Consider the following 65,608-nt stretch of genomic DNA (forward strand, 5'->3'; position numbering starts at 1 on the left):
CGAGTTGGCTGGCTTTGTGCTCACGTTGTGGTTGGCAGGGTAAATCGTAAATTGCCTCAGCCAGAAGCTTGCTGCCTAAAATGCCTGTACACAGGAAAAGAATTCAAGGAAAAATAGATGTCCTTAGGAGTATTATTTATAAAAATAAAAAATGGAGCTAAACTAAATGCTCACTAGAGGAATTATAAATTACATATTTTAGAAGAAAAAATTAAAACAAAAGGGAAAAATTAAATAGAAAAAGAAGATGTTCTTAGGAGTATTTTTAATAACAATAAAAAACAGAACTAATCTAAATGCTCACTAGGGGAATTATAAGCTATGATATAGTTAGTTTAAACTTGGTTGAGCAGCAGGAACATCTTCATTGAAACATTATACATAAGCTAAATATGCAAGTTGGTGGAAGATATTTTTGAATACCAACTGCTCTGAGGGAAGCAGGAGGAAGGGGAGGACCCAAGGCCTTCCTGCTGGTGCCCCCACCCACCCTCCACTCTGCACGGGGCCCCAGACCACCTCTGAGGCATCCACAGGGCACCTCGGAGCATGGGGCAAAACTCCCGCAAAACTACTACTGCATACCTGTTGCCACTGAAATTCAGCGTGCAGCCACGCAAGCAGAATGCTTCTGAGACGTGCCACAAAGTTAGGATAAGTGATAGAGGGGAACTCAGGCACACCATGTACACACAGGTACATGCCAGTGTATAAAATGTGCTCTGCGTGCCACAAAGTTATGATAAATGATAGAGGGGAACTCAGGCGCACCATGTACACACAGGTACATGCCAGTGTATAAAATGTGCTCTGCGTGCCACAAAGTTATGATAAATGATAGAGGGGAACTCAGGCGCACCATGTACACACAGGTACATGCCAGTGTATAAAATGTGCTCTGCGTGCCACAAAGTTATGATAAATGATAGAGGGGAACTCAGGCGCACCATGTACACACAGGTACATGCCAGTGTATAAAATGTGCTCTGCGACCCCATGGACTGTAGCTGCCCCAGGCTCATCTGTCCATGGGATTCTCCAGGCAAGAATACTGGAGTAGGTTACCATTCCCTTCTCTGGGTCTAATCTTACAAGGTTGTTTTAGACTTAATAGAAATGTATTTTATCAATGTCACTGAGGAGCCCTAACGCTTTAGGCAATTAATGTGGTTTTCCTCAGTATTCTCACCTGTAAAATGGCAATCATGGGGTTACCATGAGCCTCAAATGGGTTGATTTGTGTACAGAGCATAAAGCAATGGCTCGATAGATATTAACTATCATTAGTGATATCATCAGTCCCTTACACGCAAGTGGTGTAAGGGACTGATGGCTCAGCTGGTAAAGACTGCGACTGCCATGTGGGAGACCTGGGTTTGATTTCTGGGTTGGGAAGATCCCCTGGAGCAGGGCATGGCAACCACTCCAGTATTCTTACCTGGAAAGTCAAGCACAGCACAACTCAAGTTGGGTACCATGGTGTCATGAAGAGTCGGACACGACTGGGCGACTGAACAACAAGAACAGCATTCCAGTGTAAAACTTCTGAGGTGAAGTGATAGCAAAAGAGAAGCATTCAGATTTAGCCAGCTGCCCATCTCCCTTCTCTTTTGCTAAATGCTGTAAATCTGCCACGCTCGCTGCGGAAGGCCACCCCTGATCTAAGACCCTCCACCGCTGCAGAGGCTTCTAGATCTCCAAGCACCCCTCTTTTTAATACTCAATTAAAATTGTATATCCTTCTCAAACCTCTAATGCAATTAACAAAATCAGCACAGCAGGAAACTTCATTCTTCTTGGGTGTATACTGAATTGGGGAATTTTTGCTGCTTTAGATTATTTTCATTTAATCTGATGTTCTACACACATACAGACCAGAGAAGGTACTTGAAACAAGGCTTCAATATTTAAGTACATTGACTACATATTTAGTGGGAAGAGAAAGATCTATATTTAAATGACAGATGTCATATAAATACAATCAGTAGGATGTTCTATGTCTTATTGTTTTCCTAACTTCTGTTATTCATCTGTTTGCTAACATTCTCTCTCCATCGTCTCATCCAAGCCTCTAATTTCTGAAGCTGATTACTTTGCGTTAAGCTTACATCAGAAGCAGTGGCATCTTAAATATAGTATCAGTATTTATTCTTGTACCAACTTGAATTGGTTAATCAGCAAACCATAACTGGTTTACTTGATGTCTAAATATGTTGATTAAAGTCATGATTTTTCTAAAGCTGACTCACTTTTACTATGGTATTTAAAGAAATGCTTCCGGGCTTACATTTTTAAGAAGGCAGTCCCCCCCCCCCCCCCCCGGCCCCTTTTTGTTCCTTTAGAACGTTTTTTTTTCAGCCTCCACTTATAAAGTACCAAACATCAGCAGTGACATCTAGTGCCTGAGTCTAAAAGGAATCTGGAACTCCTAGATTGCTCTTGTTGCATCTCCTTGGCTGACAGACTGGGATCATTCAAGCAATAAGTTTCTTGAGTCTCCCTGTGATGACTCCTTTAAGTGCCTCTTCTTTTCTAAGTTGCATAACCAACTCATTGGGTCGAATCCCTTTTTCTTCCTTTTCTGTGAATTAGCAAAATGAGACCGGAAGAAGCTGAGACACTGGCTGGTGCTCACAAGCCATTAAACTCCCCCCTCCTTTCTGATTAGAGGCAATGCCCTTAGGCAGCCACAGTCTTTAACCTCAGATCTAAAAATGTGCAGAAGCTCAGAGTAGCCCCGGGTGATACAGTGTGGGAAGATAGGGCCAGAAACCCTGAGGGCTTTTCAAAAGCCTTCATCTTTTTGGTAAAAGATTTTTTTTTTTTTTAAATCACTTTTCTCTTATATGAGAAAGTAGTGACCTGCTATCTCTAGAATTTTAGGACTAGAAAAATCCTACTTATGCTCCCTTTTTATAACATTTTTTGTGAATTTTGTTGTTGTTGTTTTTTAATTCCCCTAATTGTAAGAATTGATGCTTTTGAACTGTGGTGTTGGAGAAGATTCTTGAGAGTCCCTTGGATTGCAAGGGGATCCAACCAATCCATCCTAAAGGAAATCAATCCTGAATATTCTTTAGAAGCACTGATTCTGAAGCTGAAACTCCAATACTTTGGCCACCTGATGCGAAGAACTGACTCATTGGAAAAGACCCTGATGCTGGGAAAGATTGAGGGCGGGGGAAGAAGGGGACAACAGAGGATGAGATGGCTGGATGGCATTACCGACTCAACGGACCTGAGTTTGAGTAAACTCAGGGAGTTAGTGATGGACAGGGAGGCCTGGCGTGCTGCAGTCCATGGGGTCTCAAAGAGTTGGACACGACTGAGCAACTGAACTGAACTGAACTGAATTTTAAGAATAGCCTGGGAGGAGAAGAGGAGTGTGTGCTGTGGATCTGCAGGAGATACAGGAGATCTGCAGGAGAAAAGCTAGGCTGAGCAAGGTGGTAGACTGCCTTGAACAATCTCTGCGCCTTGAAGGCAGGGGTGACAGGGATGACGCTTTGATACAGAAGAGAATGAGGACTGAAGAAACAATAGCAGCTGGTCTCCTAATGCCACCAAGAATCTCAACAAGACTGTGAAGTTAAAGCAAAAGCCGGTGAGTCGTATCCGACTCTTTGTGACCCCATAGACTATACAGTCCATGGAATTCCCCAGGCCAGAATACTGGAGTGGGTAGCCTTTCCCTTCTTCAGGGAATCTTCCCAACCCAGGGATCAAACCCAAATCTCCCTCATTATAGGCGAATTCTTTACCAGCTGAAACACAACGGAAGCCCAGGAATACTGGAGAGGTTAGCCTATCCCTTCTCCAGCGGATCTTCCCGACCCAGGAATCCAACCAGGGTCTCCTGTGTTGCAGGAGGATTCTTTACTGACTGAACTATTTGAGGTGGTGCCAAACAGAAGAACAATACGGTAAAAATGACAGAAATGCCTTCATAAGTGGGTGCCTGATAAGAACGCTTTTAATGAGTAAATTTCTGATATCTGCTGATGCATCCTGAACACTGCTTACAGATCCCTGACCCAGTCCATCCCTTTAGCAGAGAAAGAGAAGAGCACTCACAGATGAGACTTTATGCCATTCGTTAAAAAAAGAAGAAGAAAAAAACCAGGAATAAAGGATGGCATATTTACAGAAGTGAAAAGCTGCAGCTCAGCATTAAAGCAGGCCTGACTCCTGGAAAATATCACCCTGAGGCCACTTCCCTCGTTTTGCACTAGTAAAGGTAGACTGCCGAGGGCAGGGACATCCAGTGTTTACTGTTAACTAGTGCTTCCTCAGCTTTCTCTCCTTGGCAGGGCAGAGGCAGCGCAGTGGAATCTGTACTGTGCTCAGAGGACTACGAGACACCCAGAGCAGGGGGCAGGGCTGCACCCGGAGGGCACGGTAGCCTGGAGATGTACCTGAGGGAGAAGGGAGAAGAGGAGGTAAGAACAAAGGAGAAGGAATAAAGGACACCAAGTACGAGCTGACTTAAACATGAGCACAAAGGAGACACTCGGTCTCATACTAAAAACTAAAGGAGGGGGCGCCTTTGGCAGGGACTGTAATCTTGCACCAGGAGGTGGAAGGAAAGCATGGGGTTCCCCTTAAAGGCCCAGGATGGGCGGTCTCCCTGCAGCCTCGCCACTCCCAGGGGAGCCCATCCGCTTTTCTTCTCCAACAGCACCATCTGGGGGCTAAAAAAGGAACAGGTCGCGGCTATCCTGTGCCTGCCTCCTTTTTCACCCTTTAGGGAGACTCTGCTCACACAAATATTTCCTCTAAAAAACTCTTTTTAAAAAAATTACTGACAGAATTCTCTTTTTCTTTCACCGAATGTTCCCCCTTTTAGATATGGACTGTTTACGGCAAGAACATGTTTCTCCTGCTCCGCGTCCTCTCCCGGGTGTCCTTTCTCTCCTTTCTCTCACTGTGTCTCTCATACGAGCAGCGCCGTTCCGGAAGCTTGTCTCAGTGTGTCTCTCACACTAGAGCCACATCGTTCTGGAAGGTTGTTTCTTTCCAGAAGGTTGTCTCTCACACTGGCACTGTTGTCTGGAAGCTTGTCTGTCAGTGTGTCTCTCACACAAGCAGCGCTGTTCTGGAAGCTTGATTCTCGGCGTGTCTCTCACACTGGCACTGTTGTCTGGAAGCTTGATTCTCGGCGTGTCTCTCACACGGGCAGCGTTGTTCTGGAAGCTTGTCTCTCAGTGTCTCTCACACGGGCACTGTTGTCTGGAAGGTTGTTTCTCAAAGTGTCTCTCATTCGAGCAGCATTGTTCTGGAAGGGTGTCTCTCAGCGTGTCTCTCACATGAGCAGCGTTGTTCCGGAAGCTTGTCTCTCAGCGTGTCTCTCACATGAGCAGCGTTGTTCCGGAAGCTTGTCTCTCAGTGTGTCTCTCACATGAGCAGCGTTGTTCCGGAAGGTTCTTTCTCAGTGTGTCTCTCACACGGGCAGCGTTGTTCTGGAATCCCGTCTCTCAGCGTGTCTCTCACATGAGCAGCGTTGTTCCGGAAGCTTGTCTCTCAGTGTGTCTCTCACATGAGCAGCGTTGTTCCGGAAGGTTCTTTCTCAGTGTGTCTCTCACACGGGCAGCGTTGTTCTGGAATCCCGTCTCTCAGCGTGTCTCTCACATGAGCAGCATTGTTCTGGAAGGTTCTTTCTCAGTGTGTCTCTCACACGGGCAGTGTTGTTCTGGAAGGTTGTCTCAGTTATCTCTCACACTGGAGCCAGATTGTTCTGGAAGGTCTGGTGTCCAGGGCAAAGTGACCACCTGAGTTGGAAATACGTCATCCATTCAGCCATGATGGAGGATCTTGGAGGGAATCAACGACCTGATAGTAAGATTTATACACTTATACACTGCATGAAAACTTGCAAAAACCATTCGAAGTACTAAAGCACTATTGCAGATAGTCTGTGCACATATATGTATATGCATTACTGTACTCACACCTTAAAGATTGCTAAATCTTGAAAAAGGTTTTTTAAGGAATACTGCACACTGTATATGAATCCAAAGCTGACATATAATTGTAAGTCTACACTCAGACTTCTACAGAAGCACAAAACTGCTCCAGAAAATTAAAGATTATATTGTGAATCATGGTGTTATTTCACTTGTTTTTATTGAGATATAATTAACATACAACACTGTGTAATTTTAAGATGCATAATGTGTTGATTTGATATATATTGCATTAGCTAACACCTTTCTCATGCCACATAATTATCACTTCTTTTATATGGTGAGAGCATTTAAGGTCTAGTCTGTCAGCAACTTGGAAATGTATAACACAGTAGCATTGTCTATAATCATGGTGCTGTGCATCAGATCTTCAGAATTTTCTTTCTCGAGTTGCAAGTTGGTACCCTTCGACTATGTTTATTTTAAATTTGGGTGAAAAAAATATCCATTTGTTCGTCAAATAAATATTTATTATGTCTATCATGTACCAAAGACTATTTCAGTGCTCAAAACACTAGTCAACAAAGTAAACCCCTGTTCCTAAGAAGATTAACCTTCTTGTAGAAGATGACATTAGAAATGGACAATATTATGTTATATTAACTGCTATGAGAAAATAGGCAGGCTACCTCAGTGTGGTCAGGGAAAGCCTCTCTGAGGGGGTGACCTGCGGATTAATGAAGGAATGATCCATGAGAAGATCCAAAGGAGGGCCTTAAAGGTGAAGAGACTGTGAGATGGAAGGACTTGAAAGGCCCGCTGGAGGAAGCACAGAGGCGTGCGGGCAGCGGGGACAGTAGGTAGCAGGTAGGGGACAGCGGGACAGAGAGGCAGCCAGCACACGGTGCCACAGGCCCCCAGCCCTGTGAGGACTTGGGCGTTTGTTCTGAGTGACAGGAAGTCCCTGAAGTGCGGCGCTCCATGGAACGAAGCACTTTGACCTACTGGTTTCTGTTTGAAGGTTTCCTCTGGCTGCTTTGTGGAGAAGGCAGTAGGCGGCGACAATGGAGCAGGGAACCCAGTTAGGAGCTGCTATTTAATAAGAGTCCACAGGGCTTGCTGAGAGACTGGCGTGGTTTGAAAGAGAGGGTTGAGGGATGGCTGTGAGTTTGGAGCAGCTGGTGGTGCCGCTCCCTGGGATGGAGCTCCTGGGAGAGCGCAAGGTGCCGGGAAGAGCAGGGGTCTGTCTGGATGTGTTGTGGGTGTCTGTCAGAAACCGCATGCAGCTGTCCTACAGGCAGCTGATGCATGGATTAGAAGTTCAGAGGAAAGGTTGGGGCTGGAATATACATATGTGTATCATTAGTATATTTAAATGTTGTTTAAAGTCATGGAACGAGAAAACAACTCACCCACAGAGGGAGTGAAGAAGAGAGAAGACCAGATGAGAAAGATACAGCTGGAAAAGACAGAGGAAACCAGGAGGTGTGTCTCAAAAAAGTAAAGAGATGCCTACACGTGTGTGTGTCTGTGCGTGTGTGTAGGGGTCTGTGTAGGGCTTCCCTGGTGGTTCGGGCAGTAAAGAATCTGCCTGCAATTCAGGACACCTGGTTCAATCCCTACGTAGGGAAGATCCCCTGGAGGAGGGCATGGCAACCCACTCCAGTATTCTTGTCTGCAGAATCCCATGGACAGAGGAGCCTGGAGGTCTACAGTCCATGGGGTCACAAAGAGTCGGACATGACTGAGCAACCACTTTGACTTTCAGGTGTGTGTGTGTGTGTGTGTGTAGGTACGTATGTGTGTATATCGATGTATATATGTGTGCCTGTGGATGTATATATATGTATGCATATATGTATATCCATGTCTAGTAGTAAATAATTAAATTCATAATTTCAGGGATGTGTGTGTGTATATATATGTATGTGTGTATTTAGGGGTGTGTGTGTGTGTATATAGATGTGTATGTGTGTGCCTGTGTATGTATATACATGTATGTGTGTATGTATATCCGAGTCTAGTTTTTAATTAGTTTATTTAGTTATTAATTAGTAAATAATTAATTTCATAATTAGGCACATAATGTTTCTCTGATTCTGTCTCAAGACTACAGGAAATTAAAGGAAAGTTGGGGAGAAGGAGCACAGACAATTTGGGGCTTTGATTTATGACTCCATTGCAGAGCATTCACATCTAAGCCCACATATCAGAAATTATTACAGAACAATAGAAGGTGATTAAGTTTTACCAAATCATTTGTAACATACACTCTGACCTGGTGATTAATTGACACATCTACACATAATCTATTATGGGGACTAATTCAAGAATGAACTGTTATTGTACATTAGCAGTTTGGAGATGCATATGAAATAATTCTTTTATTAAAAATATTTTTAAAAGAATATGCTTCATAACCTTGTCAATCTTCCTAATTTTTTAAAAGGAATCATCTTCATTAAATGTGACAGAGACTTTTTTGCTTGGATAGCCATGCAGTGTATCTTCATAATAAAGACAGTAGGTAGAGCGCTCTGCTTCCTCCTTTCCTTAATATTGGTTGCAAAGCCAGATTTGGATTTTCTTTTTCTATTATATAAAAGAATAATCAGGGCTCAAATCTCAAAGTGATTAGTGAGTATATTTGGCCAAAAAATGTGCTTCTGGGTAGTTTCAAAACACCACAGAACCTTCCATTGTTTGAGGAAGGAGCACTTCAAGCTTGTGTTTGTCCAGGCTCCCATTTCTAAAGGAAAAACACAGGAAGTATATTGACCACACAGCAAATAAAAGGAGCTTGCGGAATGATTGTTTCCCTGCTCTACTTCAGGACTGAGTGGCGGCTAGAGAATCCCACACCCCATAGCAGAGTTCCTATGACAAGAGAAAAAGGCATGGGGAGGTAAACGGTATTCGAGAGACCCCTTGGGATCAGGGCTGCAGGAGACTTCTGAATCCCAAAGATGTTTATTGTATAACAGACCTGAAAATTGTCTTTAAAAGCCTTTATACATGCAAAATCTTCTGTCAGAGAATTGTGAATAGTCTGATTTGTATTTACCACAGTCAATGCCTCCCATCTCTATCCCTGATTTCATCCTTTGGTTTCTCATCTTGACTGACTTAGTAAACAGTGCATCTGTCTGTAGCACATATTAAGCTTGCCCAACTTAAATGTCCGTCAATAGATGAATGCAAAAAGAAGATGTGGTACATATATACACAATGGAATACTACTCAGCCATTAAAAATAATGAAACAATGCCACATGTGGCAACATGGATGGATCTAGAGATTAGCGTGCTAAGTGACATAAGTCAGAAAGACAGACACCATATGACATCACTTATATGTGAGGTCTAAAATATGACACAAATTGATCTATCTACAAAACAGAAACAGACTCCCAGACACAGAGAACAGAACCGCCTTTGCCAAGGGGGGGAGGGAGGGAGGGATTGAGAATTTGGGACTAGGAGAGAAAGCAATGGTATACAGAATGAATAACAGCAAAGTCCTGTGATAAACCATCATGGAAAAGAATATGAAAAAGAATATATACATATCATTTTAATGTACAGTAGAAATTAACACAACATTGCAAACACAACATTAACTACACTTAAATAAAATAATTTGCCATCAAAGCTATGGTTTTTCCAGTGGTCATGTATGGATGTGAGAGCTGGACTATCAAGAAAGCTGAGCACCGAAGAATAGATGCTTTTGAACTGTGGTGTTGGAGAAGACTCTTGAGAGTCCCTTGGACTGCAAGGAGATCCACCCAGTCCATCCTAAGGGAGATCAGTCCTGAATATTCATTGGAAGGACTGATGCTGAAGCTGAAACTCCAATCCTTTGGCCTCCTGATGCAAAGAACCAATTCATTGGAAAAGACCCTGATGCTGGGAAAGATTGAAGGCAGGAGGAGAAGGGGATGACAGAGGATGAGATGGTTGGATGGCATCACCTACTCAATGGACATGAGTTTGGGTAAACTCTGGGAGTTGACGATGGACAGGGAGGCCTGGTATGCTGCAGTCCATGGGGTTGCAAAGAGTCAGACATGACTGAGCAACTGAACTGAACTGAACTGAACTGAAATAAAATAAAATAAAAGGTTGTTTCCCTAGGAGAAAATCACCATAAAAATAAAACAGAATAAAATGAAGAAAAGGGATATATTGAATTCTCTTTAGTATGCTGTCTCATTTTTTGTTTTCTTTTTTATCTATTCAGTAAATAGATTTAAACAACACCATTATTCGTCTTGAAAGATTTACTGAGACTTTCCAAGGGGAAAAAAAGCCTTGAGAATAAGAAAAATAAGTTTAAAAGTTTATGTATCCGCTAAATAGCTCTATGAGTTTAGTTTTATAATCTATATATTATGAATAAGAGCAGACATTTGAAAACTCTCCTTAAAGGGAAGAGTGGCCTTCAGATTTTAAACTCTAACTTGAGTGAATGTGACTTGTTCAAAAAAAAGAGTGTGTCAGCTAGGGCAAAGGTTGATTCGTCACAAAAGAACAGAAAAAAGGAAAACTGCAGAGGTGCATATTAATAAAGTTTATCCAAGCATGACCCAATGCTGAGAAAATATTAGCCAACAGATCAAAGTCCTTCTGCCAAAATTTCCGTATTTTAGAGGCAGTGCTGTGGAGATACAACCAACAAAATTCTATCATTATGGTCTCATTTTTAAAAGCACCCTTTCAGGAACTTGGATGTTTCATACTCTTCCAGGTCTAGTCATATAAAACACTTACGGCTTCTATTTATCCTCTTTGTTCTGAGTTCCATACTCACCAAGCAAACTTTTGATTCAGTTTTCTGTGTATGGTACCCTTCCTAGCAGAACTCAGTAAATGTCCCTTGAATGAATGACCCAGCTAAGGACCATACTCAAGGTCCAGCTTGAATATCCCAAGCTAAGGTAAGACTCGTATCACTCTTCCTAAATTAATAACTTGAGTTTTGTTTTATATAACAGCCTGCAAACTCACTTATTGTGGGTGTGCACTTGAAAAAGGTATTCATTGTTGTGATGAATTGGGTTTCAGACCTCGTAGAGTTGAGGCCCTTTGTCTAGACCTGGAAAGTTCAGTCAAGGCAGATCAGCTCGTGAGACTTCTTCGGAAAGTATTGTGTCCGCCAACACCTGGTCACACATCCCCCTCTTGTATTGCCATGACCCAGCAAGAAAGCAGAATTGTAACTAACCTGCCAAGACAGCTACTCTTTTCCAAGAGGAGAAGCAAGAACTGGAAGATAGAAGCCCTGGAGAGATAATACCCTAAGGGTGGAAGAGAAGGAGATACGGAAAGGGGGATTGTTAAATGTAAAAGACGGGGTTAGGAAAGGATGTGGCAAGGAAACTTGAATGAACATCCAATCAGAAAAAGAGAAAGGGCTGCAAAGAATTTTTCCCAAACTAAGTACTTAGAATAGAAAGAAGAGAAGTTTGCTAGGAGCAAAAAGTCAGTGGGAAATTTCTCTTAGCAGAACCCAGGGAACTACTAGGCCAGGAACTGGAGGAACTACAGTAAGTAGTGTGGCCTTGGATTCAAGGAGTTAACCTAAATTTAGAAAAAAATGTGTTGCTCCTTCAAAACCTAAACAAGAATTGATGCAAATTTCTTGACCTTGAACTTGATGTTAGGAAGAATAAATCTAGAAGTACCCGAAATTAAGTAATTAATCCTATGTCAAATAGGGTGAGACTATGTGACTACCATTTACCTTTTCTATGTTAGTAATACATATATATATATATGTATATATATGTACATGGGCTTCCCATATGGTACTAATGGTAAAGAACCTGCCTACCAATGCAGGAGACTTAAGAGACGTGGGTTTGATCCCTGGGTCAAGAAGATCCCCTAGAGAAGGAAATAGCAACCCACTCTAGTATTCTTTCCTGGAGAATCCCATGGACAAGAGGAGTGTGGTGGGCTACAGTCCATTGGACATAACTGAAGCAACTTAGCACCCACGCATGCATATGTATGACTACTAATACCATTTATGGCCACAACCCTAATGCTAAGAAAGCAGCAGTTTTAAACACCATGGCTTTTGCACTAGCATTGCAAGTGTCCAGTAGTGAAAAAGGCAAATAGCTTCCTGGGACAATTAGACACTAGTTTTCTTTTTCTTTGGGTTTTTTTTTTTTCCATTGTTGTTCATTTGTTTGTTTGCTGTTTATCTTTATTGAATTTGTCACAATATTGTTTCCATTTTTTATTTTAAATGCTTTGGTTTTTGGCTGTGAAGCATGTGGGATCTTAGTTCCCTGGCCAGGGATCAACCCCCTGCCTTGGAAGATGAAGTCTTAACCACTGGTCTGCCAGGAAAGTCCCTGTTTTGTTTGGTTTATTTGGTTGTGCTAGGATCTTCCATATTTTCAGTGGTACCTGGGATCTTCGGTTGTGGCATGTGGGATTTAGTTCCCCGACCAAGGATTGAACCCAGGATCCTTGCATGGAGAGCATGGAGTCCCAGTCACTGGACCACCAGGGAAATCCAGAAAATAGTTTTGACTTCATTGACCCCTTGAAACTGTCTCAGAACCCTCAGGGGTGTTCAGACGAGACTGAGGGCCACTGATCTGTACCATGTTCTGTAGAAGGAAATTCTCTAATTGTCCAGATGAGGGCTGTAGAAGGTTTTGCTTGGAGGAGAGGTATGAGAACCTTGGCTTTTGCAAGAAGGGAAATAACTTGTCTGGAGATGGTCCTGGGGTCCCTGGCGGCTCAGATGGTAAAGAATCCGCCTGCAGTGTGGGAGACCTGGGTACAGAGTCGGACCCGACTGAGCGACAGGCACAGCATATCCTGGGGAGAGGGTGTCCCGTTTGGTTACAACGCAGCAATGCAACCTAGAGCCCCTGCACATTTACCTCGGCTTAATTCCACGACTGGTGAAGTAACATCTCCTTTACAGAACAGATTGCTTGGATTTTTAGCTTCCCTGGTGGTTCAGGCAGGAAAGACTCTGCCTGCAATGGGGGAGACCCGGGTTCGATCCCTGGGTCGGGAAGATCCCCAGGAGGAGAAGCATGGCAACCCACTCCAGTATTCTTGCCTGGAGGATTCCACGGACAGAGGAGCCTGGCGGGCTACAGTCCATGAGGTCACAAAGGGTTGGACACGACTGAGCGACTAACAGAGTTACAGATCAGTAACTTATGGGCACTCCCCTGTGTATTGAGGAAGGACAAATTTCAGGATGTGCTAAGCTTACACAGAATCAGAGCAGTTATCCATTCATGTGTTGACTGGTTAATTCTTTCAACAAATGCTTCTTGAGCCATCCATAAATACACAGCCCTGTGACTCGTAGGCATCATCACTCCACACTGGTTGATGGACAAACCCGAAGGAGACTGAAAGAGGTCTAACCGAGACACCTTGCCTCTGGGAACCTGAGAGCTCACTGGGAGACAGACCACCGTGGTCAGAACCTGGTGTCTACACACAGAAGACCCGCTGATCCAGTCGGCAAGAGTCTCTGTCCTGCATAGGCCAGGTTACCCGGTTCCACTGTGGGTACCACATTTGCCGATCTCTGTTCTTCCTTCTCACTGGGGGAAAGGACCCATTTATCACTTCATCAAAGCATTAGTAGAAAAAATAATTTTTTTTTAATCTTGTGTCCTTTTTTTTTTTTAATGGGCTGGGGTTTTTTAATGTGTTTTAAATTTTATTTATCTGTTTGTGACTGCGCTGGGGTTCCATTGCTGAGTGCGGCCTCTCTCCAGCTGCGCGGGTGGGCTTCCCCTTGCGGAGGCTTCTTCTTGTCGCGCAGAGGCTCCGGGTTTCAGAAACTGCCGCGCAAGGGCTCTCAAGTGCCAGCTCAGGAGTGGCGGCGCGTGAGTTTAGCCATCCCTCAGCGTGTGGGATCTTCCCGGGGCAGGGATTGAACCCATGTCCCCTGTGTTGGCAAGCGGATTCCTAACCGCTGGACCACCAAGGAAACCCTCCTGTGCCCTTCTCCTCCCGCCTTCAATCTTTCCCAGCATCAGGGTCTTTTCCAAAGAGTTAGTTCTTCGCATCAGGTGGTCGAAATCATAAAACCGAAGACAGACTGAGGACCAGTGCCCAACCGAGAGAAGCATGACAACCGCAAGGAGATCCAACCAGTCCATTCTAAGGGAAATCAGCCCTGAATATTCATTGGAAGGACTGATGATGAAGCTGAAACTCCAGTACTTTGGACACCTGATGCGAAGAGCTGACTCATTCGAAAAGACCCTGACGCTGGGAAAGATTGAAGCGGGAGAAGGGGACCACAGAGGATGAGATGGCTGGATGGCATCACCGATTCCATGGACATGAGTTTGAGTAATCTCCAGGAGTTGGTGATGGACAGGGGAGGCCTGGCGTGCTGCAGTCCATAGGGTCACAAAGAGTCGGACACAAATGAGTGACTGAACTGAACGGAAATGATTGAGCTACTTTCAAATGTCATAGGCAGTGATAAAAAAGCAAGGTTAACCTCATGGAACTGACTCATTGGAAAAGACCCTGATGGTAGGAAAGATTAAAGGCAGGAGGAGAAGGGGACAACAGAGGATGAGATGGTTGGATGGTTGGATGGCGTTACCAACTCAATGAACATGAGTTTGAGCAAGCTCCAGGAGTTAGCGGTGGACAGGGAGGCCTGGTATGATAACAGTCCATGAGGTTGCAAAGAGCTGGACACAACTGAGCAACTGAACTGAACTGATCTGAATCTCATGGCTATTTTAGACATACTATGGTTGTGTATGGTTTCCCAGGTGGCACAGTGGTAAAGATTCTGCCTGCCAATACAGGAGACATAAGATACACAGGTTTCATCCCTGGGTTGGGAAGATCCCTTGGAGGAGGGCATGGCAACCCACTCCAGTATTCTTGCCTGGAGAATCCCATGGACAGAGGAACCTGGCAGGCTACAGTCCATAGGATTGCAAAGAGCTGGACATGGCTGACTGACTGAGCGCGCACACACACACACACACACACATACAGTTCTGTAGGATCATGTCCTAACTTGTGAAAATATACACTACGGGTTCTGAGATGATGCAGTAACCTGTTGGCAACTTTACTCTCAAATTCAGAGGGAAAAAAAAAAGGTGTTTACAATTTTTCTGTGGATTTGAAATTGTCTTCTAAATACAGAGTGTAAAAGTGTAATTTCATTCTGTATCTTGCATCAACAAGTTCAAAGTTTGTCTCATTATCTTTATTGTGATTGAATCCAATTTAAGTTAAAATACAAAATGCTTAACAAATATAAATCCAATCTAGGTGGGAAACAAAAGATTAGTATTTACAACTCTTTAATCTTTTCAAAAGATAACAATTTTGGATAACAGGTAGACCTTTTGCCTCTGAGAGATAAATAAATTAGCAGACAATCTTCAGGGAAATCAGTGCTGTGTGGACTTTTTTAGTCTACTAAAGTCCAATTTGTAGCATAGAACTGATGGAATAATGTGGCAGAAAATGTGAATTACAAAGTGGTAATGCTCATACCCAGTAATTAGAATCCCTGTCTTGCATGCTAGTTACTTTTTCTGAGAAAACAGACTTCTTTAACTCACTAGGGTACTTCACAACATGTCTTTCCAAACTAAATAAATTCATTCAATACTGGTCTTTCTAAAGCCATTAGAACTTCTGGTTACACAGAGAGATTTAACAAGTATTCCTTTAAGAAAAAAATAATTTTCAAGAGATAAATTGCACTTTACTTGTTACATGAACTTAACAGTACATTTGATTGCAGGCAGCAACATAATTACCAAAGATACAAAATAAAGTTTTTCAAATATTCAATTAATTACATATTTATTATATGTCAATCTCCTACAAGGCCTGAAGCTAGATAACGTAAAGTGGAAAAGAAAATCAAAGGCACTTTCATCTTAGGAGCTCGTCTTAAAGCAAACATATGTCATTATTACACAATTTACTGGATACTTCCAGTTATGAAAATCTACAACCAGAGGAAGACAGGTGTCTGAAACAAATCATCACAATTAAGGAAACTCAATTAACTTCTTTCAGAAGATGACAGAAGTGTAGTATGTATTCGTCTTAAATTTGATTATTAAGTTAATGCTTAGTGTCACTCCCTTTGTCCCAGAAAGAGCAGAAGGACCTCTCCCTTTCTTCTTCACCAAAACCAAGCAAAAATACATGAGATAACAGATTAAAGTGAGAATCAAGAGCCAGCTTACAAAACTGCTTAAGAGATGGAGGGACATGTGTGTCAGGAGAGATAGGCGTTGCTATGGAAATGGTTGATGGGACTGTGGACTGAGTAAGTATTTGAGACTCAAGTAATTTTCCCCATTAGTTGACAAAACAGTGATCTTCACAGGCTGCTCTCTGCCCTGCTGCCAAAACACAGGGCAAAATCAGGCAATCTTTTCCTCGAGCCCATGGGCAGCTCTGCCTGCATGGCACCTCATTAGTTTCAAACCATGCCATGAACATCATTTATGCCATAAACTGACAATCACTGTGTCTGATCAATTATTAGCCAGTTTATTGTTAGCATCACCAAGGGAATGAGATAGATGCTGTAAGTCATTAAAGTTTAAATAGCTATTTATATCCTGGGGAAGTCCTCACAAACACTGGGTGGGCTCTTCTTGAGCTGTGGAATAGATGCTTTAATTCACTATATCCCATCTCTCCATAGCTCTCATTCTGTTTGTTTTGTTAGAAGTACTCTGAAATGAAAACCAGCAACATAATCCAAATGCAAATTCACTTTAAAAGGAAATAGTATCTACTTTTATGAATTGGAAAGACATCAAGATATTCAGCAGAATCACTTGTTTAGAAAAAGGTACCACAATCCTATCATTCTGGGAATGAATTTAAGTATATCGCCAACACCCTGAGAGATGTGACTGATCAGTCTGTATGGCAAGGGATGATTCCTAGCACATTCTGAGGCTTACGATGCCCGCCATGTGGTCACGCAGGTTGAAACAGATGCATTCAATGGGCTTTAACACACATCAAACAAGGTTTGTTGCCTGTATACCCAAGAGTGCAAACCTGAGACAGGTGACAAGTCAGTCTGATTCAAAAGATCTGATTTTCTTTGGGCTCAAGCTGATGGCAAAACGGCTATGTCACCCCATAAAAGGCACCCTATAAATTACAATTCTAGGAAAGAATGGTGAGTCGGGAATTTTGTGTTTGTTTTGTTTCCACAGACACGTCTGGGTGGTCTCTTGGTGACGACTTTTAACGGAAAGAGGCCCTCACTTCTCGGCCCCTCAGAGGCTGTGGCGGACGGCGATTGCTCAACAGAAACGCCGCGGCTTCACCCTCCCTGCTGCAGAGCAGGGTGCGGAACGTGGCCAGCTGTGGACGGAAAGAGAGGAGTCATCAGCAGAGAGAGTCACGCCGTGAGAATGAACCGCCTCCCTAGAAAGTTAAGGAGCGTATACGCTCTCTTCTACTAGGAATTGAATGTATTTCAATGAAAATTTTCTAAGGTACGGCTCATATATCATAAAGCAACTCTTCTGCTAGATTCTTACCACTATACAAATACCTATGGGTTCAAAAACAAGTACAGAAGCATTCTTCATTTAGAGATCAAATAAGAAAAAACATTCAGAATGTGGTTTAGAGAGAACATATGTAGAAATCAGAAAATGTGACCTCCAGTGGCAGAATGAGCGTGGGAAGGGCTTCCCAGGCCGGGTCCCACTCCTGGTTCTGCCACTAGTGAGCTGGGTAACCTCAGGAAATTCACTTATTGTCTTTAGTCTTCTCTTTCCTCACCTATAAAGTGAAGCATCGGGTTAGATTACCTCAACAGGAGCCATCAGCTCTTTGAATTACACTGAACACTTAGGAACACTCCAATATAACATGGCCCACACTTTCATGGGAACCACTTGGTGTTCATCCTATAGAATGTTCATCTTTTATGTACTTTTTTCCTTAAACAGTGATTTACCCCTCACCATAACTGTGCCTTATAAGCAACTAACTAGGGAAAAGCCTAGAGTCCTTCACTGCTGACAATGTCAATACAATTTAAGTGATATAGGCATATTTTTCATTCACAAAAGTTTACCTTTCCTTATCACGCACACAACAAAATGCTTACTTACCTTATAAACTTCATATAGTACATAAAGTGTCAAGAAGAAAATAGAAATTACTAGTAATCATGTCACGAAATTTAACCACTGTTCACATTATGGAGTATATCCTTCCAGAAGTTTCTCTATGTATAAACACTATGCACTGGTGCACGCATTTGACAATTTTAGTGCAAAATAAGCTCAATATATTTACTCATCTGAAACCTTATTTTTTCACTTAATATATATTCTTTGCATGTCAATACGTATTAGTTTATGCCACTTTTTTTAATTGTTGAAAAGTTTAAAAATAAGCATGTTTATGAGTTATTCAACAGTTCCTTGGTGGTTTAACATTACTGTCTAAGACTAAGAACAGGTTTATAGTAGTAAAATGAAAGTTGGGTAAAGTATCTGGATAATTCTGCTGTCTCAAAAACATTCACTAAAAACATATTGCCACATGAGTAAGTTTTTGGTGTTTGTTTGCGTGTGCACAAATTATTAAACTGTTGAAAAGACACTTTATTCTTTAAGCTTTGATAGTCATCTGATCAAAGAGTCACAGAAATTCAGACCAGGACATGTCACTTAGGTTTCCATCATTACCATTTATCTAAAGCCTAAAATAGTTCTCTTCCAGTACTAGCTGGGATGGGGGACAGAGGTGATAGCGGTCCTTCATAATAAATAGGCAACAGTTTATAACCACGCTCTATGGAGAAAAGTTCAAGTATCATATACAAGCAGTCATGTGTTTCCACAAGTGATATTTTGAGGTGACTTTTCAAAGAGGAGAGATATGAGGAGGATAAGATAAATATTTACAACTTGATATCACTCATGTTTCATTAGACCACATCACTATGGCAAAAGCAAGATGAGACATAAATAATTCTCTGGTAAAGTCAAGCTGGAATCAAGATTGCCAGGAGAAATATCAATAACCTCAGATATGCAGATGACACCACCCTTATGGCAGAAAGTGAAGAAGAACTAAAGAGCCTCTTGATGCAAGTGAAAGAGGAGAGTGAAAAAGTTGACTTAAAGCTCAACATTCAGAAAACTAAGATCATTGCATCCGGTCCCATCACTCTATGGCAAACAGATGGGGAAACAGTGGAAACAGTGGCTGACTTTTATTTTTTTGGGCTCAAACATCACTGCAGATGGTGATTGCAGCCATGAAATTAAAAGACACTTACTCCTTGGAAGCAAAGTTATGACCAACCTAAATAGCATATTAAAAAGCAGAGATGTTACTTTGTCAACAAAGGTCTGTCTAGTCAAGGCTATGGTTTTTCCAGTGGTCATGTATGGATGTGAGAGTTGGACTATAAAGAAAGCTGAGTGCAGAAGAATTGATGCTTATGAGCTGTGGTGTTGGAGAAGACTCTTGAGAGCCCCTTGGACTGCAAGGAGATCCACCCAGTCCACCCTAAAGGAGAACAGTCCTGAATGTTTATTGGAAGGACTGATGCTGAAGTTGAAACTCCAATACTTTGGCCACCTGATACAAAGAACAGATTCATTGGAAAAGACCCTGATGCTGGGAGGGATTGTGGGCAGGAGGAGAAGGGGATGACAGAGGATGAGATGGTTGGATGGCCTCACTGACTCAATGGACATGAGTTGGGTAAACTCCGGGAGTTGGTGATGGACAGGGAGGCCATGCTGTGCTGCCCCAGGCCATGGGGTCACAAAGAGTCAGACACAACTGAGCGACTGAACTGAACTGAACTGAAAGTCAAGTTGTTGTTGTTGTTGAGTTGCTAAGTTGTATCCAAATCTTTGCAACCCCATGGATGGTAGCCCACCAGGCTCCTCTGTCCATAGGATTTCCCAGGCAAGAATACTGGAGTGGGTTGCCATTTCCTTCTCCAGGGGATCTTGCCGACCCCAGGATCAAACCCTCCTCTCCTGTATTGCAGGAGGATTCTTTACTGCTGAGCCACCAGGGAACCCCAATATACACCCTTAGTCCCCTTCAATGCCTCTGCAAACTGATAGTGGCTCCCTACCTCTGCAGCAGTTTAGCCTCATCAGTTTAGAACTGGAACAACGCTAGATCTTTCTCTGACCAGTTTGCTCATTTTGTGAAAGTCTCTGAGCCCGTCCTCACGTCTCGTCAAGCTCCTTCCCCTTCCGGCTCCGGCTCGCCCTCCCAGCCCCTTAGCCCAGCTCAGCAGACCCTGCATCTGCCAGGCCCTGCTTACATTGTTTTCTCTTGGCTGTGGGGTCCTCCACCGCCGCACTGGCTGCAAAATGCAGCCCCTTGACTGGCTGCTACCGGCCTCCTGCCCGCCCCAGGCCTCTGGCTTCATTCCAGCAGAAAACCGGTCCCTCTGTTCCTCAGGCTGACACAGCCTCTTCACAGCTCCTGCAAGAACCTCCGCAGCTCAGCTGGAAGGCTGAGGAAGGTATGACCTGTCTGTTTTCTTGGGCTCTAATACTGAAAGTTTACATTTCTTCTGTAGTAACCCCAGTAAGCAGAAATAGCTTTTCTAATGTTTTGGAAACAGTTTTTTGATTAGTCACTCTCGGGTTCGAATGTTTTTAATAGCTCTCTGTTGCCCGCCAAAGTTGACTAACAATAAAAATAAGCTCTCATAAAATATGATGGGCCAGGTACTGTGCTAACTGTTTCACATTACATACTGCATTTAATCCCTGAAGAACGCTATCCATAATATACTATTATCCCTATTCTAAAGGTGAGGAACTCGAGGGCTCGTTAAGAAATGTCAACAAATGAGCCTTCTGGTAAATAAGACATGCACTAACCACAGCAATACTCTGCATCTCTAAGTGTTGTTTTGTTTTTTCACCATTTTCTTCTGTTCTTTTCTTATTTATTTTTTATTATGGAAACTTTCAGACATACACAAAGGTAGATAGGGCAACATAATAAACCATCACCCAGCTTCAGCAGTCATCAACACATGGCCAGTTCTGTTTCCTCCACACTCTCACCCATTCTCTCCCTCCATTTCTGAATCCTGCCCAAACTGTATTATTTTTTAAGCAAATTCCAACAATCAGGTATAAATATTTCAAAATGTATCTCTAAAATATACGACACTGTGAACTTTATTCAGGCCCCAAAACAAACTTGTTGGAACAGCTGCTAAGCCTCTTGGCCACCTGATTCCAAATCATCTTTCCAAATCATCTCCTATTATTCCACACACAGGTCCCACTCTAAGGCAGTCTTGTGAAGAGGGTGGGGAGGGGGACCCAGAGAATCTGAATGAAAAGACTTTGGGGTTATTTTTAAAACTTCAGATTCCCGAACCTCATCTCAGACTGCTAAATCAGTTTTCTAATAAGGCTCGAGGACCCACATAGCTTTCTCCGGCGATTCTTTACATATATATATATATAAAACTTTACGTAGCTGTTTTTGGCTGTGTTGGGTCTTCGTTGCCGTGAGCTTTTCTCTTGCCGTGGCCAGCAGCGCTCCTCTCCAGATTCCCTGCACGGGCTTCTGATTGCGCAGCCTCTCTCGCTGCGGAGCAGGGCTCTGGGGCTCGCGGGCTCCGCGGTTGCAGCTTGCAGACTCTAGGCGCAGGCGCAGTAGTTGCGGTGAGCGAATTGAGAGACTCCGAGGCGTGCGGGATCTTTCCGGCTCAGAGCTGAACCGGTGTCTCCTGCACTGGTGCGCGGATTCTTCACAACTGAGCCTCCAGGGAAGCCCTGTCCGGTGATTCTTGCATACACTAAACTTTGAGATCCACAGGTGCAAAGTTACCCACATGGTTTTTGCATTCCTTCTTGCCTTTATTTATGCTACTCCTTCTTGAAATTCCCCCCTTTCTTTTTATCCCCAAACAGCTCCCACTTTTGAAACCAACCCAAATGCCAGCTCTTTCATGAAGTCTTTTCCTGATTTCTCCACTGAGAATTAGTCTTTTCCCATCTGAACTTCCCTTATACCTTATAATTCTCTTATGGTACCAAGCAAAACCACTGTGTTACATTTATTGTATTTATGTATTTATTTATTATTTTTATGTATTTATGCATTTATTGTATCCTCTGTATTAGTTTCTAAACTGCTGGAAAAGGATCTTTTAAACACTTGTCTGTATCTCTTGAATCATGCCTTGTAAGAATTGGCCATTATTAAACAATTCCAGAAATGACTTGTAGTGTCTTCTATGATCTAAAACTTTAATTGCAAAGCTAGGTAGATAAGAGTTTTATATATTAGGTCAAGCAATGTTGAAGTGAATGAATTCTTTTCCCCATTTCACATATAGTCTAAAAAGGCAGAAGTTAGAAAAACTTTCCTAGACTGTTAATTATCATTCATTACAAAATACAAAATTTTACTATTAAAAAAGGACATTAGAGTTTTGATTCCAGATATATTGAACTAAAAACCCTCAGACAACCTTCCTACAGAAGACAACTCTAAAACCCAGACACAATACAAAAAAACCACCAGCTGCAGTTACTGGAGTGAACAGAAGTACGAGGATTCAGATGAGAAGCTCATGTTCACTCAGAAAGGTGGGTTCCTGTCTCTACAGTTTTTCCCCCAGACAGGGTGCCGTCTGCACTGGAGACATACCTGCCTTGCAAGGCATACCTCCCCAAACTCTACACCAAGAATCATACATGGCTCTACTGAGACTGAAACTACCGCAAGAGAGAGAAAATGTCCAATTCAAGTCAAGCCAAGAAATGTATCTGCTAATACAAAGGAAACTAGTCATCAGAGAAAAACAACAGATCCAGAATCTCCACAACTTAATGTTCATAACATCTAGGTTGCAATACAAAGTTACTCAATGTACAAAGAATAAAGAAAATGTAAACATGATCAAAGAAAGAAAAATCAATGAAGTCAGACTCAAGATGAACCAAATGTGGAACTTACAAGGATTTTAGAATGACGGCTTTCACTACCTGTGAGTTACATGAAGTTAAATAAAGCATATTTCTTAGTGCATGAGAAATCCCAGTAGAGTAATGGGGATTCTCAGAAAAGAAATAGAAATAAGAAAATGAAGCAGAAATTTTAGAACTAAAAACTATAATTTCTGAAGCAAGAAATTCATTGGCTAGAATTAACAGTCAAATTGACACAACAGAGGAAAGATCAAATGACCTTGAATACAGATCAATAGAAACTATCCACAGTGAGCTCAGTTCAGTCTCTTAAGTCATGTCCAATTCTTGGCGACCCTATGAATCCCGGCACGCCAGGCCCCCCTGTCCATCACAAACTCCCGGAGCTTACTCAAACGCATGTCCATTGAGTTACCATCTCATCCTCTGTCGTCCCCTTCTCCTCCCGCCTTCAATCTCTCCCAGCATCAGGGTCTTTTCAAATGAGTCAACTCTTCGCATGAGGTGGCCAAAGTATTGGAGTTTCAGCTTCAACATCAGTCCTTCCAATGAACACCCAGGACTGATCTCCTTCAGGATGGACTGGTTGGATCTCCTTGCAGTCCAAGAGACTCTCAAGAGTCTTCTCCAACACCACAGTTCAAAAGCATCAATTCTTCTGTGCTCAGCTTTCTTTATAATCCAGCTTTCAAATCCATCCATGACTACTGGAAAAACCATAGCTTTGACTAAATAGACTTTTGTTGGCTAAGTAATGTCTCTGCTTTTTAATATGCTGCCTATGTTGGTCATAGCTTTTCTTCCAAGGAGCAAGTGTGTTTTAATTTCATGGCTGCAGTCACCATCTGTGGTGATTTTGGTGCCCCCCAAAGTCAAGTCTGACACTGTTTCCATTGTCTCCCCATCTATTTGCCATGAAGTGATGGGACCGGATGCCATGATCTTAGTTTTTTGAATGTTGAGTTTTAAGCCAACTTTTTCACTCTCCTCTTTCACTTTCATCAGAGGCTCTTTAGTTTTTCTTCACTTTTTGCCATAGGGGCGGTGTCATCTGCATATCTGAGGTTATTGATATTTCCCCCAGCAATCTTGATTCCAGCTTGTGCTTCATCCAGCCCAGCATGCATTATGAAGAGCAGAAATTTAAAAATATTTAAAACTAATAGAGCCTTGGGGGATCTGTTTTGAAAAGGTCAAATGTACGCATAATTAGAATATCAGATATGGAAGAAACTTATGAATTCATCAAGAGATGAATGGATAAAGGTGTGGGGTGTATTATATATGGTACATATATACATACGGTGTGTACATATGTGTGTGTGTGTATATATATATATATATATATACACACACATACACAATACATATTACTTGGTCATTAAAAATGAAAATGCCGGGGACTTTCCTAGTGGTCCAGTGGTTAAGAATCCACCTCCCAAAGCAGGGGGCACGGGTTCTATCCCTGGTCCGGGAAGATGCCACATGCCACAGAGCAGCTAAGCCTGGGAGCCACAGCTACTGAGCCCGCAAGCTCCAGAAACCACGCTCTGCAACAAGAGAAGCCACAACGATGAGAAACCTGCACACCACAATCTAGAGAGTAGCTCCTACTTGCCAGAACTAGACAAAGGCCACGGGCAGCCAGGAAGCCCCAGCGCCATCAAAATAAAATACATAAGTAAAAAAAAAAAAAAAAAAAAAAATGAAAATGCCATTTACAGCAATAGGAACAGACCTGGAGAGTATCATGTTTAGAAAAATAAGTCAGAGAAAGACAAATATTGTATGTTTACACTCATATTTGTATCTACAAAATAAATGAATGAATATAACAAAACAGAAACAAATTTACAGATACAGAGAAGAAACTAGCGGTTATGGAAGGCAGAAGGGTGGGGAGAGGCGATACTGGTGAAGGTGATCAGATGTACAAACCATCAGGTAGCACAGAATAAGTTACAAGGATATAAGGTGCAGCCCAGGGAATGTAGCCAACACTTCACAGCAACTTCACACAGAGTACAAACAAAAATATTAAATAATTACATTGTACACCTGAAACTGATACAATGTTGTAAGCAAACTATGCTTCAACGTAAAAAAGAATATCAGAAGGAAAGGAAAGAAGATGGAGCAGAGCATACACAAAAACTGACTCATAAGTAATATAATGTAAGAGCTAAAACTTAAATGTAAGAGCTAAAACTATTACTTAAAGTAAGAAGAATATTTTGTGGCATATAGCTAGGCAAAGGCTTCTTAAACAGGACACCAAAGCACACACTATGAAAGGTATTTTAATAAAATGACCTTCATCAAGATTAAGAAGTTTTCTTTAACTTTGGCTCTTCAAAAGACATAGAGGGGGGAAAAAAGACAAGTTTTTATAAAGTGTATGTTGAAAACAGGGCTTTTATCCAGATTGTATAAAAAAACTCTTGCAACTCCACAATGAGAAGACAAACAGTCCAATTTTAAAATGGACAAATTATTTGAACAAATATTTCACAAAAGAAGATATGAGCATAATCAATAATTATATGAAAAAATGCTCAACATCATTAGTCATCAGATAAAAGCAAATTAAAAATCACACACACCATACATACCGACTAGAATGGCTAAAAGTCAAAATTACGTACAAAATCAAGTGTTAACAATGATGTAGAAAAACTAGAAATCTTTTGCATTGCTGGTGCAAATGGAAGACCAAAGAGTCACTTTAGGAAATAACACGGCAGAACCTTATAAAAGTAGACATGACTAGTAATCCAGTGCTAGGTATTGCCACAGGAAGTGAAAATATGTGTCCACACAGAAGTGTATATGCCATTTATTCCTAACAGCTAAATATGGGTAGTTATTTTTCTAATGGTCCCAAACTGGAAGCAATCCAAATGGCTAATCAGTTAGCGAACAGATTAAAAAAGAATGCTGTATCCATACCATAAACACTGTACGCATACGTGTTAAGTTGCTTCCGTCATGTCCAACTCTTTGTGACCCCATGGACTGCAGCCCATCAGGCTCCTCTGTCTATGGGATTCTCTAGGCAAGAATATTGGAAGGTGTAGCCATTCCTTCCTCCAGGGGATCTTCCCGACCCAGGGACTGAACCCGCATTTCTTACATCTAACCTGCTTTGGCAGGCAGGTTCTTTACCATGATCGCCACCTGGAAGGCCCATAAATATTACTCAGTAATAAAGAGGAAATCAGTATATCTTAAAAATATTATGTGAAATGAAGTCCAACACAAAAGTCCGTGTACTGTGTGTGTGTGTTTGCTCAGTCTCTCAGCCACGTCCGACTCTTTGTGACCCTACAGACTGTAGCCCACCAGGCTCCTCTGTCCATGGGATGTTCTAGGCAAGAATACTGGAGTGGGTTGTCATTTCCTTCTCCAGAGGACCTTCCTGACCTAGGGATGGAATCCACAACTCTTGCATTGGCATGTGAATTCTTTACCGCTGTGCACTTATGATTCCATTTCAATAAAATTCTAAAAAAGACAAAATTCTTGTGACATCTCAGCGGTTGCCCGGGGTACTTGTTGAGGAAGAAGTTGGAATATAAAGGAGCACAAGCAAATTTTTTCAGCCAAGGGATCTATTCCATACTTTGATTGCAGGAGTAGTTGTTGCAATAATTAAAATCATCGCCTGCATACTAAAATTCATGAATCTTATTTATGCAAATATCATAATAAACAACAAAGATAATTTTTTTTTTAAAAGGAGCTCAGAATTAAATTCTGCACATCAAATTTCAGCAGATGAGGAAGCCAATTTAGATAATCTAGGATAAACCACAGAGACTTGGCAAGAGACGTCAGCCTTCCAAAGGATGACAGATCTGTTATCAGAAGTATCAAAAGCAGTGTATCTTTTTACTGGCCTGGCAGTTAAATCAAGCATTTCAGTAAATGACTCTAGGGAGAAAAATGGACTTGAATCAAGAAAAAGGAAATGGAAACCATCTGATTTGCCCTTTAGGTCAAACAGTGACTTGGCAAGAAATAGAAGAAGGAAAAAAACCTTGAAAAAATCGGCACCAACTTACTAAAAAGAGGATTTAATCTTCACAACTAGTGACATTATATGGTGGATGGAATTGGAAAGGAAATAAAAACAATATTTTCCAGATTCTTCTAAAATAAAAGACTGCTAAAATTGGTATTAAAAATTATCTTTTGTAAAGTAACTCTCAAGTCAGTGGTGTACACACAAAGGACCTTCATTTTACTTTATACAAAAGAGCTAAGCAACTAAATAATCTTATCAACCCTCTCATGTGTTGGAATGTTTTAAAGTTTGCTTTTTACTTTAGAACAGTTTTAGATTAACAGAATTACTGCAAAGATAGAATAATTCTTGTACATCCCACAATTCAGTTTCCCCTGTTTTTTTTTTTTTTTCTTTCAGTCTTAAAGGATGCACACAGAAGTGCCCCCTGTTATTAACAGTCTGCATTAGTATGGTACATTTTTAACAATTAGTGAACCAATACCAATATTATTAACTCAAGTCCATCCTTTATTTAGATCTCTTCTGCTTTTACCTAATATCGTTTTATGTTCCAGGATCCTAACAGGAAATAAATTCATACTTCTTGTCTTGTCTGCTTGTGTATTTCATGATTATGACAGTTTTTTATGTTTTTCACAACCTTGACAGTTTTGAGGATTATTGATCAGATATTTTGAGAACTGGGCACTGCCTGATGTTTTTCTCATGGTTAAAATGGGACTGGACTTTTAAAATATCTTTACTTCATTCTTTAAATCCTAAAATCACCATAATAATTTGGATTACTAAACTATTATTATCATCATAATAATTGTGATTACTACCCAAATAATCATTTCAATCTGACTGAAAATGTCTGACAGTGTTCCTGCTATAGCAGATTAAAGTGAATGTCTCAGAATGAATTATCACTCACATTAAAACTCTAAAATACAGCTATTATTTTATAAACTCTAACTGCATAAAAACACATTAATAATTAATATTAATAAATGGAACCTCAAAATGAATTATCTCTCACACTAAAGTTCTAAAATACAGCTATTATTTTATAAACTGCATAAAAACTACATTAATAATTAATGTTAATGATTAAAATGAGATACAATAGTGAATTCACATCTAGGCAGTCATTCCTACACTTTCAGGGTGTTATTTTTGATTAGGTTAAATGTATGTATTGTATGTGCCTAAATAATATTTTGATATATTCTTTTGCAAATCACAGGTGGATTAAAAAAATATATTTTCCAACTGGTTTTAATGGATAAAGTAATTCTTAAAATGTGAGAAAAAATACGATTCCCTTATTACTACTACCTTATTAACTCTTATTATTAACCTGTTCAAATTTAATAAAGAAAAGCAAAAGCAAACCATTTAGTGCATGAAGGGGAGAAAGATGAACTGCATTAACAAAGTCGCTGAATCCATGAGAGGTAATTTTTCTCATGACGCAACTCACCTTATTTATGATGGAAAAAATCCACAGGAATTTCCATGTCAGTCAAGCTCTGGCTATCTACCCAGATTTTTATAAAATGTTTTAATAAGTATGAGCCAGATTATTATCTGGCTTCATCCTAAACACAAGGTCAACAGAAGCTGGATGATTCAACACCACAAAGGGAAATGTTACGTGATACGACCTTCGTAAAGGTGAACCAACTCTCGTCTTTGCTTAGGGGAAAGATGTAAACAGTTAGGTGTGTGGGCCAGCCCAGAATGGAAGTACATTAATAGCTGCAAAAATTACCGGGCCGTGTTCTAGCTAAGATTTCGCAGCATATAATTTGAAAAAGAAAACGATGACAAAACCAAAACCAAATCCATTAGGCAAACAGCATCCACCCGGCAGATCGGTCAGTCCCATGGTGGGCTTCCCTAGAAGATGCAGATTTGACCCCTGCATCTGGAAGATCCCCTGGAGGAGGGCGGGGCAACCCACTCCAGTATTCTTGCCTGAAAACCCCAGGGACAGAGGAGCCTGGCGGGCTACAGTCCATGGGGTCGCAAAGAGTCGGACATGACTTAGTGACTAGTCCACCACCATGGGGGATCACAGCTCTAACTGGAGCCTCTGGGCATCAGAGACATATTGAACCTGCAGACTGTTGGGCCCATCGACCACGGGAGCCTGATCAGAAGGAGAGAGGAAATGTGTTCCCAGGAAGAGCCCAGGCGGCCACCCACAGCTTCTTAGCAAATGCTTCTTAGCAAATGCTTTTCAGGCAGCTTCACAATAGGTTTGTCAACAAAAGCCAGAAGATCAGACGGATTTCTTCAATCTAGCAAGTGCATGAGTGCTGGGCCCACGGCTGTTCTCACTGTTCCCTTTCTGAGCGTGAGATCTGCAGGAGCAGGTCCAGGCGCCGAGGTCAAAAAGGAGAATGTCGCCGTTCGAGGGAAGCCTCTCTCCTGATTTTCCCTTTTGTATCCCAGACCTTTAACACCTCGGACCACACAAGAGAAGAAAGAGCAGAGCCCTTAAAGGGGCACGTCACTTCCATGCATGCCTGTCTGCACATTACATTTCTAAGAAATGGGAAAGAAATCATCTAATCATAGAAGGTCAAATAAGAAAGGAAGAGAAACCTCACTGGGTTCAACAGCTCATCTGACCAATGAAGTGAAAACACAGGCTTCATAACAGCGGAAACGAAGGGCAGGGTTTGAGACACACGCACACACAAGATTCAGGTCGGTTTCCTCCAGAGAATCAGGGTCAGCATGGAGGGAGCGATGTACCTGTTGGGAGCTGATGTTTATAGGCTGCTTTAAAATGATCCAAGTGACGCTCTCCAGAAGAGGTGGGACCGTAAGAGAGCCAGGATACGTCCAATAATCCCGGCATGGAGGAAGCAGACATAGCGGGTCGAAATTCGTGAACCGAGTTTGTTTACCCTGAGGAAGAAAAGAGAATTCTCATAAATGACAATGGGATAGCTTTACACAGACCTAAAAAAAATAAATATCCTTGAAATGCTCTTTCACTGGAATTCTGTAATTCATGGAATGATTTAGTATCTGCTGTTAGGTCTTTAAAAAACAGTATCTGCCTTACTCTAAAAATTGAAGAAAAAGTAGCACCTCACCTAGATTTATTTAAACAGCACCGGACTTCTTTTTAATGTAAGTAGCCCTACATTATTTGTTTTAGATAATTTAAGATAGTTAGATAATTTTAGAATTTTTAGATAATTTACATAAAAATTAAATTTTAATAATTTACTTTATTTTTTTAGATAATTTAAGACCCCTTCATAATTTTCAAGACATAAGTGGCAATGTTACTTCCGCTCTATTGGTCAAGGATGTTCCAAACCCACTTCCAAGCCAGCAGCATATGCTACGCCAAAGACTAACAGAACATAAGAGAATTCAGGAGAAATCAAGGAACGTATTAGTCACTGGTAAACAGTAATTAAATTTACCTTTTCTTTAATGGAATCCAAAATGTCAGTAATCTTTTGCAGTTGGGGATTATGTTCACCAATCTGAAAACACGAAATTGCAAAAGAAATGGTTATTGTCTGACTTACTCCATTTCAGTCACTATTTTTTTTTTTTTAAACCCTAAGTCAGCTCAGAACAAGCAGTGATTGTTCCATAATGAGGCTCTCTTTCACCTGCCAGCCTTATCATACCAGAAAAGTCTAAACAACAAGATAATATTACAGGGCTCCTTGGCTGAACTATACTTTTGATTCCAAAGCTGGAAGCAATGACTTCATATTCTTCCAGCTTTATGAACGTTTAGGGTACAGGTTCTCTCGAGAGAAACTTTGCTTAGGAAACCCCTCCGTAACACCTGCCCTGTTTAACTAGATGGGACTTTCAGACCCTGATTCTTGGTGACATCAGACATTAGAGGAAAACATCTCCCACTTTCCGCTTAAAATGACTTGAGGTTCTGAATCAACAGACTATGTCATCATGAGGAGAAGCCTTCAGAAAATATATATGTGCTTATTATTCTCCTTTGTTTGGGGTGTCCTGAATTATCTGAAGGTTTTAAGTCATTCAGGGTTCAAGTATAATGCCTTTCCCCACTGGGACCTCACGGCCACCCGCAGACCTGGGCACCAAGAGAAGGAGCTGCTGCCATGCATGCTGGTGTCCGCTCTGCCCCCGGCTTCCCCAGCCCCCGTGCAAGTTACACCACACGCAGAGCTGCTGGCATCACGAGGGCACTCACCCTAAAGAACTGGCGCAGTGGCGGTTGAGCCGCCCAGCCCTTGCACGGGTATTAGGACGTGACCCTTGTCTAACCTCATATGAATACCAGACAAAGGAAAACACAACAGAATCTTTAAAATCGGTCAGTGCGTTTGGGATAATAAACCATAATAAACTAGTGGTCAAACTAGTGCTTCAAGAATCAGGAACTTGAACTTTACCCTAAACTATATCTCCAAATATTAAGCAATCAGGAAGAGCCTATCATAAAGATTTTCTTCTCAAGGTATCAGTGTAACACTTCTGCTATTAGGTAATACTTCTGCTATTCTTGTTACTGCAGCTACATTTGCTATTCACATAAAACTGATCCGTGGACAATAAGACGAATCATAAGACAACCCTCCTAGGGTAGTTCTGGGCCCTTAGATGAACCATAAACTAACATAAAATGAGAATATTCACATCAAAAGGACAACATTAAGCCTAGAACAAGTTTGCTATTATTGAATAAAAAGTGGTGGACTGTCTATTCCACAAGGAAACTCTTTATCCAACATGGCTGACTAGTTATTCAAAATGAAATCAATGGATTTTCACCTGCAAAAATATTCCCAAGACAGCTAGTCCATCTGGCTCATGAGCTGCCTCAACAAAGCTGGGGTATTTGTCTGAATTCCAGTGAACAACGTGGAGCTGAAAGGGAGGAAGACGATATAATTCAAACATTATTTTTAAAATAGCTTTAAAAACATAAATGCAAATAAAACATGTATATATATCTTCCATATATATATAAGATATATACATATCTTACATACGCATGGATTGTATAATGTATTCATCACAAGAACCTTGGACAGAATCCTCCTATTTACTTTGGTCTGAAAACTACGCAAGGGAAGGACCCTGTCACTTATCTGGTCTGTGGTGTCCTGTGCTGAGGTCTACATCATAGAAGGTTCTGGAGCACCCTGCCAAGCCTCTCCAGCCCTGAAAATCTCCAACCATCGCTCCCAAGAGACTCAGGGCTCCCCTACATCCAAGTTCAGTTCAGTCATTCAGTCATGTCCGACTCTCTGCGATCTCATGGACTGCAGCATGCCAGGCCTCCCTGTCCATCACCAACTCTCAGAACATGCTTAAAGTCATGTCCATTGAGTCAGTGATGGCATCCAACCATCTCATCCTCTGTCGTCCCCTTCTCCTCCCGCCTTCAATCTTTCCCAGAATCAGGGTCTTTTCCAATGAGTCAGTTCTTCGCATGAGGTGTCCAAAGTATTAGAGTTTCAGCTTCAATATCAGTCCTTCCAATGAACACCCAGGACTGATCTCCTTGAGGATGGACTGGTGGGATCTCCTTGCAGTCCAAGGGACTCTCAAGAGTCTTCTCTAACACCACAGTTCAAAACACCCACGTTCACAGATGGAACTGCAATTGCAGAGCCTTCGGTCAGACCCCTGCTGGCGGCCGAGTCCAGCACACCAGCTCACGCTCACAGGTGGGTGGGGAAGTCAAGCCCCCTCAGAAGGTAATCAGGCACAGTCCTGCTGCTAAGCGTGGTACAGATGTCCTTGAAAAGTTTAAAGTCTTAAAAGTTTAAGACTATTTATGGCTTGAAAACACAAATTCACCTTAAAAATAATTGCTTTTAGCAATTGTTACATATATTCTACCCTTCTAAGAATGTTCAAATTCTTTGCTGAGAGGAAGTTTTAACAGGAGAAAGAAGTCTCAGGGTGTTGCAAACAGAGGCATCTCAGGAAGAAAATGAGATAAGGAGGTGGGGGGCCTGGCACTCTAGAAGACAGGCCTCACCCACCTCACAGCTCCAGCCCACAAGCAGCTGCCTGCAAGCTCCAGAGGTGGGAGCTGCCCTGTCCTACACTGGGACGCAATGCAGGATCCCCGACTCACAAGCAAGTGTGAAGGGCTGTAAAGCAAGGCAGAAAGCCTTTCCTGGAGGATCTTCATTCCTGGCTAAGGGAAGGAAGAACTGAGACAGAAGCCAGAGGGCCATGAGGCTCCCACCTGACTCGGCCAAGGTCACGCTCAGCCTTGCTCAGCAGGGACCCTCCCTGAAGGACGGGCTTCAGGTACGACCTCCTCCAAAGGAGCCCTTCTGGTGCTCGGGGAGGCAACGCCTATGAAGGGTTTCCTGCACAGATCACCCTTCTAGCTGTTACAGAGAGAATTTAGCACCCTCAAGTGAATGGTTTTACCCATTCCTTTCATTATAACTTCCTATCTTACAGGCAACTAATATGGGAGGATTGTAAGATAAATAAGAATTCTCCTAAACTGTGAACTATAACAACTTTCAAATAGTGCACCATCCAGAAACAATCAAGGAAGACTGTGGAATATCCAGACAGAAAATACAAGAGCGGATTCTTGTGGTGCCATGGTCCACGCTGATTTGAGGTAGTCGGGGGAAGCGCAAAGCCTGAAAGCACTGGATGATGAAACAAAATTCATCTGGCTCGCATGAGACCAACGCTGTCCCACCGTGAGGGAGGGGCAGGCAGGTACGCGGAGGCTGTTTGAAATGGCTCCAGGACCCTTAGTGAGAGATGAGAGCAGAGAGACAGACAGATGTGAAATGCCCTCTTTAGGTTCACAACCCCAAAGGACTAGAAAATGAATGTGTCACGAAGGAGATGGAAATCCACCTATCTATCTTTCCACTAGTTGAAAAGCAGCAAGTATTTGAAATACTATGGGAAACTAAAGCAAGGGGAATCTTTTGTTCATTTGAACGAGTCCTTCTCTCTCCCACACACCTTGCTTAACTGGAAGTGTCACCTAAGGGGAACTGACACAGCTTTTATTAGCATTTATATGTGAACTAAACCTCAAACAGATAACAAACGCACATTTCTGAACAGTCAGCCACAATGATTTGAACCGAATGACAAAAAGTTATCACAGCCAGTGTATAAATGGAAATAAGCTTCTCCCCTACTGAAAAGCAGTTTCTAAATAACAGCATTATTCAGCTTCAGTGTTTTTAAATTGCATACTACTGATACATAAAATGAGCTCATTATGCTGAAAGTCCCCATTAATGTTGAAATCATAATTTTACTATCAACTACATAGTTAATATGCTTATCATATATTTGGTATAAATTATAATCAGATAAAGTTCTAAATATGCAATGGACTATTAGCCTACTTTTTTTTTAATTAATAGATAATGCAACTCAAGATAAAGTCTTCCATGATTTAGATTATTTTAATCTCTGTAATGTCACAAATCATTAGATTAGGCTCCAAATTAAACTTTTTATATAGGTTACAGCCTTAAAGGGCTTCCCTTGTGACTCAGCTGGCAAAGAATTCACCTGGGTTTGATCCCCGGGTTGGGAAGATCCCCTGGAGAAGGGAAAGGCTACCCACTCCAGTATTCTGGCCTGGAGAATTCCAGGGGCTATATAGTCCATGGGGTCGCAAAGAGTCGGACACGACTGAGCGACTTTCACTCACAGCTTTAACTGGTTTTCCCTTTCATTTTTTTCTTCATATTTTTATTTTTTAAGAGGATCCAACTTGATGATAATCCTGAAGTTAGGTACAAAAGTAGCTGGAAAAACTAAGAAAACTCTTTGGAGTCACTTCTACAGCCAAGCACAAAGGGATATTTGTGAACTGAAACCAAATGCAAATGACTCCCAAATGCCTCCGTTGGCAGCTCTGACCTCTTCTTTAGACTCAGGTTCATACCCAGTACCCTACTTGAACTGAGCCTAGAATATCTCTGTTGTCGCTGTTTAGCTGCTGAATCACGTCCGACTCTTCGTGACCCCACGAACTGTGGCCCGCCAGGCTCCTCTGTCCACAGGAATCTCCAGGCAAGAATACTGGAGTGGGTTGCTGTTTCCTTCTCCAAGAGAACTTCCCCGCCCAGGGATCAAACCCCAGTCTCTTGCGTCTCCTGCACTGGCAGGCGGATTCTTTACCACTAGCCACCTGGGAAGCCAAGCCCGAGGCGTCTCCAGATGAACACATCCCAGCAGTTAATTCCTGTCTGCAGCCTGCTCCTGCCTGAACTTCCCCGTCTCAGCAAGAAGCACAACCAAACTCACGGCTGCTCAAGCCACAGTCTTTTGGCTTGAGTTTTCTTTTTCTTTCCTTCAGTCTAGACGCCCTTCTCCTGGACAGGTCGCACGGATTTTACCTCCCAAACATCTCCCTCACCTGTTAACCCTCTTCACCTCCACTGCCCCATGGCCAAGTCACCATCATCGCGCATGTGAACACATTCACAGCCTTCTAGTCTGTCTCCCTGCTTCCTCCACGCTTGCCCAACCTCTTTGCCACAGAGCAGCTAGTTATATTTTATAAAATATAAACCAGAATATGCCATTGCCCTACTCGAAACCCTCCACTGATTGGTCCTGTCACACAGCGACAAGCTGCAAGCTGCCCGCCAAGCCCCCAGAGCCCGATGCAGCGGGGTCCCTGGAGCCTCTCCGGGACACGACTTACAACTTCCCTCATCCACTCCAATCCTGGAAGCCAAGGTCTCTCTTCTTGAACATGCCAGCCTCATTGTTTGCCTGAGAGCCTTTGTACCTGCTATTCCCACTTACTAGAAAGATCTCCCTGGATCTCCTCCAGGTGGCTTCTTGCGGCCATTCAGTGTCAAAGATGATCACATATCATCCCAAAGAGGCCCCCCCGTAAGCACCCAGTCACTCCAACAGATCATATGGTGATGTTCCTGTTAAAGACCTTACCGCATGAGATTTATCTGTTTGTTTACTGTCAACCCTGAACACCCCCGAACCCAAGGTCTGACCCACACCGCCCCTCCCTCCAGTAGCCTTCCTGTCTCTCGCCAGAAACAAGGGTCCTCCCCCGCCTGCCCCTCGCCTCCGATCAATCACCAAACCCCAATGAAGCAGCACTTCCGCCCGCCAACCCTCCAAGGGCATCGTCTTCTGTTCCCTGGAACTTCCCCAAAGCCTCCTCACTGACTCCCCTGACTCACCCCTGCTTCAACCCAATCGGTTTTCAAACTTCAGCTTAAATGATATTTTTAAAGCCCAAAGATGATCACTTCTTTATTCAAAGACAGTCAGTGGCTCCCCGTTTTCACTGAAAGCTTGCGGTCCTTACACGGTTCACCTGCGTGCGATCAGGCCCCTCCAGCCTCCCCGACTTCACCCCTGACGACCCCCACTGTGTTCTTCATGCTCCAACCCCACTGGCCATTCTGTTTCTCAAATGTGTGATGACAGGTGATACCTGTCCCCGCCCTGAGTGCTCACGCAGGATTCTCTGCAGCTCCCACTCCGCAATGCCTGGCTCACTCCTGCTCCTCCTTCAGGCCTGGGGTTAGAAACCTCTCCCAGGAGGACGGGCTCCCTGACCGTCCCTCCTCGTTCCCAGGACTCCCTTCCTGATGAGCACGGGTAAGTGGGCCCCGGCTGGGGACACGCTAGGATCGCAAAGGAATGAATGAATGAGCGCACGCCTGAGCAGATGAAATAAACAGCCTGAAATACACACTAAGAACAGCATGAAATTCCAAAGCTTTAGCCACGTCAAGAAGGAAAACCTAAAAAGATGGCCATGCTGTACAAGCCAGGACTCTGAGCCTCTGGCGAATTTCAGGATCTGAGGGCCCTTTTCGGGAAGCCACTTGCCAGCTCACAGCCTGCCTCTCTCAGATGTGCTTTCAAGTGTAGGAAGCTACAAAGTGCAACCATAAAGCAACGTGACCGACTTGCCTAAGTGACTTAGGAAAATTACAAGACAGTGACCCAAAGCCAACTCTCAATCTCAAAAGATTTAGCCAAAATGTCAGATTTAGAACACAAAACTTTAGGAAGCAGACACGAAAACTATTCAGTAGGTGATATAAACCGAGACGTCATACAGATCCAGGAGTCCCACTTTCTACATTCCTGGCATTTTTTTGTCCACTTTAGACGTAGATCTTATTCCTCCAGCCCAGGGACAGGGCAGGTTACATACCCTAAGCACTTGGCCTCAGGCAAAAGTGCTTTAGTTAGCAAAAAGGATGCTTTGATTGATGGTCTCAGAGAGCAGAGGTACACGCTAATGGAAAAGTAAAACTGGAAAGAAGTCTGAATCTGAATCTCTGATCAGCAGGGCTATGAAAGCATACCTCAACTCCACAGCTCAGTAATTAAGAGAAAAATGAAGAAAAATTGAACCTGCTTGGTAACATTGCTCTGTCTTGCTGAGACGACTCACAAGACACATTATATATTTTCACTTAAGTGAATCATACAATGATTCACTTTCATCTCATGGTAAAACTAGGTGTAAGCAATATTTAACTGTATTAAAACTTGAAGAATAGTATGCTTTTTCCTTTAACCAGAGGATTAGAAAAAGCAGAATATAATTAACGACTATCGGGTACAAGGAAAAGAAGTAACTCCCCAATGGGAAACAAACAAGTCAAAGAACACTTCATCCTGTTCTACTTTACCAATGACCTGAAGAACAGAGATTCCATTTTAATACTCGGGGTGGTAGAGGTAAGGTAGAGTTCAGGGGAGTTTGTGACTTTACTTTTTGTCCCTAAAGGAATTTTTCCATTTACAATTAACTCTACCATACGGACTTTACATGTGTGTACACAACTGGGCCTGAAACAAATGTTTCTTTCCCTTTCTTCCACTTAATCTGTCTGCAGTTCATTCATTTCTAAAATGGGGACAATAACCCTAAGCTTTAAGGCTCAGAAGGGGCGAATTTGTGGCTCTCATGTTGATAAACTCTCATACTGACAGAATAAAGCAATTTCAGCCACTGAGATAAACCAATCCGGTGTAAAGAGAGTTGTCTCATGTGTCCCTTAAATCCCATCATATAGACAAGCTGCATGAATATGTATAACTGGACCACTTGAAATTAACAGCATCCTAAAACAACTGTACTCCCGTACTCCAATAAAATGTTTAAAAAACGAGAAGGACCTACTGTATGGCACAAGGAATTCTACTCAATACTGTGCGATAACCTACATGGGCAAAGAGTCTGAAAAAGAACAGATAAATGCACATGCGTAACTGAATCACTTTGTTGTATACCTGAAAGTAACATGACATTGTAAATTAACTACATTCCAATATGAAATAAAAATCAAATTAAAAAGAGAAAAACTCTGAGCCACGAATACACGGCTGCTGACTCACCTCTGCAGCGTACCTCACGCCGTCCACCACGTGTTCGGAGCCGTGATCATCAGCGGACCCCCAGTGAAGGTGAAACTGCCGTAACCTGTAGCTTCCAGTGAGGGGGCCCCCACGCAGAACTACACATCAATACAGTTTAAATTGTTAGCAGGAAAAAAAAATATGTAAATACCCTGTCCACAAGCCACAACATTGCCCTGGATCATTCAACACTTCCATGTCCTCCAAGGGATTTTTTAAATAAATGTGTCATTCAGTTTGCTGACAAGAATACAACTTTTAGGTATGCAAGGAGTAAAACCAAGTGTTTTAAAAGGTTAGAGAAACCACGATAGATTTTTACGGAATATCTGAGAAATCGGATGTCTGGGAAACAGAATATCTGGGAAACAGACACGCTGGTTAGAAAGTAGAAAAACTGGGAGTTCATAGAGGTAAAGAGTTGCTCTGTGAAATGGAGGAGGTCAGCTTCTCTAAAAAAGAATGTGAACTGCAAACGTGGTGGACCAGCCCAGCATTCCAGTCCAAGAACAGGCCTCAGTGTTAGAAGACCTGGGCTCACACTCCATTTACTGGGTCATCTTGCACACACCCTCTAGTTTTGAAACCTCAGCTTTCATGTCTATAACTTCAAGAGAATATACCTCCTCCTAACGCTGCTGTGAAAACAGAAGGAAAAGTGGACGCAAAGCACTCATCACTGCCTGGCAGAGAGGCAGCACACTGGACACGGTAGCTATGACTGCTTTTTCACTGCGGTTACGATCACGACAGAAACTGGCAAAGTAAGCACATCTTTTACACTTGAATTCCATCCTCTTGGGGAAACATGAAATACAAAACAAAATGAACTCTTTTAAATTAATCCATCACATCTTTGTCACTTTGGCAGAGTATATTTTAGGCCTTTGCCTCAACACATATGATCTCTAAAACCATGCCAACAGAATCATATCTTAAGTATAAGCTTCTTAGTAGAAAACAGTCCTAAACTGTCTCCTCCCAATTAATCTTTATTGGGCAAATCTTCAAAGGATGTGTGAGGATAAGAAAGCAGGGCAGGCTGATTACATCAAAAGCATGACTAATCTCTCATCAACACCAGTAGGCTTGAGTGTGGATCGGTGAGGTAGAGCCCTAAACAGTAGCTTAATTTAAATGACCCTCCTCTTCAGAAGAAACAAATATACATATATATCTCAAAATTCATCAAGAATGATCCACCTTATATAAGCAGCCAAAGATGTTAAGCGGCATCATGAAGTCTTCTACAAACAACAAGAAATAAAAGACAAAACTATTATACAGAGTGAAGTAAGTCAGAAAGAGAAAGACAAATACTGTATATTAGCATATATATATGGAATCTAGAAAGATGGTATCGACACTCTGTGTGCAGGGCAGCAAAAAAAGACACAGATGTAAAGAACAGACTTTGGGACTCGGTGGGAGGAGAGGGTGGGATGATCTGAGAGAAGAGCATTGACACGTACGTTACCATATGTAAAATAGATAACCAGCGTGAGTTCAGTGCATGAAGCAGGGCTCCCAAAGCTGGTGCTCTGGGACAACCGGGAGGGAAGAGACACGTGTATACCAATGGCCAATTAATTCTGATGTATGGCAAAAAACCATCACAATACTGTGATTATCCTCCAATTAAAATAAGTAAATAAATATCAACTTAAAAAAAAAAGACAAGGTAACACATTTGCCTAAGGCATACTCCTCTCTGAGCTATTCTGTAGGTGAAAGAATGATCCAGACTCCATCTGTTGTTTTTTTTTGTTCCAGACTCCATCTGTTTTGACCAGTACAACTGAACTCAATTCTCCCCTGCTTGGTTTGACTCCACTGAAGTTGAACACCAGTGATTAAGAGTTGGTGATTAAGCTCAAGGAATAGTCTCAGCTCAGCAACTACACTGTGCCATGTTTCAAAGCTCACTTAAGTGTCTATGGGCTTCAGCTCTTGTCTATATTTGTCATTGTTTGCCTATTTTTAATTAGGAGACTGGAATGGATCATAGAAGTTAACTTCTACGGTTCCCAAAACTGCCTAAGGAAAAACAAATTGGGAGCATATGGAAGAAAATCTTTTGTAAGGTTGAATGGTGGGGACTTCCTTTAGATTCATTTATGTCCAGACTTCTTTAAGATACAAAAAGACCGTTGAGTTCCGAGCCCTCTGAAAAGCAGAAGGGAGAGAACTACTTCTGCCGAACTCTAGAGCTCACTCTTCTGTTCCTCTGACACAAAGGGAAGATTGTAGTTTCCCCTCCCACTGGACGGGAGGACAGAGACTGTCTGCTTGGGTCCCTGCAGCGCCCTCACCTAGAGGGGCAACCATCACAGAGGAGATGTTCAGTAAATATTTGATGAAGGAATGAATAAAATAGCTTATTTGTATTTAGACAAACAGTTTCAAGGGTGATGCACAGATAAATTAATTTAAAAGGCACATTTCCCTAAGTGACTCCATACAGCATGGATGTTGCGGCATTTCAAACAAACAGAAATCAATACTCCTATTGTCTCTTTTTCCCTTGCTGTTGCATAAGAAGACCTGGGCTGAGCCATGAAGTCATTCCTTCACATACAAAAAGCAGATTAGAGAGCCTGGGGGATCAACACAGAATTAACTTTGGAAGAAGATGCAAACATGCTGGCTCAGGAGAAAGACAGTTATATACAAAGTCACACACACAGGTTATTAGGGAATGTCCAGGAACACTGGGTGATCTCTTGAACGCTTGCTCTGAATCCAGGGTTTAAAGCCAGATTAGCACAACTCTGCTGAGTTAAGCAATGGAGACTGCCTTACTCTTTACGTATCTGGACTTTGTTTCGATTAAAATGTCCAACCTGGGACTATGATGAGCAAATGTCTAATCACGAAGACCGTTCTCTAGGAGCACTGCTCTACCAAAGAAACACAGAGTGGGAAACAGTGAGTCCAAGCACCACGGTTCATCACAAGCGTTGAGACGGTCTATAAGAAAACAGCCAACCAATGGCATAAAGTGAATAAAGGTGACAAAAACTATTTTTAATGAGGATGATTCAGTGTTTGCAAAAGTCAAATTACTCGTCTTACTTTTCAACCTAGATGAAGAAATCTATATTGTTTCCATCCTAAGCTTGAGAATTAGCAATTATTTCACCAAAATCATATATATATATATATGATCTCCAGGGGATCTTCCTGACCCAGGGATCAAACCCAGGTCTCCCATAATACAGATTCTTTACCATCTGAGGTACCAGAGAAGAGTCATATATGTATATATGCCTCCAATAAGATTTTAAAAAACTATTTCAAGTAAAACTCATATAAGAGGTCTATACCAATTAAGAAAGCGGGGTTAACTTTAAAGTTTGGGAAATTTTAATAGCTTACTAAATGGATGTCTGTCATTTGCTGTATGCTGCAAAGACCAACTGGAAACATATGTGTTAACTCTGTTGAACTTAAATTTTTTTAATTGTTAGTACACTGTAGTCAGTTGCCTAAAATGATAAGCAAGACTGGCAAAACAAAATTAGAAAAGAATTAATTAAAAAATTGAAACACTTGTCTGTCCACATATTTACCGTCTATCTCCCTAGGATACAAACCCCCTGGAGGCAGAACTCACCTCATTCTCCTGGATAACCAGTGTGGATGACGGTGCCCGGATCAATGAGCATTATAAAACAAGAAAGAGAAGCACTCCTTCACAACCCTCGGTTTGTAAGGATGCTACTGAAGCAACCCGGGCACCGCTAACGGGCACAGTCTTAGGACTCGGTGAATCTAATGAACGCCGTGGCCTGATCATGGTGGGGTGAACAGCTCTCTGAAGTAAAAGTGAATGAACAGCATATCTATGTTTTGGTTGGAATCTAGGAAAAGAGGAAAAGCACAAATCCGCCAGGATTATAGCAAGAGAGAGAGAGAGAGAGAGAGGAGGCAGGGATGGTCCTAGCTGCTGGGGCTTGAATTCTTTCTGGATCCAGCAAGTCTGCACAAGCCTGGCTTCCTCCACTCTGACCACATGCCCGTCAGCTTACTCTCTGCTCACTCATTCATTCAGCAACTCTTAAGAGCTCCCAATGGGCCAGCAACTGTGTTCGGGATAAGGACAGGTGAGCAGGGCCATCTCAGTATCTTGGCTGAAAGGGGTGGGCGAGCATGACTAAGGTGTGCTCACACGGCCCTGTACCTGCTCCTGCTTCTTCTTTAATGTGTGATTTGAGATCCTGTATGCTTGGTTAACTTCAGACAGCTACCTAAAACTAGATAACAGGATTCTAACTGAGAAACTGACAATTTTTAGAGTTGAAAAAATTAAAGTACAACCACTGAATCCATCAAGTGACTGGTATTCTTTTGCTGCTCAGTCGCTCAGTCATGTCTGACTCTTTGTGACCCTGTGAACTGCAGCACACCAGGCCTCCCTGTCCATCGCCAACTCCTGGAGCTTACTCAAACTCATGTCCATTGAGTCGGTGATGCCATCCAACCATCTCATCCTCTGTCATCCCCTTCTCCCCCTGCCGTCAATCTTTCCCACCATCAGGATCTTTTCCAGTGAGTCAGCTCTTCACATCAGGCGGCCAAAGTACTGGAGCTTCAGCTTCAGGATCAGTCCTTCCAATGAACACCCAGGACTGATTTCCTTTAGGATGGACTGGTTGGATCTCCTTGCAGTCCAAGGGACTGTCAAGAGTCTTCCTCAACACCACAGTTCAAAAGCATCAATTCTTTGGCGCTCAGCTTTTTTTATAGTCCAACTCTCACATCCATACATGACTACGTGAAAAACCAGAGCTTTGACTAGATGGGCTTTTGTCAGCAAAGTGATGTCTCTGCTCTTTAATACACTGTCTAGGTTTGTCATAGCTTTCCTTCCAGGGAACAATTGTCTCTTAATTTCATGGTCGCAGTCACTGACTGTGGTGATTTTGGAGCCCAAGAAAAAAAAAATCTGTCACTGCTTCCACTTTTTCCCCTTCTATTTTCCATGAGCTGATGGGCCTGGATGCCATGATCTTAGGTTTTTTTTTTTAGTTTCAAGCCTCCTGTTTCACTCTCCTCCTTCACCCTCATCAAGAGGCTCTTTAGTTCCTCTTTCCTTTCTGCTAATAGAGTGGTGTCATCTGCATATCTGAGGTTGTTGATATTTCTCCCATCAATTGTCAAACATAACACCAGCTTGTGATTCATCCAGCCGGGCATTTTGCATGAGGTACTTTATATATAGGGCTTCCCAGGTGGTGCTAGTGGTAAAGATCCCACCTGCTAATGCAGGAGATGTAGGTTCGACCCCTGGTTCAAGAAGATCCCCAGGAGGAGGGCATGGCAACCCACTCCAGTATTCTTGCCTAGAGAATCCCATGGACGGGGGAGCTTCGAAGGCTACAGTCCATAGTGTAGCAAGGAGTTGGACATAAGTGAAGCAACTTAGCACAACACCGCGGCACTTTGCATATAAGTTAAATAAGCAGAGCAACAATATACAGCCTTGACATACTCCTTTCCCATTTTGGAACCAGTCCGCTGTTCCATGTCTGGTTCTAACTGCTACTTCTTGACCCGCATTCAGGTTTCTTAGGAGACAGGTACGAAGGTCTGGTATTCCCATCTCTTTAAGAATTTTCCACAGTTTGTTGTGATCCACACAGTCTTTAGCATAGTTAATGAAGCAGAAGTAGCTGTTTTTCTGGAAATCCCTTGCTTTCTCAATGGTCCAACGAATGTTGACAATTTGATCTCTGGTTCCTCTGCCTTTTCTAAATCCAGCTTGTACATCTGGAAGTTCTTGATTCACACACTGATGAAGCCTGACTTGAAAGATTTCAAGCATAACCTTGCTATCATGTGAAGTGAGTGCAACTGCATGGTAGTTTGAACATTCTTTGGCATTGCCTTTCTTTGGGATTGGAATGAAAACTGACTTTGCCAGTCCTGTGGCCACTGCTGAGTTTTCCAAATTTGCTGACATATTGAGTGCAGCACTTTAACAGCATCTTCTTAGGATTTGAAATAGCTCAGCTGGAATTTCATCACCTCCACTAGCTTTGTTCACAGTGATGCTTCCTAAGGCCCACTTGATTTCACACTTCAGGATGTCCTGCTCTAGGTGAATGAACACACCATCATGGTTATCCAGGTCATTAAGACCTTTTTTGTATAGTTTTTCTATGTATTCTTGCCACCTCTTCTTAATCTCTTCTGCTTCTGTTAGGTCCTTACCATTTCTATTCTTCATCATGCCCATCTTTGCATAAAATGTTCCCTTGATAGTTCCAGTTTTTTTAAGAGATTGCTAATCTTTCCCATTCTGTTATTTTCCCCTATTTCTTTGCATTGTTCATTTAAAGAAGGCCTTCTTATTTCTCTTTCCTGTTCTCTGGAACTCTGCATTCAGTTGGGTAGGTCTTTTCCTTTCTCCCTTGCGTTTTGTTTCTCTTCTTCCCTCAGCTATTTGTAAAGCCTTCTCAGACAACCTCTTTGCCTTCTTGTATTTCTCTTCCTTTGGGATGGTTTTGGTCACTGCCTCCTGTACAATGTCACAAACCTCTGTCCATAGTTCTTCAGGCAGTCTGTCTGCCAGACCTAATCCCTTGAATCGATCCATCACTTCCATTGTATAATCATAAGGGATTTGATTTAGGTCATATCTGAATGACCTAGTCATTTTCCCTAGGTCTTTCTTCAACTTAAGTCTGTATTTGGCAATAAGGAGCGCATGACCTGAGCCACAGTCAGCTCGTAGAGCTTCTCCATCTTCGGCTGCAAAGAACATAATCAATCTGATTTCAGTATTGGCCATCTGGTGATGTGTAGAGTTGGAAAAGGGCATTTGTGTTGTTGGAAAAGGGCATTTGCTATGACCAGCATGTTCTCTTGACAAAACTCTGTTAGTCTTTGCCCTGCTTCTAGGCCAAACTTGCCTGTTATGCTGGGTATCTCTTGACTTTCTACTTTTGCATTCCAACCCCTTATAATGAAAAGGACATCTTTTTTGGTGTTAGATCTGGAAGGTCTCGTAAGTCTTCATAAAACTGGTCAACTTCAGTTTCTTCAGCATCAGTGGCTGGGGCATAGACTTGGATACTGTGATTCTGAATGGTTTGCCTTGGAAGTTAACCGAGATCATTCTGTTGTTTTTGAGACTAAACCCAAGTACTGCTTTTCAGATTCGTCTGTTGACTACGATGGCTACTCCATTTCTTCTAAGGGATTCTTGCCCACAGTAGTAGATATAATGGTCATCTGAATTAAATTTTCCATTTCCCGTTCATTTTAGTTCACTGATTCCTAACATGTCGATGTTCACTCTTGCCATCTCCTACCTGACCACTTCCAGTCTACTTTATTCATGGATCAAACATTGCAGGTTCCAATGCAGTACCATTCTTTACAGCATCAGACTTTACTTTCACCCCCAGACACATCCATGACTGAGCGTCATTTTCCCTTGGCCCAGCCGCCTCAGTCTTTCTGGAGCTGTTAGTAATTGCCCTCCACTCTTCCCAGTAGCATATTGGACACCTTCCGCCTTGGAGGGGCTCATCATCCAGTGTCATATCTTGCCTTTTCACAGTGCTTCATGGGATTCTCGTGTCAAGAAAACTGGAGTGGTTTGCCCTTCCCTCCTCCAGTGGAGCACACTTGGCAGAACTCTTCACTGTGACCTGTTCAACACAGCTCATAGCTTCACTGAGTTATGTGAGCCCCTTTGCCATGACAGGGCTGTTACTTTATTTACTATATTCCAGGAGCTATTTCACTTTTAAAAATTTAAAAATTAGTACCACAGCCTATAAAAAATTCAGTGTTTGAACAATGAATAATCCACCAATGTTTAAGCTATTTATATATCAAATGGTAAATATTAATTGATTGCTGGTGGTTTATAGTTTCATTGAGACTTTGCCTACATTGGGCTTCTCTGGCAGCTCAGACAGTAAAGAATCCGCCTGCAATGAGGAAGTCCTGGGTTCAGTCCCTGGTTTGGGAAGATCCCCTGGAGAAGGAAATGGCAATCCACTCGTTTTCTTGCCTGGAGAATCCCCATGAACAGTGGAGCTGGTGGGCCACAGTCCACGGGGTCACAAAGAGTCGGACACGACTGAGCAGCCAAGCACAGCACCTTTGCCTACATAAACCATAATGCCATATCATGGTATTTGCCATATCCTCCAAAAAAATCATCCTGAAGAAATATGCTTTTAAATAACTGAAACATTCATTTATTGATGACTTTCTGTGTGCTAGGCACCATGCTAGGTAGATGAGCAAGACACCGTTGTTGCTCGTGTTAGCTGAGTGGAAAGAAACCACTGGCAGTCAGGCTGCATGGTGGGAAGTTCTGGAGGAGGGCGGTCTGGGATGCTACAGACCGCGTGGAAGAGCCGGTCAGGTGAGATTCCCAGAGACGGGATCCTGTCTGGTTTCGGAAAACCCAGAAGCTCAGGTGAGAACACTCTGGTCTTTCCTCATCAGATCACCATTTCCCTTACTATGGCCGATAGGAGTTCTTCCTATGAAATTTCTTCCTGGGTGAATTTCATATCCACCTGTCCCCCTTTTACAGGACCATTAAAATTCGGAAAGGCAGCTCCCACAGGTTAATCACTGCTTGTGCAGCAGCCCATCAAAGAAGCCCCGCCAGGACCGTGCAGAAAGCTTCCTGCCTATGGTTCTGTGACTGGTGGGATTCAGAGTTAGCTTGGGGAAGAACTGCTTCTTTACAAAATGCAAACTGCTTTATTCAAATTAAAGTGACCTGCTACAAAAGTATCTGTGTTTTTTTATCACTTGTATTAGCTATGGTGGTCTCCACCTTTTAAATAATTTAACCCCTCAAATCACCATGAAACATCCTCTTCATTTATCGTGAGAACAAAAGAATGAGAATCGTGACATATATTTGTGCAGCTTCCGGATCAGAGGAATACAAAGGACCTTATAGTGATTTTCAATTAACCCTGGTAATTTCATTGTGATCTAGATAGGAGTGAGGTCCTCGCTTATGGGCCAAGGCACACACTACCCATCACAGACCCAGTGTCAAAGGTGGAAACAGACAAACGATTCCACTGATTAACCCAAGGTTGAGGGAAAATAAGAGAAAGAGAGAGGGAAAGAGAGGGAGTGAGAAGACCCAGATTATCATTGCACAAATTAGAGGAAGAATTTTTGGTAACTAAGGTTTTTTATGATGAAGTACAAGCTAATCAGTTCTTACTCTAAAAGTCGGAATGGATAGCCTGTTTTTTGTTTGAGATATCATACACAGTATCAAACTACTATAGGGGGTATAAACTTTATACTTAGAAATCTTGGACTATTATAATGTACCTATCACATCACTCATGTCTATTAATACAGGTTCATAAAGTTGAGGGCTTGAAAGACAATTTAATACATGTAAAAAGTGAGGTTGCTTCTCCCCCACTCATGCATTTTCTAAAATGTTCTGATGAAATTGAATCACTTTCATGAAGGAAGATGAGGAAGAAATGGAATGGGCTTATCATTCTTGCTAATGACATAATTACATAAACACAAGATATTACTTATCTAAATCTAAGCTTAATGAATAAATGGGGGATTCCCCAGTAGTCCAGTGGTTAGGACTCTTTGCTGCCACTTCAGGGGGCCTGGGTGTGATCCCTGGTTGGGGAACTGAGATTCCTTAAGTCAAGTGTCAAGGCCAAAAAAACGAATGCATGAAGACTTCTAACTAAGGATTTTTATAATTTAACTGTATTTCTCATTAATAAATACAGCATCATCCTAATATTAGACTAAAGATGAAAATAATTTGTCAGAAACCTTTATAAGTATTCCAAAATATGATTCTCTCTAATTTTCTCTTTCATCTACTTTTAAACTTGGTATCATCTATTCTTTGGGCAAGAAGTATGCTTGAAGGAGGATTAAATGTTTATTTTCAGGAAATGCTCTTTTCTACTTCATTCAGTTAACAAATAAACTAGTTTCCTCCCCCCCCCCCCAGTTGGCCCATTATTTATTCACAGTGTGAAAGACCTTATCCCGTGAACTAATCAAACATAACTTTATTACAAGTTCTAGCAGAATACTAACAAGGATCACACAAGTGTTTCAAATGTGAAAGATAAGAATGTGCCATCCACATTCATGATTCACGATTCATGCTGATGTTTGGCAGAAAACAACACAACCCTGTAAAGCAATTATCCTTCAATTAAAAATAAATACATTTTTTAAAAAAGAAGAAGAATGCACCATGCAATCATCCAAGCTCCTCACCCCCAACCAAAAAAAAAAAAAAACAAAAAAAGGTAGAGCCAACCTGATTTGTCGTCCGTGTCATCAAAGTCAACGTTGAAGGAGTGGCCACTGTTACTGATGATTTTAGCTGAGCTGGCATCGTACTTGATGCCAAGAGGTCGGAGGGAGGAATCATATCTCACTTCTTTGGTTTTAATCTCAATCGGAGATTGTTGATCCCCATCAGCAATAGGGAAAAATTCATTCCAATGAACAGGACCTTCAACATATAGGACCAAACAAAAAGGAAACAATAAGTTATTTCATTCAGTCAAAGGCCTGTTGAGCACCACACGCCGTACTTGACTTTGACAAAAACACAAAGAGTAGGAAAAAACGATCTTTACCTTCAGGACTTTAATGTCTAATTGTTCTGCTTTGTTTTACAAGTCCAAGTGCCTTTATTATAAGTATGCAAACCTCTTGGTTTGCCTTAACTCATCTTCAGAGTTAAACTCACCCTTGTTGACAAAAGAGTATGTAAGTTTCATAAAGTACTTTGCAAATGCCTCTACCAAACTAAAAACAACAGTACTCAGTCTCAGCTCCGAGAATGAGCTGTGACCGTGCCACTGGTCAGGCTTCTGAGCTGAAAGAACTAATGCGGCTGAGAAGGCTGTCTAGTGAAGAAAGGGTGTCGTTCTTTCTAGTATTCTTCCCGATTTTCTATAATTCACTGTATCCCTGGGTATCACCCAGGCCTCAATTTAATTTCCTGTAAATGTGCAACAGACAAACTAAGGAAATAAATACATTTTTCACATAGCATAATCCTTATAAAATGACTACACCATTTCAGGAAATGTAATATGGCTGGTTTTCTGCAATAGAGTCAAGTAACAATTTATTTCTCTTTCTATATTCCAGAAGGTCCTTCCAGGGTTGTTTTGTCAATACTACATTTGAATTCCCATGCAAGGAACAACTATCATCCCAGTCCTGCATTTATACTGAAAATTGCATTCAGTTCAGTTCAGTCCAGTTCAGTCGCTCGGTCGAATCTGACTCTTTGTGACCCCATGAACCACAGCATGCCAGGCCTCCCTGTCCATCACCAACTCCTGGAGTCCACCCAAACCCATGTCCATTGAGTCGGTGATGCCATCCAACCATCTCATCCTTGGTCGTCCCCTTCTCCTCCTGCTCTCAATCTTTCCCAGCATCAGGGTCTTTTCCAATGAGTCAGCTCTCTGCATCAGGTGGCCAAAGCATTGGAGCTTCAGCTTCAGGATCAGTCCCTCCAATGAACACCCAGGACTGACCTCTTTTAGGATGGACTGGTTGGATCTCCTTGCAGTCCAAGGCACTCTCAAGAGTCTTCCTCAACACCACAGTTCAAAAGCATCAATTCTTTGGCACTCAGCTCTCTTGATAGTCCAACTCTCACATCCATACATGACCACTGGAAAAACCATAGCCTTGACCCGACAGACCTTTGTTGGCAAAGTAATGTCTCTGCTTTTTAATATGCTGTCTAGGTTGGTCATAACTTTCCTTCCAAGGAGTAAGCGTCTTTTAATTTCATGGCTGCAATTACCATCAGCAGTGATTTTGGAGCCCCCCAAAATAAAGTCAGCAACAGTTTCCACTGTTTCCCCATCTATTTGCCATGGAGTTCCCAAATTAAGCATGTTTGGTAAATTGAGGTGAACCAATAAACTGACTGAAAAATTCTGGTGGAATTTTCTGGTGGAAAAAAACTGGTGGAAAATTCTGAAAGAGATGGGAATACCAGACCACCTGACCTGCCTTTTGAGAAATCTGTATGCAGGTCAGGAAGCAACAGTTAGAACTGGACATGGAACAACAGACTGGTTCCAAATAGGAAAAGGAGTACATCAAGGCTGTATATTGTCACCCTACTTATTTAACTTATATGCAGAGTACATCATGAGAAATGCTGGGCTGGAAGAAGCACAAGCCGGAATCAAGATTGCTAGGAGAAATATCAATAACCTCAGATATGCAGATGACACCACCCTTATGGCAGAAAGTAAAGAGGAACTAAAGAGTCTCTTGATGAAAGTGAAAGAGGAGAGTGAAAAAGTTGGCTTAAAACTCAACATTCAGAAAACTAAGATCATGGCATCCGGTCCCATCACTTCATGGCAAATAGATGGGGAAACAGTGGAAACAGTGGCTGACTTTATTTTGGGGGGCTCCAAAATCACTGCTGATGGTGATTGCAGCCATGAAATTAAAAGACGCTTACTCCTTGGAAGGAAAGTTATGACCAACCTAGACAGCATATTAAAAAGCAGAGACATTACTTTGCCAACAAAGGTCCATCTGGTCAAGGCTATGGTTTTCCCACTAGTCATGTATGGATGTGAAAGCTGGACTAAAAAGAAAGCTGAGTGCCAGGAATTGATGCTTTTGAACTGTGGTGTTGGAGAAGACTCTTGAGCGTCCCTTGGACTGCAAGGAGATCCAACCAGTCCATCCTAAAGGAGATCAGTCCTGGGTATTCATTGGAAGGACTGATGCTGAAGCTGAAACTCCAATACTTTGGCCACCAGATGTGAAAAACTGACTCACTGGAAAAGACCCTGACGTTGGGAAAGATTGAAGGTAGGAGGAGAAGGGGATGACAGAGGATGAGATGGTTGAATGGCATCACCTACTCAGTGGACATGAGCTTGGGTAAGCTCCAGGAGCTGGTGATGGACAGGGAGGCCTGATGTGCTGTGGTTCATGGGGTTGCAAAGAGTCAGATATGACTGAGCAACTGAACTGCACTGATCTGAACTGAATAAACTGGCAATTCCCTTGTCCAGTCTTTTCACACCTCTGGGAGATTCATTCAAGCTCTGCATCTCAAAACCAACAGCAAGCCACAGCTTCAAGGAAGCTCCAAGCTAGCCTCCAGACTTCACAGGTTAGAGGTTCTTGCTACCTTCTCTTCTCTGCCTGCAGTTCACACAACCTCTCCCAAGTCAGTAGAGAATGTCTGCTGAGTAAGCTTTTCCCTGCTCACTAAGCAACTTATTTGATTTTTCTAAAACTCAAGTACTTAGTAAAACGACACAACATGATAATGCATTAAGCATTTGCTACTGACAACAACAAATAATTTTTTTAAAGATAAGATCTAGAATGAAATTTCAAGAAGTGCAAATATATCAGAGTATCAACAGCTTCAGTCTCTAAATCTAATGTTCCTTATTATTCATCTTTGCAAGGGAGACAGTATAAATTCTTTACTTCACACATGCATCAGATACAAAAAGTCAGAACATGAATACATAACCACACACATAACTTAGAAGTTGTTCTCTTATGAATCATACACTTTGGACTTGGAAGCAACTTGAAAACCAAAATTCCTTGGTTACATCTCATTACAGAAAAGGCACTACATTTCCTTATTTACTAGGTACTGTCATCCACCTTTCTAGCACTCTTTTTGTATACAAGCCTGTCCTTTTTCAATATGAAAAAAAAAATGTTCTATTTCACTGCCCACAAGTATGCATTAACCTACTGAGAATCAGACTTCAAATATACATGTGGGTCACAGTATGTTGTTAACTATTTTTCTAATTAGGAAAGAGTTTCTTTCTACTCTTCTTTCCTTTACGCTTCTATTTCCAGTTCTTTATAGCCAGAACTACTTTTTAAAACAAAGGCAAACCGAAATAAAATAAAAATAATATCATTTTGCACCAGTCAATACTATCTATTAAACACGATGGTATGTTCATTTCCCTGACTCTTAAAAATGCCTCTTCCTCTTTTATAAATTCTCCATAACATGCAACTTTAAAACTCTTCTAAACACAGTTGTAGAGATACACGGTAGTTCTTTCACTGATTCAGGAACTTTTGAATGCCCGTGGAGATACGTAGCTTTCAATGACTGTCACATTTCCTAAACTAAACTAATAAAATTGCCAAAGGTTCAGGGAAGAAGTTAGAAGTTGTCTGTGAAGGTGGCAGACATCATCCAATGCCTCACCTTCTGATGTTCCATTTTATCATTGCTACTGTTCCCAGTTTGTTTCCTTTTATCTCCTCATTCACTGCTCTTGCCAGTTTAAATTGAAAACAAGCAACAGAACTTGCCCAGTCAGGAAACAACACATTAATAGGATTTTGCCAAAGTTGATCTACTTAAAGGCGTGGTCCTCAGAAAGCTGTTGAATCTAAAATCAGGAAGTGTTAGTCAGTAGTATCCAACTCTTTGCAAATCCATGGTCTGTAGCCTGACAGGCTTCCTTGTCCATGGGATCTCCCAGGCAAGAATCCTGGAGTTTCATTTCCTTCTGCAGAGAATCTTCCTGACCCAGGGATTGAACCTGGGTCTCCTGCATTGCAGGTGGACTCTTTACTGTCTGAGCCACTGGGAAGTCAAAAGCAGGGAATAGCCCTACAATTCTTAGCAGAAATATAAAATAACTCCTTGTTAATGGCTTTTCTAAGAAGGATTTTTCTTTTATGCTTTCAATTTTTGATTTTTTTCCTCCAGTTTTATTGAGATGTGATTGACATACAGCATTATGTAAGTTTAAAGCATACAGCATAACAGTTTGACTTACAATACATACCCCATGATATGGTTGCCACAAGTTTAGTGAACATCAATCACCTCATACTGATACAGAATTAAAGAACAGACAGAATATTTTTTCACTGTGATGAGAACTCCTAGGACTCACTCTCTTAACTTTTATATATAACATACAGCGATGTTAATCATATGTATCAAGTTGTACATTAAATTCTTAGTTGTTTCATAGCTGGAATTGACCAGTATCTCTTGACCACCTTTATCCAGTTTCCCTTCCCACTCACTTTGGTAACAACCATAAATTTGGTCTCTTTTTCTATCTGCTTGTTTGCTTTTGAAGCTTAATTTATCTACAACACTATGTTAGTACCTAGTGCATAACATAGTGATTTGATATTTTTATACACTTCAAGATGATCCCCGTAAGTCTAATCACCACCTCTCAGCACACAGAAACATTACATAATGTTTTACCACATTCCCCACGCTGTACATTTCATCCTCATGAATCATTTATTTTGTAACTGGAAGTCTGTACCTCTTAATCTCCCTCACATATTTCTAAGATGGATTTTTAAAACTTCAGATGCACTTCACTGGAACCAATATTTTCTAACCTATTAAAGAGTAATCAATATTCATTGACTGAAAATACCCTTTTCCTTCCTAATCATAGCGAGGGCACTGTTAATATCTAGAAACTACTAAATAGGGAAGATCCCCTGAAGTAGGAAATGGCAACCCACTCCAGTATTCTTTCCTGGAAAATCCCATGGACAGAAGAGCCTGGTGGGCTAGAGTCCGTGCAGTTGCAAAGAGTTGGACATGACTGAGCATGCAGCCACACAAGTATTAAATAACAACAACAAAAATTATTCCGGCAAAGAGGGAAATTAAAAGAAATTTCAATTTTCCCAAACAAATTGAAGATTGGCAAAATGTAAGATTACAATTGTAGTGTCACTCAAAGAGAAATCCACCTTTTAAATAACACTTTTCACTATTAAAACTCTTTCACTTGCTGCTATTTTTCAACTGGCAAGTTTATCATACTCTCAAAAATGCTACAATTAGAAATGAAGCTCTTCTGTTTCTTTGTGAAAGTAAGCTTTCTATAAAACTAACTGTACAATATTGCTCAATAATATGCATATTGATCCAAAGAAAGTATTATTACTATTATTATTCACAGATCTAATGCTGACAGTAAGACTTTCTTGGTGTCACTTTGCACATATTGGCTATTTGAAATAATCAGTTTAATGTAAAAAATAAGAAAAAATAGTTTACTTTTGATAACTTAGACTATACAAGAAGAAAACTATACATATTATTACTGTTGCTCTCATCAGTAAACATGTTTTGACCAACGCGTTAAAATTCAATGATCCCTTGCTAACCCCCAGTCTCTGCAAGAATGACTGTGGAAGGAGAAAGAAAAAGCGTGAGAAGTAGCTTAAAATATAACTTCATTTCTCAAAAAGAACCTAAAATCTTGCTAAATTCAACAGTTTCAGGCAACCAACTGCAAGTTGCTGGGGGAACATTTAATAGTAACAGCTATTAAGAAACTTTTGGTGCATTGGTTGCCGGGAAGACAACTTAAATCTCAGTGTTACGATTCACGTCAATATATTGTCAGATATTGTCCATGATTTGCCTCCCCTAAATGAATAACTAGCTTAAAGGACTAAAACAGCAAGCTTGTGCTCAATTCATAGAAGTCTGCCGTCAGATCTGTGACTCGCGAGCTTTTGACGGGTCACTGGTTACCACAGCTCTTGGCTGGTCAAACGCCACGGAGCGGACGCTTCTGAAGGTGGGGGGCCAAGGTATGTGGACCGGGGTCACCCCCAGCGCGGGCCGCGTCTGCACTGCGCTCAGCTGCCCCATCGGCCCCCGGCTCTATCCGCGTCTGCGCGGCGCCCAGCCCCTCGCGGTGCCCCGCGCCGTCCGCGTCTGCGCGGCGCCCAGCCCCTCGCGGTGCCCCCCGCCGTCCGCGTCTGCGCGGCGCCCAGCCCCTCGCGGTGCCCCGCGCCGTCCGCGTCTGCGCGGCGCCCAGCCCCTCGCGGTGCCCCCCGCCGTCCGCGTCTGCGCGGCGCCCAGCCCCTCGCGGTGCCCCGCGCCGTCCGCGTCTGCGCGGCGCTCAGCTGCCCCATCGGCCCCCGGCTCTATCCGCGTCTGCGCGGCGCCCAGCCCCTCGCGGTGCCCCGCGCCGTCCGCGTCTGCGCGGCGCTCAGCCCCCCGCGGTCCCGCGCTCGGCTCCGCGGAGCGCAGCTGTCTCCAAGAAGGACCCCAGAAGCCCCCCGGCGCGCGGACCCCCGCGCCCCGCCCCACCCCGGCCCGCGGGGCGCTCACCGTCGCGCTCGCCGTAGCCCCAGCTGAACCCCGACATGGCCCGTCTCGGCGGAGGCAGCGGCGGGCGGCCCGGCTCCAGGCCCCGCGGCCCCGCCCGCCCTCCTCCGCCCGGCCCTCCTCCGCCCGCCCCGGGGCCGTGTCGGGGTTCAGCTGGGGGCGCCCTGGAGCCGCGGCCGGGCGAGGCGCGCGGGGCCCGTCCGGTCGGTTCGATCCAGGGCGAGAGATTGTGCTCGGCGGCGAGGCGGCGGCTGCAGACGGAGAGACGGAGGGGAGGGGGAAGGCTGCCCAGGGGGCTGCTTCTGAGCAGGGGTCCTGCTGGAGGGGAAAGGCTGCCCCACTGCCCCAGGGCCGTCGGGGACCGGGGAACCCCCCGGGCTGTTTAATGCAGTTTCATTTAATGTTTAAATGCAGTGTAGTTTATGAACAGATTTATGCAAAGAGCTTCTTAATTGGCATGAACCAGTGAAGTTTCTCAGTTGTGTCCAACTCTTTGCGACCCCATGGACTGTAGCCCGCCAGGCTCCTCCGTCCAGGGAATTCTCCAGGCCAGAAAACTGGAGTGGGTAGCCTTCCCTTCTCCAGGGGATCTTCCCGACCGAGGGATCGAACCCAGGTCTCCTGCACTGCGAGCTGACGCTTTACCATCTGAGCCACCAGGGAAGCCCCTAATTGGCATTACCCTTTGCATAAACCCTGACAGCTCAGTTGGTAAAGAATCCGCCTGCAATGCAGGAAAGACAGGTTCGATTCCTGGGTCAGGAAGATCCGCTGGAGAAGGGAAAGGCTACCCACTCCAGTATTCTTGGAATTCCCCTGTGGCTCAGCTGGTAAAGGATCCGCCTGTACTGAGGGAGATCTGGGCTCGATCCCTGGGTGGGGAAGATCCCCTGGAGAAGGGAAAGGCTACCCACTCCAGAATTCTGGCCTGGAGAGTTCCATGGACTGTGTAGTCTATGGGGTCACAAAGAGTCAGACACGACTGAGCGACTTTCACTCACTCCCTTGTGTAAAAGACTGAAAGAATGACTATTTGAAAATCTTTCATTTTCTCTTGCCATCCAAGTGGCTGCTGCATAATGTGGTAATTGCAAGTCCCTGGAGGTCCGGCTTTAGGTAATCGCTCATTGTTCAGGAACCACTAAGGATCAATCCAACTGTTCTTCTTTGGACTTGATGTAAACGCTGTATAGTCAGCCAGTAGCTCTTTCTGCTTGTAAAAATCTTAATGAGGTTAGAATGCAACAGAATAGAAGCGAATGCAATTAAATACAATAAACAATGCTTCTTTCGCACCTAGGAGAAGGCCAAGGCTTTCATATTCCATAGTCTATGGCATAACTGGATTCATTTATGCCAATAATATAATAGGAACCAAACTTTTAAGAATAAGGTCTAATTGATACTCACTTTTCACCACAGAAGACAATATTCACATATATATTTATTTACACATATATGGGTACATATAGGGACTTCCCTGGTGGTTTAGACGGTAAAGCGTCTGCCTACAATGCAGGAGACCCAGGTTTAATCCCTGGGTCAGGAAGATCTCCTGGAGAAGGAAATGGCAACCCACTCCAGTGTTCTTGTCTGGAAAATCCCATGGACGGAGGAGTCCATGGGGTTGCAAGAAGTGGGACATGACTGAGCGACTTCACTTTCACTTTTCACTTTCACAGGGCTTCCCAGGTGGTACTAGTGGTAAAGAACCCGCCTGCCAGTGCAGAAGATGTAAGAGATGTGGATTCAGTCCCTGGGTCGGGAAGATCCCCTGGAGGAGGGGGTGACAACCCACTCCAGTCTTCTTGCCTGGAGAATCCAATGGACAGAGGAGCCTGGTGGGCTACAGTCCATAGGGTCGCACAGAGTCGGACCCAACTGAAGCGACTTAGCATGCATACACGGGTGTATATAAGATATAAAAGTATTTATAACATAGACATGTGTAAGATACATGTAAGTATCGTAAACTTATTTAAGAATGTCGTCTTGAAAAGTTAAGTCTGGGTTACTTAGCTAAGTGCCCTAAGTCTGCACTAAGTCTGTAGATACAGTTGGGGATGTATTATGAATGCTGTGAAGGAGATTGTGAAAGCTCAAAACTCCATAAACCACCTTCTCATGGTGTCCTTGTCTCAGATCAACTGCCTCATATTTTATAAACTCAAGGAGCCTCTCTGTGAGGAGCTTGGTGTCCCCATTTCCAGCAACTCAGATGACTTAGCACTGCAAGGTTAATGATGGTCTGGTTAGTTCCTAGTGCTCAGGAATAATCCTTGGACGAATGAATAAATGAATGAATGGACGAAAATTGTTAAAGAAGTTCCACTTGGTGGGCTTCAAATCCTTCCCAAATTGTTCATTTCACTGCTTAGGTTCACAGTGTCCTCTGGTTTGAATTTATTGTGTACTCTCTCCAGTTTTCCAAAAGAGCAAGCGAACTATTGGAATCAGACTACCGTTTACAGAAACCGGTTAGATAATCCGTAGAGCATCCACACAATTAGCTACTGTCAATATTTGAAAAGGATGAAGAAGATCTCCATAAACAGAGACAGGGTGAGCCCTGGGACAGATCCAGTTGGGGGGGGGGGGAAGAAGAGGGAAAAAAAGCAAAGGTGCAAAAGAATGTATGTAGTATGCTACATTTTCTTATTTTTAAAAAAGGTACATATGCACAATGGAATATTACTCAGCCATTAAAAAGAATACATTTGAATCAGTTCTAATGAGGTGGATGAACTGGAGCTTATTATACAGAGTGAAGTAAGCCAGAAAGGAAAACACCAATACAGTATACTGACATGTATATTTGGAATTTAGAAAGACGGTAACAATGACCCTACATGCGAGACAGCAAAAGAGTCACAGATGTAAGGAACAGACTTTTGGACTCTGTGAGAGAGGGCGAGGGTGGGATGATCTGAGAGAATAGCACTAACATGTATATTATCATATGTGAAATAGATCGCCAGTCCAGGTTCGATGCATGAGACAGGGCGCTCAGGGCTGGTGCACTGGGATGACCCTGAGGGATGGGGTGGGGAGGGAGGTGGGAGGGGGTTCAGGATGGGGAGCACATGTACACCCATGGCTGATTCATGTCAATGTATGGCAGAAACCACCACAATATTGTAAAGTAATTAGCCTCCAATTGAAATAAATAAATTTATAAAAAAATAAAAGAGACAAGTAAAAATTTCAGACCATCTGGTTTAGTTGGGTAATTATACTGAAATGAAGTGACGAAAAAGAGTACGTCGAGGAGCACGTTGATCTTTCTGTCGACTCTTTGTAGGTTGAGGTTGTGCGTGGTACTGGCCGTGTCTTGCCACGCTGTCAGCCTTAGATTTGTGTGGGGTGACACTGCTGTTTATGGACCGATCTAAAAGAAAAGTACTATCAGCAGAACTTCCGGGTGAGGACACGTTACATGTAAATGACAGTTGGCCTGCCTTTTGTCATTAAAAAATATCAGTGGTTGCTTCCTGATTGCACTTTCAAGCCTTCTCTTCATTCTGGATCACTATCAAGTGGGAAAATTAGGGGCTTATTACACTCATAAGCTCATACCTTGGTTATCTGTAGCTTCAGTTCAATTCAGTTCAGTTCAGTCGCTCGGTTGTGTCCAGCTCTTTGCGACCCCATGGACTGCAGCATGCAGTCCTTCCTGTCCGTCACCAACTCCCGGAGTTTACTCAAACCCATGTCCATGGAGTCGGTGATGCTATCCAACCATTTCATCTGTAGCTTAGGGAACAGTGTTCTCACAACCATCTCCTGGATGATAGATGGCGGATCTTCTAAAGTTTTTAGCTTTAACTACTTTACCAACTGAGCTATCAGGGCTTCTACGGGTCGGGGAGATCCCCTGGAGAAGGGATAGGCTACCCACTCCAGTATTCTTGGGCTTTCCTGGTGCTCAGCTGGTAAAGAATCTGCCTGCAACGCGGGAGACCTGGGTTTGATCCCTGCATTGGGAAGATCCCCTGGAGAAGGGAAAGGCTACCCACTCCAGTATTCTGGCCTGGAGAATTCTGTGGACTGTATAGTCCATGGGGTCGCAAAGAGTTGGACCCGACTGAGTGACTTACACTTTAACACAAACATATATAAAACTAATATATTCTCCTTCTTTAGTAAGTGATACTAAAATAATCATGGGCTTCCCAGGTGGCTCAATGTTATAGAATCCACCTGCCAATGCAGGAGACTCAGGAGACATGGGTTCAGTCCCTGGGTCAGGAAGATTCCCTGGAGAAGGAAGTGGCAACTTGCTCCAGTATTCTTGCCTGGGAAATTCCATGGGCTGAGGAACCGGGTGAGCTACAGTCCATGGGGTTGCAAAGAGTCCTACAGGACCAAGCGACTGAGCATGCAAGCACACATACATATTTGCAGATTTTCTCAAAAAAAAAAAAAAAGGATAAAGCACAAATTACCAAAAATGGTTCCCTATAGCAGATGGCTGAGGACGGGGTGTAGGTATAAGGATGAGAGTGTGATTCTTAGAACATCTTTTTAACTTTCTCGTCGTAAGTGTTTTATATTTTCAGAAAAATTAAAGATAAAAAATAAAACCTAAAATTGAATTTTGGCAGAAACTAATGAACTTAACTGTATATTAATGTGATAATGTAACCACACAGATATGTTTTGAATAGAGTATTCTGGTTGTATATCCTTAGTAGAATATACTACATATTAAGAAGAACAACAAAACAGTCTTGAACTTCACTGCCAGATTTAATTTTGATAATACTGTTAGTGTTGTGATTGAGAAACCATTTTTGCATATACTTCTTAGGTTAAGAAAGACCAATGAGTAAATATATTGTTTTACACATTGACTTTCATTCTGGCTTATACAATATGAAATGCAAAAGCTAAGATGAACACTGTGGTACTGGGTTTGAATATTCTGTTCACTGATGCTGAAAGCAATAATACCCCAATGCCAGTGAAGCTAAGAAAACAAACTTTATAGCTCATCGTTTATGGACCTCTTGTAAGGCTCAATGCCTGATTTTATATTTGCAACTTTGTATTCCTCTTTTTAAAAAAGATAGGTTCCAAAATTATTGGGTTGGCCAAAAGGTTCATTCACTTTTTTTCGCAAGATGGCTGTAGTAGCCCTTAGTTGTTTTAACTTCATTTTTAGCACTTCCCATAGTACCATTTAGTTACCTTTAACTTCATTTGAAACAATTTTGTAAGTTGTATTGTGTCAATATACATTTTAAAAATTATCAAAATTGGTGAATGTTTGTGTAGCCATTAATATTTAAGATGGAAGAAAAAAGTAACATTTTCAGCATATTATGCTTCATTATTTCAAGAAAGATGAAAATGCAGCCGAAATTTTTAAGAAAGATTTCTGCAGTGTATGGAGAAGGTGCTGTGACTGATCAAACATGTCAAAAGTGGTCTGTGAAGTTTCATGCTGGAGATTTCTCACTGGTGGGTCAGATAGTCCTGTTGAAGTTGATAGCGATCAAAATCAGACATTAATTGAGAACAATCAATGTTATGCAATGCAGGAGATAGCCAGCATACTCAAAATATCCAAATCAAGTGTTGAATATCATTTGCACCAGCTTGGTTATACTTATAGCTTTGATGTTTGCATTCCACATAAATTAAGCAGAAAAAAACCTTCTTGATTCCTATTTCTCTATGCAAACATAAAGAAAACATTCCACTTTTATGGATTAAAGATATAAATGTAAGACTGGAAACTATAAAACTCTTAGAGGAAAACATAGGCAGAACACTCTCTGACATAAATCACAGCAAGATCCTCTATGACCCACCTCCCAGAGTAATGGAAATAAAAGCAAAAATAAACAAATGGGACCTAATTAAACTTAAAAGCTTTTGCACAACGAAGGAAACTATAAGCAAGGTGAAAAGGCAGCCTTCAGAATGGGAGAGAATTATAGCAGATGAAACAATTGACAAAGAATTAATCTCCAAAATATACAAGCAACTCCTGCAGCTCAATGCCAGAAAAATAAATGATCCAATCAAAAAATGGGCCAAAGAAGTAAACAGACATTTCTCCAAAGAAGACATACAGATGGCTAACAAACACATGAAAAGATGCTCAACATCACTCATTATCAGTTCAGTTCAGTTCAGTCGCTTAGTCGTGTCTGACTCTGAGACTCCATGAGCTGCAGCATGCCAGGCCTCCCTGTCCATCACCAACTCCCGGAGTTTACTCAAACTCATGTGCCTTGAGTCGGTGATGCCATCCAACCATCTCATCCTCTGTCATCCCCTTCTCCTCCTGCCCTCAATCTTTCCAGGATCAGGGTCTTTTCAAATGAGTCAGCTCTTCATATCAGAGAAATGCAAATCAAAACCACAATAAGGTACCATCTCACGCCGGTCAGAATGACTGTCATCAAAAAGTCTACAAACAATAAATGCTGGAGAGAGTGCAGAGAAAAGGGAACCCTCTTACACTGTTGGTGGAAATGCAAACTAGTACAGCCACTATGGAGAACAGTGTGGAGATTCCTTAAAAAACTGGAAATAGAACTGCCATGTGACCCAGCAATCCCACTGCTGGGCATACACACTGAGGAAACCAGAACTGAAAGAGACACATGCACCCCAATGTTCACTGCAGCACTGTTTATAATAGCCAGGACACGGAAGCAACCTAGATGTCCATTGGCAGATGAATGGATAAGAAAGCTGTGGTACATATACACCATGGAATATTACTCAGCTATAAAAGAGCATATTTGAGTCAGTTCTAATGAGGTGGGTGAAACTTGAGCCCATTATACAGAGTGAAATAAGTCAGAAAGAAAAACACCAATAAGCTATATTAACACATATATACGGAATTTAGAAAGATGGTAACGACCCTATATTCGAGACAGCAAAAGAGACACAGATGTAAAGAACAGGCTTTGGACTCTGGGAGAAGCCTAGGGTGGGATGATTTGAGAGAATAGCATTGAAACATGTATATTACCATCTGTGAAATAGATGACCAGTCTAATTTTGATGCACGAGACAGGGCGCTCAGGGCTGGAGCACTGGGATGACCCTGAGGGATGGGATGGGGAGGGAGGTGGGAGGGGGGCTCAGGATGGGGACACATGTACACCTGTGGCTGATTCATGTCAATGTATGGCAAAAACCACCACAGTATTCTAAAGTAATTAGCCTCCAATTAAAATAAATTAATTTTAAAAATAAATTTAAAAATTATATGACAAAAGAAAGAAAACATTCCATTTTTAAAACAAATTGTGATGGGTGATGAAAAGTGGAAACTGTACAATAATGTGAAAAGGAAGAGATTCTGGAGCAATCTAAATGAACCACCACCAACCACGAAGAAGGTGATGTGTGTATAGTGGGATTGGAAGGGAGTCTTCTATCATAAGCTCTTCCCAGAAAACCAAATGATTAATTCCAACAAGTACTGCTCCCAATTAGACCAACTGAAAGCTGCTCTCAATGGAAAGTGTCTGGAATTAGTTAACAGAGAAAGCATAATCCTCCATCAGGATAATGCAAGACCCCATGTTTCTTTGATGACCAGCTTGGCTGGGAAGTTCTGATTCATCTGCCATACCCACCAGACACTGTACCTTCAGATGTCCATTTATTTCAGTCTTTGCAAAATTCTTTTAATGAAAAAATGTCAGTTCCCTGGAAGACTGCAGAAGGCACCCAGAACAGCTGTTTTCTCAGAAAGATAAGTTTTGGGAAGATGGAATTATGAAGTTGCCTGAAAAATGACAGAAGGTCATGGAACAAAATGGTGAATACATTGTTCAATAAAGTTTTTGGTGAAAATGAAAAATGTGTCTTTCATTTTGACTTTAAAAAAAGGAAGGAAATTTTTGGCCAACTCAGTATATTCGCTTCAGACTCCGCAAAGCGGCGCCTCCCTCTTGCTGTGGAGCACCTGGCACCCAGACTTTGATTTCTGAACGCCCTTGCCCTTTACAAGGAGTCAGAGCCCCTTGGAGAAGTGGCTACTTTCAGAAACGGAACAAGGAAAGGTCAAGGTGAGCCTAGAACATATTTTTTAAGCCAGAAACCTAGAAAGTGCTAAAAAACTGAGTCAAGACAATGAGACAAGCCACAGAACTGGAGAAAAGGCTTTCAAAGGGCTGCTGTCCAAGATAGACACAATACTCTTAAAACTTAACAGGAAGAAAATCACTTGATTTTTTAAATGTGCTAAAGAGCTTAACAGGCACCTCACCAAAGAAGATATACAGATGGCATACAGGCTAAGTCACTTCTCACGTCTGACTCTTCATGAGCCTATGGACTCTAGCCCTGCAGGGTCCTCTGTCCATGGGATTCTCTAGGCAAGAATACTGGAGAGGTTTGCCAGGCCCTCCTCCAGGGGCTCTTCCGGACCAGGGATCGGACCCACATCTATTACTTGTCCTGCATTGGCAGGTGGGTTCTTTACCACTAGCGCCACCTGGGAAGTCCTATACGGATGGCAAATAAGCACATAAAAGATGCTGATCATACGTCATCATACGTCATCATATGTCATCAGGGAAATGCAGATTAAAAAGAGAGATACCACCTGTTAGACTTGGTGAAAACCCAGAACACTGACAAGACCAAACGCTGGCAACAACGCGGAGCAAAATGAGCTCTCATTCGCTGCTGGTGGGGATGCAAAATGGTACCTCCATTTCAGAAGACAGTTTGGCCGTTTCTTACAAAGCTAAGCATGCTCTTACTGTGCAATCCAGCTATTACACTACTTGTTTGGGATTTACCCAAATGAGTGGCAACGTGTGTCTTCACAGAAGGCTACACATGGATGTTTATAGCAGCTTGATTTATAATTACCAAGACTTGGAAGCAACTAAGATGCCCTTCAGTAGGTGACTAGATAATATTATTTAGGAGTAAGAAGAAATAAGCTATCATCATGAAAAGACACAGAGGTTCCTGAATTGCATATTGCTAAGTGAAAGAGGCCAATCTGAAACGTCTACATGATGTATGATTCCGACTATATGACCTTCTGAAAATGAGAAAACTATGGAGACAGTAAAAAGGTCAATCGTTGCCGAAGGGGCGCCAAGATTAACAGGCAGAGCACAGACGATTTTCAGGGCAGTGAAACCACATGAAACAGTGCAATATCCATACAGGACCACCACCAGCGAAACACTGTGTGATACTACTATGATGAACACATGTTACTATAAACTTGCTCAAATCCACAGAACGTAAAACACCAAGAATGAGTCCTAATGTAAGCCAAGGTCGTTAGGTGATTACGATGTGTCAAGGTAGGCTCATCAAAGACACCCTCTGGTGGGAGACCGTTGAAAATGTTTGAGGTTATCCACGTGTAGGGGTGAAGGGTGTTTGAAAACTCTCTGCACCTTCCTCTTAATTTTGCTGTGAACCTAAAACTGCCACCCCAAAATAAACCATTAAAAACTGGACCCATAAAAAAACAAATGGGGTCATGTAAAACACATACACCCCCCCCCGCCCCCTGCCGTGTGAGCTAGCTTACAGGAGGTCCCACTGCCAAATTTGGGACAATTTGGCCATCAGAAAGAAAAATGATACTAATACATTAAACCTCTCTTTCAAATGTCTAGCGGTCCATAGTGGTACAGAACGAGAGAGAATGAGAGAACGTGAACTTCCTTATGAGAGAATAGCAACTCATACAGATGAAATGATAGAATTTTAAGCGACCATTTTTGCAAGGCCAACAATATGCCTATTTCAGGCAAGGATCAGCTGCTGCTGCTGCTGCTGCTAAGTCGCTTCAGTCATGTCCGACTCTGTGCAACCCCATAGATGGCAGCCCACCAGGCTCCCCCGTCCCTGGGATTCTCCAGGCAAGAACACTGGAGTGGGCTGCCATTTCCTTCTCCAAGCACGCATGCATGCTAAGTCACTTCAGTCATGTCCGACTCTGTGCGACCCCATGGACAGCAGCCCACCAGGCTCCTCTGTCCACGGGATTCTCCAGGCAAGAATACTGGAGTGGGTTGCCATTTGCAATGTTCAGTAGTGGGTGCTAAAACTTCTGGGTGGAAGATTTCATTATTGGTGAATAAGATATTCACACTCTCTAGGATTAAGAGACAGAAAGTACATATCAACAAAACACAATGTGTAAATGCTTAAAAAAAAACAAC

The 65,608-nt window shown here is 42.4% G+C and overlaps 1 protein-coding gene across 1 annotated transcript; it reads right to left on the reverse strand.

The window, feature by feature from the left end:
- Window positions 1–15,125: 15,125 nt before the first annotated feature.
- CA13 (carbonic anhydrase 13) lies at window positions 15,126–55,557 on the reverse strand. The gene is made up of 7 exons (XM_043880320.1): window positions 55,440–55,557; window positions 48,594–48,791; window positions 38,264–38,382; window positions 31,685–31,780; window positions 30,340–30,402; window positions 29,654–29,809; window positions 15,126–17,284 (listed from the first exon to the last, which is right to left on the reverse strand). The coding sequence occupies exons 1-7, from the start codon at window positions 55,474–55,476 to the stop codon at window positions 17,165–17,167; spliced, it is 789 nt and encodes a 262-aa protein (XP_043736255.1). The 5' UTR covers window positions 55,477–55,557; the 3' UTR covers window positions 15,126–17,164.
- Window positions 55,558–65,608: the final 10,051 nt, after the last annotated feature.

Source organism: Cervus elaphus, chromosome 21 (genome assembly GCF_910594005.1).
Source record: "Cervus elaphus chromosome 21, mCerEla1.1, whole genome shotgun sequence".
In the NCBI taxonomy this organism is placed as follows: Eukaryota; Metazoa; Chordata; class Mammalia; order Artiodactyla; family Cervidae; genus Cervus; species Cervus elaphus.

Excerpts from the sequence above, each read along its gene's own strand:
- CA13 (XM_043880320.1), bottom strand. The coding sequence starts at position 55,476 with ATGTCGGGGTTCAGCTGGGGCTACGGCGAGCGCGACG. Across the intron at positions 31,781-38,263 it reads GCGTGAGGTACGCTGCAGAG|CTCCACGTTGTTCACTGGAA; the intron begins GTGAGTCAGCAG and ends CCTCCCTTTCAG. Across the intron at positions 30,403-31,684 it reads TCTTGGGAATATTTTTGCAG|ATTGGTGAACATAATCCCCA; the intron begins GTGAAAATCCAT and ends TCGTGTTTTCAG.